The 53503-nt window shown below is 56.0% G+C and overlaps 2 protein-coding genes across 2 annotated transcripts; both read right to left on the reverse strand.

The window, feature by feature from the left end:
• Positions 1-6443: 6443 nt before the first annotated feature.
• On the reverse strand, positions 6444-15576 carry RHOD (ras homolog family member D). The gene is made up of 5 exons (XM_058526286.1): positions 15437-15576; positions 10774-10861; positions 9878-9987; positions 7623-7757; positions 6444-7058 (listed from the first exon to the last, which is right to left on the reverse strand). The coding sequence occupies exons 1-5, from the start codon at positions 15566-15568 to the stop codon at positions 6891-6893; spliced, it is 633 nt and encodes a 210-aa protein (XP_058382269.1). The 5' UTR covers positions 15569-15576; the 3' UTR covers positions 6444-6890.
• Positions 15577-22762: 7186 nt separating this feature from the next.
• On the reverse strand, positions 22763-43403 carry SYT12 (synaptotagmin 12). Its single transcript, XM_058527360.1, has 8 exons — positions 43362-43403; positions 37216-37272; positions 32725-32918; positions 29918-30310; positions 26777-26992; positions 25959-26079; positions 24909-25042; positions 22763-23489 (listed from the first exon to the last, which is right to left on the reverse strand). The coding sequence occupies exons 2-8, from the start codon at positions 37247-37249 to the stop codon at positions 23316-23318; spliced, it is 1266 nt and encodes a 421-aa protein (XP_058383343.1). The 5' UTR covers positions 37250-37272; positions 43362-43403; the 3' UTR covers positions 22763-23315.
• Between the last annotated feature and the right edge of the window lie 10100 nt (positions 43404-53503).

A 53503-nucleotide genomic window follows, 5' to 3' on the forward strand; every position in this document is an offset into this window, starting at 1 on the left:
CTGATTACTGTAGGATGGTTATGAGGATTGAATGAGTTAATATCAGAATTGTCTGGCATGGAGTAAGCTCTATATACTTCTTAAAGAGAAAGTACTGCCGGTGTCACCAGAATGAATTTAAACGTCCCTTTTCATCTCTTGACCCAGATTCAAAGTCCCAAGTGAGGAGGCAGAAGAGGAGTTTTTTTTTTTTTTTTTGTGAGGAAGATCAGCCCTGAGCTAACATCCATGCTAATCCTCCTCTTTTTGCTGAGGAAGACCGGCTCTGAGCTAACATCTATTGCCAATCCTCCTCCTTCCCCGCCCCCAAAGCCCCAGTAGATAGTTGTATGTCATAGCTGCACGTCCTTCTAGTTGCTGTATGTGGGACACGGCCTCAGCATGGCCGGAGAAGCAGTGCCTCGGTGCGCGCCCGGGATCCGAACCCGGGCTGCCAGTAGCGGAGCACACGCACTTAACCGCTAAGCCACAGGGCCGGCCCGGAAGAGGAGTTGATATTGGTGATGTCCTGGCTGCCAGAGTCAGGAGAGAGTGAGGGTCCAGTGGGTGGCCCGGCTCCCACAGAGGAAGGGGTGCTGCCTCCCAGCAAGGCTGCACAGAGGACCAAGGAGCCAGGGTGGGGTCCAGTTACTGGACTGGGAGGCAGGGGTTTTGTAGTACACACGCAATAAAGAATTGTTGAATGAATGAATGAATGAATGAATGAATGAATAGGCAATCAAAACAAACGCAACCACAAGAGCTGAGCTCATTTTGGGAGGAGATCCCAGGAAGCAGGAGGAGGGAGTGGGGAAAATGAGACTGGAAAGAGGAGAAGCTCTTAGGGATGTGTCATGGAGGTGGCCACTCCAGTGATAGGGGTATTTATATCCCCGCTCCCTGCAGTTAGGGTGGTCCCGGACCTGGGGGTGGGGATGGGGATGTACGTGAGGCGCATGGGAAGTTGCTCGGAAATGGACCTATGGGGCAGCGATGGTGACAATGGTGTAAAGTACCCTTTATCAGGCCATTTCTTTTTTTTATTTGAGGGGAGGAGTTGGGATGGGGAAGTGAAAACAGTGGGAGAGCTCAGGGTCTCTAACGTGGCAAGGTTGGGCCAGAGGGAGGCCCTGAGGGGTGTCACCTCTAGGCACTGTGGAGGTAGCCCTTTGTCACGTGACTCATCGCCTTCAGCTGGTGGAAATACAGGGAGAAGAGAGTTCTCAACTCAGCTGACCTTTCCCAGCACCCTCCCGCCCCCATCACAAAGTCTGGGTCTCCATGTGGGCTAGTTCTCCAGCAGGAAGGACCCCAGGGTCCTCCGGATCCTCCCCTTCTCCTTGCTCCCTCCTCCTCCTGCCAGCCCCCCAGGATAGTTCTGGCCGCACAGAGCATGTCTCCAGGTGCCAGCCCACAGCACTTTACTTTCTGGGAGCACTCCTTTTGGGGTTCCTTGGCATTCTTAAGTATTTTGATCATCTCCCCAAACTATGTTACAAATTCTGGGGTGGGGTCAGGGAAGGGAAGGCAGGGACGGAGACCCCTCAGTCCCAGCCTGCCTGCCCGGGTGTAGCGTAGAGGAAATTAAGCAAACCTGGGTTACATGGCCCCGTGGGAAGCGCTTCTCGCGATGTCTCCTTTGATCTCACTCCAGCCCACACACTTGACTATAATCCTGCGAGGCAGTAAGCACAGAGCCAGGATTTAAACTCTAGATTCTGACCTTAGACCCATAACAGACTCGGGACAGCACAATTTTCATTCTGGGTTGGCCCAGAGTGGCTGAATGGTCGAGTCACCTGGCCACTCTGAGCCTGTTTTTCCTTCAGTAAAATGTTGGGGTGGGCTCGGCTCAGTGGGTGGCTGGTGGGAGCGGTGTGTCACCGAAAGTGCCCCAGGCAGGAGCGATGGGGCAGATCTCCACACCTGCCTGAGAGGCCAGCCTCCCCATGCTGGGGAAAGGCTCCTCTCCCTGGGCCCTGCTGCCCTCTGCTGGTCGAGGTCCAGCCACCTGGCCAGTGCCCAGGGGAGGTCAGCGCTGAGGCTGGGAGTCCCCTCCGGTGTCCACATGCCCAACTCTGCCACTCAGTGCTTTCGGTCCCGCTCTTTAGCTTTCTGAAACCTGTTTCCTCATCTCTACAGTGGGGATTGTGAGGACTGAATGAGGTAGGATTTGCAGAATGTCACCTACAGTGCCTGGCCAGACAGGACTCTGTGGTGCTCCTCTCGTGGGCAGACAGGAGCAGGGGTCCTAGAAGAACCCTGTTTCAGATGCCCGGGTGCGGTGGGGGAGCTCTGTGTCTGTGTCTTTTGTTTACTGAGAAGCACCTCCCTGGCCCTCCCATCCCCAGCTCCCCTCCTGTTGATCTCAATGGCCGGAGCAGGCTTCTGAGTGAATATCGGATGCTCCCCTCCCCTGCTGGTTGTGTCTACATTGCAGCTCCCATGGAGGATGGAGGATGGAGGCTTAGAAGGCAAGAACCACATCCTGCTCACTCCCCCCCGCCACCTGGTGTTCAGTGCCTAGAACAGGGCCCACGTATGAGAGATGACCGGTACATATTTCCTAATCCAATGCATTGTGGCTGCCCTGCGCCCAGCGCTGGACCGGGCTGGTGTCTCCTCTGCAAACTTGGGCCCTGGAGGAATTCCAGCCCCATCCTCCCGGCTCCCCTCAGAGGGTCCAGCCCTGTCCTGCCGGCCTTGCCAAGAGCCATCTACTTCATGCTTCGAGTCCACTCCTCTCTGACGCTTCCCATCCTCGTCATCAGGAGGGTCTGAGCTCCCTCCCTCATCCTCCCAAAGCGTGATGACCCAGATTGGGAAGAGGGGACCGACATCCATTAAACACTTCCAGGCTTGCTCCTGCTTTGCAGATCCTGCAACAACTTTGCACAATAAATAATGACCCTCATTTCATAGTTAACAACTCTGATTTGTAGTTAAGACTAAGTGAATAAGCAACAGTTGCGTTAACTCATTTAATCCTCCCAACACCCCAGGAGGTAGGTCCTACCCCTACCCTCATTTTACAGATAAGGAAACTGACACAGAGAGACCCCTAGTGACTTGTTCAAGGTCACAGAGCTGGCAAATTGCAGAACCAGGATTTGAACCCAGGAAAATCCCCTACTTTCCACACTCCGACCTGTTAAGCCCTGGAATGTAGGGTGGGCGGTCAGCTGTTCTGTTTTGGATGGCTCTGCCCCTCAGCACCGTCCCAGGCTTTGTTGATTCCCTAGCCAGGGGCTTTGGGATGACTTCCTGGGGGCCGTGAGTGCTGATCCACCAAAGGAAGGGGCCCCGGGAGCAGGAGGAGGCCGGAGAGAGAGAGAGGGTGGCCTGAAGTGGGGTAATCTGCCAGCCACCATCCCCTTCCCACACCCAGATGTGGGGCCCTGGGGGGCTGTCCAGGCGGAGGGGAGAGGGAAGCTTCATGACTCACAGAGTGTGCCCCACCCTGCCTGCCAGGATGCCAGGGAGTGGCCTGTCCTGGAGATGACTTGGGGTCCCCACCCCCACCCCTTGCCTTCCCGGCAGACAACCCCAAGGCTGGGCGGAGGCGGGGTGGAGAATGAAGACACTGTGGTTTGTGGCTCTTGGCCCCAGCGGGCCTCTGGGCTGCGCCTTCCCCGTCTCCCACTCATCTGGCCAAGCCGCCCTGCCAGGCGGGGTTGTGAGGAATTGAAACGGGGCCTTGGCTGGCGAGGAGGAGGAGAGGATAACAACAACCCATAGTAACAACCCTGGCTCCTCAGCCCCATCTCCAAGTGCTGCCACTCACCATGCCCTCCTGTGACACCTGGATGGCTGCGTGCAGCCGCCTGGTAGGATGGGGGCCTGAAGCTGGAAACCGGCCACCTGATGGTCCCGCCTCTCCCAGTGCCAGTGTCTCAGCGATGGAGCTCACCTTCTCTGTGTTTCTCATGCACGCATGCACCGCGAGAGGCCTGCATTCTTCCCTCACTCTCAGAGTCCCCACCCTTCCAGCAGTCTACCCTTGCCACCAGCGCGGCTTCCCAGCTCAGAAGTCACCTGGCCTGGACGTGTGGTGGCTTGTTTCTTGTGTCTGGACATCTGCAGCGGCCCAACTGGTCTCTGATTCCCACCTCTGTCCTCCCAGCCATGCCGCCTGGTCCCGCCACGCCTGTCATCTGAAGGCATCCAACCTGGCCTTTCCCACAGCATGGGAGGAAAAGCCCAGTTCCTCAGCCAAGGGGCCTGCGCAAAGACAATGGAGGCTTTGGTGTGCGGGTGGGTCCGTGTGCGTGCAGTGAGGTGGGAGTGAGGAAGCTGGGGACCCACAGGCTTCCTGGAGAAGGTGGTGTCTGAGCTGGTCTCTGGGGGATTTGCAGGTGGAGGGGTTTGAACAGGCAGGATTGGGAGGAAGGGCATGCCAAGGTGGGGCAACAGCCTGAGCAAAGGCTTGGAGGCTAGCATGGGTCGTTAGTTAGTGCTCCTGGGGTATGGCTCCCTGGGTGTGGCTGGAGTGTCAGGTGTCCTGGGCAGGGAAGGTGGGCTGTGGCCAGATGCAGGAGAGCACAAGTCCCCAGCTGGGGAAGCTGGACCCCCTTCTCTGGGCAGAGGGGCTGTGGAAGGCTCAAGGTGGCGGGACCAGATCTGTGCTTTGGAAAATGGCTCTGCCAGTGGTGAGGAGGATGAGGGAGGCTGAGCCCAGAGGCTGGGAGATTATGTGGTAATCTGGGTGGGAGTGGATGAAGGCCTGAAGTGGAGCACTGATTCACAGCATTCATCCACTCGTTCAGCACATGCTTCTTGAGTGCTTCCTATATGCTGGGCACATGGATCGGGAACAAGCCCAGTCCATGCTCTCGGGGAGCTGGCAATCCAGTGGGGAGACAGAACTATGTCAAATGGTGATGAGCTCTCGAAGAAAGTGCAGGAGAGTGGCCAAGGGTGGGTGCTGGAGAGAAAGTGAATGTGTGTGTTCCTGACCCTCCTCTCCAGGGGCCCCCATCAGACTGGGCATGTGCCCACTGCCCCCTCTGTGCAGTTGCCCCAGAAGCCCCTCCCCGGCACACCACAGCCTTCCACCTCCCAGCCCCCATCCTGCTTCCCCTGTGCTCACAGAGAGCACTTCTTCTCTGACCTGGACCTCCCAGCATCGTCCTGGGAAGTGCAGTGATTGCCTGAGTTGAACTTCAGTCCTGAGTCGAACTTTAGCCAGATGGGATGTTGAAGCTGGAAGAGTGTCACTCTCATAAGATCACACAGCTATAGAAAACGGCAGGACTGAGATTCGAACCCAGATCTGCTGCTGGCTCCAGAGATGGAGCACTCTGCAGGCCAGGCCACATCCTCAACTAGGGGCTGAAAACAAAGATGAAGGAGACGAGGATCAAGACTTCAAGGGAGCTGAGGCCTAGTGCAGGCAGACAGGCGTGCAAGCAGTCAGGGGACAAGCATCATAGCAACATACCTACAAGGGCTCCAGGAACACACATTTTGGGAAATTAGAGAAGAGAGATATCAGAGCTGGGCTTAGCTCACTGGGCTTGGGGGCGGGGTGTGGCAGGAAAGAGGAGAATAGGGAAGAACATTCTGAGCATGGAGTGTACATGGGGAAGGAGTAATCAGGCTAGAAATGTAGGCCAGGAAAAGTTGTTTCCCATTCCTGAGCAGCTTATACTAAAACCCCGGAGTGAAGCCTATAATCCAGGTGGGGTTTTCCGAGCAGGCCCCTAAGATCATTTCACCTGCCTCAGCTCAGCTCTGTAACCTGAGCCATGAGCCCTCACCTGGAGGAAGTGGTCCCTCCCCTGGAGCTGTTTCTAATGAAACGGAGGGGATGGGTGTTCTGGCTGGTTCTCTGTGGGTGGGCCTCATCCAATCAGTGGAAGGCCTTAAGAGAAAAGACTGAGGTTTCTGGAGGAAGAAGGAATTCTGCCTCAAGTCAACAACAAAGAAACCCTGCCTGAGTTCCCAGACTGCTGCCCCACAGAATTCGGACTCAAGACTGCAACATCTCCTCACCTGAACCACCAGCCTGCCCTACAGGTTTTGGACTTGCCAGCCCCCACAATCGTGTGAACCAATTCCTTAGAATCTCTCTCTCTCTCTCTCTCTGTATATCCTATTGGTTCTGTTTCTCTGGAACCTGACTAATGCAATATTATTGACTGTATTACATACATCTATACAATATTATCTATTGTATTTATCACCAATAAAAGGAATACTGTGAACCTTTTGTGAGCAACTGCTGTGAGTCAGGCACCTGCCAAGCTCCTTGCATGTGTCTCATAACGCACTTACTCACCCACAAGCTCCATGACATCAGCTGTGATTGCTCCCATTTCACAGATAAGGACACTGAGGCCCAGAGGGTTTGAATAACCTGCCCAAGTTCCTAAAGTGATGAAGCTGGGTTTGGATCCAGGTGGTTCGTCTGGCACCTACATGGGGTGGGCTCTTATCCACCACGAAACATGTGTGTAAAGGCATTTCGAAACAAGAAGCATGACACGACTGACAAGTGATGTCATTTTAGTTGTTAGTTACCACTGGGATGGGCAGGGCGAGGTGGGAAGGGGCAGGGTGTGAGTTCTGGCCGGAGGGTCCCAGAAACACAGGATCCTGAAGGTGCAGTCCCAGGAACAGCCGCGAGGTGGCGCCAGGCTGCACAGGCCGCTCCAGGATGCGGTCCAGGGCTGGGAGCTGGGACTCTGTTGGTCATTCCGGGGGTCTCCAGGCCTCAGAGCGATTTCGCTCCAATCCAGGGATCCCAGCCCCAGGGTTGGGGGCCCGGCCTCGGTGGTGTGCATCCGTTTGAGGTGAGAGCGGCGGTCACAGCCTAGGGACCGGGTCCAGCCCGGCCAACTGGGCAGAGGTCAGCACCCAGCTCCTTCCTATGCTGCTAGGGCGGTCGGGGCAGAGAGGGCCCCAAGCCGTCAGGTCACCACGCAAAAGCTCCGGGTGATCCGCCGCCAGAGGTTGCGACTGCGGCTGCTGAGGGCCACCTCGGCCGCCTCCTGGAAGACGGCGTGGACGTTTTCGTGGAGCAGAGCCGAGCACTCGAGGTAGGCCACTGCGCCCACGGACCTCGCCATCTCCTGACCCTAACAGGGAGAATGGATGGGGCTGCCATGAGGTGGGGACCGCTGGGGGGCCTCACGTCCAGCCTCCCCACAGCCCTCTTCACCACCCTAGGGAGTCTCCAGGACAAGAGTAGAAGGTGCATTTTTCCAGGGCAGCCACAGTTCCAGCTCCTTGGCTTGACCAAGGGCATCCATGGCTTCACTGGGTTTCCTGCCTCAGTTCTGGGCTGGGTCTCTGCCTCCCAAGACACCAACTAATTAACTTCCCAGCCTGACCCGGGCATGTAGCAGAGAGGGACCCACAGACTGAAGAGCTGGGGGTCCTCTCTGGGCCTCAGGTTCCCCATCTGTGGGTGGGTAGGACTATCTGCTGTGCACACCACTGGCTCTCCATTCCACAGGCGGAACCTTCCGGAATATTCTAGGTACCACTTCTGAGCGCTGGCAATTCCTGACCCATGACCACCACCAACAGAACCCATACCGAGTGTGCTGGACGCCTGGCGCTGCTGAGAGGCTGGGCCGGCCCACTGTATCCCAGAGGTTCCCTCTCCCGGCACCCCCATCCCAGGCTGGGCTTCCTACCCTGTGGTAGGTCACGGGCTCCAACTTATTTTTCCGCAGCTTCTTCACCAGCGACTTGTCCTTGCGCAGGTCGGTCTTGCAGCCCACGAGGATGATGGGCACCTCCTTGCAGAAGTGATTCACCTCTGGGTACCACTGCGGAGAGGGTGGCGGCAAGGGTGTGCGTGTGAGCCATGGAGAATGCTGTCCCTCTCAGCTGACGGGGAGAATGGGCCAGTCTCCTGCTCCCCAGGCAGACTCCACAATGATAATCAGCACAGACAAGGTTTAGAGAGAACTACTCTGCATCAGGCTCTAAGACTGCACGCATGAACTCATTAGTCCCCCAAGTCCCTGTGGAGCAAGTTCTAGCATCAATCCCATTGTACAGATGCAGTAAACTGAGGCTCAGAGAGGCTACATAACTTGGCCTTGGTCACAAAGCGGGAAGTGGCAGGATTTGAGCCCAGGGAGTGGGATGCAGAGCTCTGCTCCCACTTGCTCTAGAATCCTGCCTCTGCAAGGTAAGGGCTCGGTGGCTGCCTCCCCAGCAGGGTAAAATACGTAAGGAAATAAGTGATCCTTTAAAAATAAAGCAGCTCACAAAATGGCTGCAGCAGCTGTTTGCCTGTTGGAGGGAGAGCTCCTTTCCCGTGTCAGCTGCTCTCTGGAATGTGAGGCTCCAGGGCCTGGTTATTTCAGCCTGGACTACAAGCAGGGGGCCTGGAATCCAGAGACCAGGGCTTTATATCTCCAGGAGCGCGTGCCTGCTCAGCTGCAGGAAGAATTGGCATCAAACCGTCTGGCTCCGGGAGCCAGATGGGGCCCGTGTGGGATCCTGGGCGGACTCCCCACACCCCACCCCTCCACAAAACTGCCCTTGAAAAGGGTCACCTCCGTGATTCCATCTTGCTAAACCCAACAGTGACTCCTCAGCCCTCATCCTACCTGAGCCCTGACACTGCGGATCACTCCCTCCAGCCCACCCTCCCCGTGCCCGGGGAGGCTCAAGTGTGGGCTTGTCTCTCCTTCGGCTGCTCTTGGCCCCCAGGCGACCCCCCAGCCCCAGTCTAGGCTCTTCCCCACCAGCAGCTCCTAAATGGATCTGCCCAGCCTGGCCCAGCCCTCTCCCAGCAACAGCAGACTCGACTCTGCCTGTCTCTCCACTGGGATGTCCAACAGGCCCCCATCTCCCACCTCCCCACCCACAGCTTGCTCCTTGTCATCTTGGGAGATGGCAAGTCCCCTTTCCAGTTGCTCTGGTCAAAAACGTCTCTCTCCCACCCACGTCCAATCCATCTGCAAATCCTGATGGCTCTGCCTTCGAAATAGATCCAGAATCCACCCACCTCTCACCACCCCCTCTGCTAGCACCCTGGTCCCCGCCAGCCATCTCTCCAGGTCCTGGTGCCTGGAACAGCGCCTGACAGAGAGGGTCTCTGTCAACACTTCTGAATGACTGCGTGCAGCAGACTGCCTGGTTCAAATCCCGGTGTTGCCACTGGAATAGATGTGTATCTTGAAGCAAGTGATCCAACCTGGGGTAATGATAGTGTCCTTTCCATAAGGGTGTTAGGGGGTAAGATGAGTACGTATGTGTAAGTGCCCAGAACAGCGCCTGGCACACGGTGAGTCCGCAACGAATGCTGCCATCATCGTTGTGGTTATTATTACTAATGCTGTCATGGCTGTGCTCTGAGGACCCGTGGAGCAGGCCATTCGCACAGAGGCCGTGGCAGCAGTGGGGGAAGGGCTGTGCCACAGCTGGAGGTGGCAGGAGCAGAAGAACCCAAGAGACTGCACCCCTGACACCTGTGAGCAGCCTCAGGAACCCCTGACATAGCTGGGGAGCATCCTGGGAGGCCGCTGAGAGCCAGCAGTCATGCTGATGGGGTCTGAGAGCTGCTGTAAGCTGAGGCTTCATGCAACCTTGGGTAGGCCCAGGCTGGGCAGACGCAGGGGCCTCTGGGTCACTGGGCATTCTCAGGCAGGGTCACAGTGGAAAAAGCCACAGTGTTCTGAGTCCGCAGTACAGAGCAGGCAAGGAGCACTGGACTGGGAGTCAGAGGCCAGACCCTACCACCAAATTCCCGTGGGACCTTGGGCAAGTTGCTGCCCCTCTCTGGGCCTCAGTTTCCCCATATATATGCCAAAGGCACTGGACCCGATGTCATCCAGGGCCTGCTGAGCTCTGACAGTCTGCCGCGTCGAGGGTGGGGACGGAGCAGAGTGGCCTGGCTATGGGGCCTGTGCCTCCCCAGCCTCCCAGTACCTACCCGGTTGGAGATGTTGTCAAAGCTGTAAGGGCTGGTGACATCAAAGCAGAGGAGCAGGACGCTGGCATCAGGGTAGAACAGGGGCCGCAAGCGGTCGTAGTCAACTTGCCCTGGGCAGAGTGGGGGTGTCACTCCCTCCAGATCTCCTGCCTACTGTCAGCAGCCCCTCAACATTGAGGAGGTCATCCCACCAGACGGGGGGCTCTGGATCGGGGCCTGGTTGTGCGCCTCAGGGTCCGACACAAATTTGGCACTTAGCTGATCATTCCATGTGAATGTCCCCCTTGGGGCAGCGTTCACCTGGCCTGCCCATGGGATGTAACCCTTGCCTGGATGAGACCACCTGCTGAGAGAGCCTTGTTCTGGAAGGAGTGGAGGACTGAGGCCATCACTCAGAAGGCTGCTTTGCCCTGGGCTTGGGGGTTGAGGAAAGAGGCAGGCGGGACTCCAGCAAAGCCATCTTAGCCCATCCAAGGTTAGGGGGCTGCTAGGATTCCCTGAGGTTAGCTTTCAGCTCTGGGGTAAATGTGACTCTGAATCCTGGTATAGGCAAGGTCAGGAGGCTGGAGGGCAGAGGTCAAGTTCAGGTAGATCTTACAGAAGCTGAAGCCAGGGTGGAATGCTTAGGAGGCCAGGAACAGCCCATCCCTGAGAGCAAAGAGCTGGGGACGCCCCCTTGTCTCCAGGACACAGTGGGCTGCCCTGGGCTGGGGGAGGCAGCCGACATAGGTGCAGAAGCAAGGAGGGGTCAGGCTCCCGGGGGCCCGAATCCTGGCCAACAGCTGTTCCTTGGAGATTGGTCAGCCTCCCTGGTCCAGAAGGAAGGGAGTGGGGCTTGGCTCTGGGCATCTGGGGCCCCGCCTCCACCCTGCCCCACCCCAGCCCTGCACACCTACCTGCTGTGTCCCAGATCTGGAGGTGCACAGGTTTGCCCTTCATCTGCAGGTTAACGGTAAGCCGCTCGAACACGGTGGGCGTGTAGCTCTGAGGAGGAATTGGGCAAGGGGAAGCTGTGAGGACAGCTTCTGAAGGGAGGTGGCCGGGGCTGCCCGAGCCCAGCAATGCCTGCGGCACCGCCCCTCTTCGGGAGTCAGTAGAGTAGAGTGGTTTCTGGGAAGTCATGGCTGGCGGGGCTGAGGCCTAGCTGTGTGCCCCGTAAGGGCCGGACCTCCCTGGCCTCCTCGACTGTAAAGTGGAAGCATTAAGAGTACCTCCTGCATTGTGTTGCTGTAAGGACTCCGTGAGGCGCTCCATGCAGAGCCCTCGGCATGGGGCCTGGCACGAAATAAGCCCTCCACATGTGCCAGCTACTGTTATTTTTATCTTTGTCCCCCTGGATGGGGGGCTGCCCCATTTCTGAGCTTTCCTTCACGCTGTCCCCTCCGCCTGGAATGACAATGACCTACATTCGTTCGTTCATGAATTCATTCATTCAGTAAACATTAGCACCTTCTCTAGGTGGGTTCATTCATTCATTCCTTCATTCATATATTCATTCAGTAAACATTAGCACCTTCTCTAGGTCCAGTTCTGGACACTGGGGAGCAAGTAATAAACAAGACTCAGTGTTTGCCCTGGGGAGTACATTGCTTATTGGGGTCCCTCCTTTGCCTCTCAACCTCTCACAATCCAACCAAGACCCCTGCCCAATGCCACCTCCCCCAGGATGCCTTTCCGGATCCCCTCCCATGGCCCCTGCCCCGTTTCTGCCTCTCTTACTTGCCCTGTCTGGCCTCAGGAGGAGGTCACCCCGGCCAGAGGCCCCTCCATCCCAGGCCTGCTCGGCCTGAGCCTGTTCCCTGTCCATAACGGCTGGATGAATGGAGGCAGGACGGGTTTTGTAAACAAATGCAGGAATGAAGAGGGGGCACTTTTACAGATGGGGTCCAAGCAACAGGCGAGGAGGTTTTCCAAACTCTGCCACAACACAAGTCGTTTGCCCCAAGGGACATGTTGGACCGGCTGCATCTTGGGTCCCCAGGCCTCGCTCGCTTGATCAGGGCTGGTGGGTGGGACCACAGCCTGGGGGGGACCCTCTCTTTGCCCCTTCCTATGCCCGGTGGGGCCCCCACCTGCCCATGACTCAGGAGGATATGAGCCTGCCCGCCTGCCTGTCCGCCCGCCTGCCCGCTGGCCCTCTGGGTCAGGCCCTGGCCACTGGGAGGGGCAGCCCCTTCGCGATGGGTCAGCGTGGTCCTCCAGGGCACTTGGGAAGCTGCAGGGGGAGGGTGGGAAGCAAGGCAGGTCCCAGAGTGGGCAGCTGGGGCAGATCAAAAAGTCGAGAGTGGCCCTGGGGTAGGGGTTCAACGCACTCTGGACTCTAGGCCCCTGTCAGTCCTTCTACTAATAGGAACAGACAAGGGCTCCACCCACCTCCCCAGGCCCCCCTGCCTGCCCAGGGCCCCTCTCCTCAGGCCCTTTGCCTGGCGGGGGACAGTGTGACATGGTGGCTAGGAGCACTGGCTTTGGAATCAAATGTGCCTGGCTGAGAACTGGCTCTGGCACTCACCAGCTGCGTGACCTTGGGCCAATCTTCTAGCTGGTTAAAGGAGAAAAGCAGTGTGACAGGGAAGACTGCTGGCAGGTAAGGCCCAGCATAAATGTCAGGGGCAGTGTCCACACCGGCTGCCGGCCGTCCCTCCAGGTGGCACCCCCTGCCCCAGGCCCTCCCCAGCCTGTCACTGTGGAGGGCACTGACGCCTGCTGAGGTCCAGCTTGGCCACCCACTCACCTGCACAGGACCCCTCCTGATCTGAGGTGCAAGGCAGCTCTCGGGAGACACATGTCACGACTTTGCAAATGCCCGTGGAGATGACACTGTCACTCATTCTCTAGGGAGCTACTGTGTGTGGCCCTTTACCTGCACCATCTCTGATCCTTGCAACCTTGGGAAGTCGGTACTATCCCCATTTTCCTGAGGAGAACAGAGCGGGGAACTGACACACTGGACAGCTGGCTAAGGACGGAGCCCGGACTTTGTGGCTCCAGAGGCCAGGCTCTGTCCCAGCCACCTGCCTCTCCTGAGGTCATCAACTCTAGCTTCTGGTGCCAGGAGTGGGCAGAGAAGGCCCATTCCCGGCTGTGGGGCTGGGTTGCTCCTCTAGCTTGTAACTGTCACAACCTTTCCCCCTCCCCTGGAATGTCATCCTGGAGACTCTGTCTATACCGTCTCTCGTGTTCTTTGACCCCCCAGGCAGGTCACTTTCTGCCTATGGAACAAATAAGCGCCTAATCTTATCTGTTGAGCCGACCTCGGCTGGAAAAGCAGGGACGGGCCTGAGGGAGACCAGGGCAGAGATGACTGAGGCGTGGGTCTGCCCTCCTGGGGGCTCACAGACAGATGGATGGATCATAGCAGGACGGGAGACACAGCTCAAGAGAGGAGGGTCAGGGGTTTCCCCCGGCAGCAATCCCATGGGAGTCCCTGTGCGGACCAGCAAGGACTCAGCTGGTTCTGGAAGGCAGGGCTGGTGCTCCCTGCCCCCTCCGATACCCACCCTTCTGCGGGCCCCTGGGCTTCGGCCCCGTGGGAACGGTTGCTGCCCCAAATGCCAGGACTGGGCAGAGGCTGGCGCCCAGCCTGGAGTCACTCCCTGCCTCAGCTCTCTCTTCTCTGCTCCCCCTGCCCCGAACCCCAGGTTGGGCCACAGCCAGATGAGCGTCACTGAGGCCCCTCCAAATCCCAGCCTGCTCTCTGATCTCTGCTTCAGGCAGGAGGCCTGGGAGATGGGACCCCAAGTCTCGTAGCTGCTGGCTCCCTGGGCTTGGAGGGCTGCCAGGAGGAGGAGTGCAGGGGCAGGAGCAGGAGAAGGCTGGTCCAGCAGGCAGAGTACTGGTCGATGCGGAGAGTGTCCTGGTCAGGGGTGGGGAGACCTGCATTCTAGGCCTGTCCTGCCACTGCTGGGCCTAGTTCCTCGAGGTAAGACTCTGTCTCTCTGGCTTCAGTTTTCCCATCAGTAAAATAAAGGTCTTTCCATCTCTCGGACGTTGTGTTTCTTTTAAGTGAAGAGGTCTCTCTTGTGCCTGGAGGCAGAGAGGTCTCAAGGAATCAGGGGCACCAAAGAGGAGAGGAGCCTAGACAAGGCCAGGTCCATCCTCCCGGTGACAAGGATGCCCTCCCTTCCCCTGGCCAGCATCAGTGTGTCCTTCAACACACACATCTTATAAACTGCAAGATGCCCATTTCCACAGTGTAACCTCTCTGAAATCAGATGGGTCTCACCATCAACGAAGTCTCAGAGCCCAGGACACTGGTGATGAGGTGCCACCCCCGCCAACCCCTCTCCTGGGCCTCAGCTGGCCGGCTCCGCCATGGCACTCTCCCCACCGTGCCATAATTGTTGGGTTCCCATAGGCAGCATCCGGGGGCCCAGAAACACGCCTCCCCCCAACTTAAAAAAATGTGACTGGCCAGAGGAGGTGACGTCAACACCATAAACCACAAAACAAGAGTCGGCTCGATGCTGCCACAGTGGAAAGAAAGGCCTGACACTGTTACCAGGCCTGGCCCCTCCTGCCTCCCCCACTGGCCTCCCCAGTGCCTGCACAACCCCAGGGGTTTGGAGGAGGTGGGGACAGGCAGGACGGAGAAAAGGTGCTGGAAGCAATGCCACGGACTCCCAGAACTGGGCTGGGAGGTGGCATGGCGGGTGGGTCAGCCCCTGTCCTGGCGCCTGGGGAGTCCATGTGGACTGTCAGGGAGCATCTAGTGAAGGTGATATGCCCAGAGCGTCAAGGACTTGCCAGGTCCCACGTGGGGTTGTCTCTCAGCCTTACCTTAATTCCATCTCACCACCACCCTCGGGTCCTCCACCCCATGAGGTTGTGTGAGGGAACGGAGGCTCAGAGAGGCTAAGCAAGGTTCTGAGGGCCACACAGTTCGTTAGAGGAGAGCCAAAGTGCCAACCACCTGTCTGACTGGGGTCTGCTGTGCTCTTGCCCTCCAAGGCAGAGCCCATGGGATGTCCGTTACAGGGGCAAGATCTGGGGGAGAAGAGATGATGTTTCCCAAGAAAGATGTTTGCCACCAGTCCTTCCTCTTGCAGGCTTGGACCTGGGCCCTTGACCATATTAACTCACTCTTCACAGTGACCCTGGTAGGTAGGCGCCATCGTTATTCCTATCACGCAGTTAAGGAAACAGGCACAGAGAGGGTAGGGGACCTGCCCAAGGGCACACAGCTGTAAGTGGCAAAGCCACAATTCAAACACAGGCAACCTGGCTCTCGAGTCCTCAGTCCCTCTTAGCCGCCCTGGGCCACCAAGTGCTCCCCTAAGACCTGCTATGTACTAGGCTGCCTAAGTCAGCCACTGGGACATCTCTCCCAGGTTGGTGCCATTCTTGCCACTTGACCCATGATATTGAGGCCTTCACCCCCCACCCCCCATGGCAGAGAGAGAACTGCCTTTGACCCCACACTCTGCTGGGAGACCCCTAGGGAGGCCACGCGGGCGCATGTCCTCGGCAGCTCCCGCACAGACGGGGCGCACTGGGGCGCCTGGGCGGGGATGGGGGATGCGCGCAGGCCCTGGGCGCCGCGCCGGCGGGGCTGGCACTCACCTCGGGGAAGGCCCCTTCGGCGAAGACCATCAGCAGCGACGTCTTCCCGCAGCCGCCGTCGCCCACCAGGACCACCTTGACCGAGCGCACGCCGGGCGGCGCCTCCTCGCCCACCGCCTGAGCCGCCTTCATCGCGGGGCCGGGCGCCGGCGGCTGCGGCGCAGCGACGGGACGGCGCGGGGAGGCCGGCGGGGCAGGAATGTGGAAGGGGCGGGGCGGCGGGAGGAAGTCGAGCCGGGCGGGCCGGGGCCGGGGCGGGCGGCCGGGCCCAGGTGAGAGGCGAGCCGGCATCGGGGCTGCCAGGCGCGGCGGCGGGGCTGGGGCCCTTCCCCTCCTGTCCCATTCAGCCGCTAAAGAAACATTTATTGAGCGCCTGCTGTGTGTGGGCGCTGGGGCCAGAGGAGGGGAGACCCAGACTTAGCCTCTGTCCTGAGGAGGGCACGGGGATCTGACAGGGAGAAGACAAGGAGCTGGGCAGTGACAGTGTGTGTGCCAAGGTGTAGACAGGGAAAGAGGAGGCACCTGGCCCACTTCCCCTGGGAGGAGGGAGGTGAGGGTTGGCCGTGTTCGCCTACTAGCTTGGTGGGGACAGGGACTGTGTCCCTGGTGGGGCACTGAGCATTGATGAATGAATGAGCATTTCCCCCAGGGCTCTGGAGACAGAGCATACCACAGTCCTCTCTCTGGCTGTTTCAGGCCAGGTAGGAAGGGAGTGACCTGGGCATGTCCCTATGGGTCAGTCGCTGGCACTGCCAGACCTGGCCTGCCTTCGCCAGCCAGCACCAGGAAGTTTCGCTGCAGGCGGCTGACCACCTGTCTCCCCTCTGGCTGAAGCATAATCTGGTGAGAGTGATGGAACCTTCCATCTATAAAGTGCTTGGAGCAGGGTCTGGCATGTGGTTGGTGCCATGTGTGAGTGATTCTTATTCTTTAACCAACACTGATGGCCCCTCTGTGCCCAAAGGCCTGGGGACCCCGAACCGTTCAAGACAGAGTCCCTACCTTGAGAAGCCCATGGCCTCGAATGGGAGACAGGCAGGACCTCATTGTGACGAGAGCTAGAGCAGAGGGAGGGAAAGTTAGTGGGACCGGAGTAGGAAAGAGGGGCTTCTTACCCGTGTTGGGGGTCAGGAAACCCTTCTGAGAAGAGAGGCCAGTTTTGAGGAAAAAGTGAGACACAGTCAGATGGGGGAAGGGAAAGGTGTTCCAAACCGAGGGAACAGCACATGCAAGGTACGGAAGCAAGAGAGAGGGGGGTGCTTTGGGGGGCCGCAATCCTTCCTGGGATGGAGGGCGAGGTTGGGTTGGGGAGATGGTGCCAGGGGTGAGGCTGAGGGCTAAATGAGCTTGGATGGTTTGGATGCCAGGGATAAATACAAAACTGATTGGAAACTCACTGTCCCCTGACTTCCCACCCTTGTTAGTAGCCAGAATTGAAATCTCTTAAAATGGACACAGGGGCCTCCCCAGATCCTGGACTGAGTATTTTCAGTGAAGCTCAAAGGAACAGGGTGCAGAAGTCTTTGGGTTTTGAACCTCCCCCCATGCAGGTCGTGACGTCATTCCATGACGGGAAAAAGCACCGTCTGAACCTCACTGTGGCCTCAAGAGGCAGCTGGGGCGGGAGTCACTGCCCCACTGTGCAGAGGCAGAGAGGGACCCTGACTCCTATTCCAAGCTCACCCAAGGCCACCATCAGCAGGGCAATGGAGGGAGCATCCGAGGACTTCCCCGCCCTCCAGGCGCCCCTTCCTCCCCGAAACTGCCATAGGGTTGGGCATGACTTGGCGCTGGGCTGGGTGTGAAGCCACTGAGCAGGGCGCCCCGCCCCAAGGAGTGGTGGGGAGGGGCCCCATCCCCCAGCCATCAGCTGTTGGCCTCGTCATCCCCTTTCCTCCCTGTCGCTCTGTCATCAGGCTTTGGGTGGCAAGGCTGGGAGGCAGGTGGGGCCAGGCTGGGGGTGGAGGGAGTGGAGAGGCGGGCAGACGTGTTTGGCCTTGGTCGCTATGGAGATAATCACTCTAATGACACCCTTGACATGTGTCACACTTTACAGTTTCACTGAAGGTTTCCTAATAATAACAGTGCCCATTAATGGATTGCTCACCATGTGCGGGCACCGTCCCTTTGCACGTGGGAATTATTAGCCCCATTTCACAGATGAGGAACCCGAGACCTAGAGAGGTTAAGTTCTTCTCTAAGATCCACAGCTAGTAAGAGGCAGAACCCGAATTTGAACCCAGGTCTGGCCACAAAGCCAGGCTCTCTCCGCCATCACCCCTCCTGTGCGTTATTCCCTTCAGCTCTCAGACTGTGGGGTGGGCAGAGCAGGTGACTCGCCTCCCCCATCCTACAGATTTGGGAACTGAGGCTCAGAGAAAGGCAATGGCTTGTCTCAGGCTAGCAAGACGCAGAGTCAGGATTTGAACCCAGATCTTCTGATATTAAACCCAGCCCCACCCCCACTCCATGCTCATGCTTCTGCGAGAGGAGGATGAGCCAACGCGCCAGGGAAATCTGCCCTTGTTGGCAGGGAATTTCCCCAAATCTCAGACATCACTGAGCCCTGGACGGCACTGTTTTCTTGGAGTTTATTTTGGAGTCGGGAAGTGGCCTGGGTCACAGTCTGCCTCGCCAGGGTACTGTTTACTGTTTCACTGTTTTTTTGTGGCTGCTGTTTACCACTAGCCTGAGGGTGACTCAGCCCCTTGACGCCCCACCAGTCCCAAGCCGAGTCCTTTGGGTACCCTGCACAGCAGGTCACTGCCCCACAGACCCCCGCCCAGCAGAGGTGGCCAGGCCAGTCCTCGGCCTGACATGGAATCCTTTCCTTGGGATGCAGGTGGCCAGGTTGGCTCTTCCAGGCCCCAGCCAAGCCTTGAGCACCTTAACAGCGAGGACGAAGGCCAAACCATCTCTGTACCCCCAGACAGGAGTGCCTGCCCCAGGCTGACACCCAGCTGTGGCTCAGGATGTTATGTCCAGTTGACTGCCTGGCTGGACGAACAGGGGAAGGGAAGAAAATGAGGGAGCAAGGAGAGAGGAAGGAAAGAGGGAAGATGAGCTGACTCAGAAGAATAAACAAACTGAAGAAATGACTAAAGGCACAAATGGTTACATGGATGAGGGAATACATTGCTCGTGACCTGGCTGTGGGGTCAGCAGACAGGTGACCTCCCTCCGGTCTCCATCTGCTCCATGGCCCCCCTAGCCTTGGCTCCTCTGCCCCATTTTCTGGCACCTCACGCCCATCCTCCCTGAGTCCCCTGCTGTCCTGGCCAGTCTCTGCTGCCCCGGTGTGGCCACTCTGCTCCCTGCACCATCATTACCCAGGGCTGTCTGCTCCGTGCGGGGTTCCTGGCTTGGCCAGTGGGGTGTTTATGGATGTCTGAAGCAAGGGGGAAAGTGGGTGCCGGGTGGCGGCGAGGGGAACTTCAGAGGTCCAGTCTTGCCCCTTGGGATGCCTCGACAGTGTACACAGGCTCCTCATGCCTCCCTCTGTACCCTCCTCTCTTTCATCCCGAACACCAGATCCCAAGAGCACTTGTGCTTGGCCAGAACTCCTCCACCCAAAGACTTGATGTCACGTTTATTGAGCATCTACTGTATGCCACACACTTGGCGTGTGTCATTTCATCCCATCCTATGAAGTATGTATAATTCTTACCCTTCTTTGACAAATGGGGAAACTGAGGTCCAAAGGGGACAGATAATTTGCCCAAGATCCCACAGCTGACAAATGGAGGAGCTGCGATGCTAACCTAGGCATTTGGGCTGTAGAGCCCCTACATACAGAATCCCCAAAAGTCAGAGGTGCGGGGGAACTTCAGAGGCCTTCTTGGTCAATCCACTCCTTCTTCAGATGGAGAAGCGGAGGTCTCGAGAGGAAGGGACCTGTCGCACAGCAAGTAAGCAGCAGACCAGTCTATGGCAAGTGGAACCCAGAAGGGCCTCTTCTGCCGAGTTTCCTTCTGTCCGGCCTCCCTCAGGCCAACTCAACCCTGGCTGCCATTTGATGGAGCCCAGGGCTAGGGATGCAGGCCTCCTGCCCCTGCCTCCTCTCCCTGTGTCGCCATGACTGATCCTTCTGGGTGGGATGGGAAGGCTGGTACTGGGGTGGGAGTGGGCGGGAGTGAGGAAGACCTGTGGTCCAATCTTCGTGTTTATTTAGCCTTCAGTTTGTCCCTTCCGGTGTCTGTGGGCACAGACGACCACAGGCAGGAGAGGGGAAGTGAAGTTTGGAGTTGCCGTCAACCGTGGATGCTAAAGTGGCTCGTCCTGCTCCTCCTACACGCGGCCTGGCCCAGCCAATGCCGCTGGTCGGGTCAGGGCTGTCATCTTGGTAGGGCTCGGTTATCCCTGAAGGCTCCCAGACAGAAGGGGCCTGGGACCCTCAAGGCAGGCCCACGTGCCTGGGGTTAGAGGAGGGGACAAGAGTGAGGGGGAAGGAGGGGCAGGAAGAGAGGGAGGATCTCGGTTTGGGCCCTGCTGAATGAAGCTAAAACCAAAAGGCAGCTTGATTGTCCCCCACTGACGAAGAGCCCCACTCGCTGATGTCCCTCCTTGTCACTCCAAAGCTGCTTAGAGCGGCCCCCTTCCTCCCTCTGTCCCTCTGACCTGCTCCTGCCCAGGAGCCCTCTGTGGCTCCCCACTGCCTGCAGGACCAGACCCTCAGCCTCACCCTGGCTTCCAGCCTCAGCCGGCTGTGTGGATCCCCAGACACACATGAAACCTTTGTGCAGGCAGTTCATGCCCGGAGGCCCCTCTCCCTCCTCCAGGTGTGCCGTCCTCCCTGCCTGCAAGGCCAGTGCTCTTGCTTCCATCTCCTCCGGGAAGCCTTCCCTGCTGTCCACCCTTCATGGGCTCCTGCAGCGGCCTGTCCCATTGGTACCTCTGTCTGCCAGGTGTTGGCAGGGAGCTTCCTCAGCAGCTCTCCATAGTCAGGCCCAGTGCTGGGCAGGCCTCCTGGGGGCTGCCGGGAATTCCCACCCAGATCCTCCTCCTCCCACACTTGCTGTCATCTTCCAGGGCAGGGGAGAGGAGGGGAGGGGAAAGCAGAGCAGCCTGGGATCCAGAAGGGCTTCTCTGCTGCCCCTTAGCCCCACCCTCCAGGAGTTGCGCAAGGGGGCAGTGTGGCTTAGTGGTTAAAAGTGTGAGATCTGGATCCAGACAATCTGAGCTTGAATCTCAGCTCTGAGACTTCCTGGCTGTGTGATCTTAGGCTAGTTACCTCACCTCTCTGAGCTTCAGTTTCTATATCTGAAAAAAGGGGATGACAACAGTACTTACCCATAAGTGTTGCAGGGTTGCAGGTTGGGCCCCAGCACTCACTGAGCTCATACAGCCCTTTTCGCCTCCAAGCCTCTCCCCTGGCTCCCATCTCCCGTCCTCCCCCAACTTTGCTCTAGCAAGATCCATAAATTTGCCACATTTTTGCCCACTCCTGCCCTTTTCTATATGCTGTTCCCCCTGCCAGGAACGCTTTTTCAGCCTGTCCGCCTGATATGCTGCTTCTTGCCCTGAAGATAGTTCAGCAGCACCACCGGGAAGCCCTCCTTGATATTCCCTACCACCATCCTCTCCTGCCAGACCTGGCTCAGGGCCCCTTCTCTGAGCTTCCCAAGCAGCCTGATGGCATTGGTCCTTGTGATGGTCTCCCGACCAGACTGGGGCCTCCTTCCTCTTGGGCACCCCGCAGCAGGGGCAGCAGTGCTCATGGTAACCCATGCAGGGGCCTGAGTCCCTGATTTCTGGAGAAGAGACGAATGCGATTTGGGGCTGAGCAGGGCTCCCGGAAGCCCCTCCTTCCCGCCCCAGCTTTATTTTGGTTCTAGAATCATTCCAGTCAGCATACTCAGTCCCCGCCACGCCCATGCCAGGTGCACAGTCAACATTTCATGCAGTTGGAGGGAGGAAAGAGGGGGAAGAGAAGGTGGGAGTCAACGGCCTGCACCACTTAGCTACTGGGGCAGCCAGAGTTGGGTCTCTCAGGCTGAGGGGGCTCACCAGCTGTGTGTTCCCGGGCCCTGTGCTGGCCTAGGCTGTGCAGACCTCCCGGTGCTGGCCACAGGGTGGACGGCCTGGCCACAGGGGTGGGCCATGGCTGTGTTGGGTAGCTCCAGTCCCGTGACCATCCTGCACCCCTGCCAACATCACTGGGGATAACTAGTTGGGCCTGTGTCTCCAGAGCTCACCAGGGTCAAGGAACAGAGGCAGCCAGCCTGAGAGCCACGCTCTCACCTGTGGGCGGCCCTGTAGAGCAGATGCTGCTGCTGCACGTCCCCACCCCCATTCCTTTGACCCACGGGTGTCCAGGGACACCCACCCGCAGCTGCCCGCTCCTCTAGGGCTGCCTTTGTGGATGGGAGCTGCCTTAGCCAGTGACACCTGGAGGGCTATGCACACCTTCCCTCCAAATGCGGTGGGGTGGTAGCCACAGGCGACACGTGTGGGGCTGTAACAGCCCAGCCCCTTCACTTCTGGGCAGAAACCCCCTGGCGTGCCATTCACATAACAGAGCTCCTCTCAGCCATCTGGCTAAATTTCGACTCTCTTGAAGCCACAAAGTTGTGGGGCTGCACCGAGGCCTCCCTCTCTTCCTTACAGGTTTCTCCCAAGGGGGGAGCCCACCACATCCTCAATAAACCCCTTGCCTGAGAATCTCAGGTCTGTTCTGGAACTCAACCTAGGACACCTGGTGTCCTGGGGGTTTGAACCGTGCTCCAGAGCCACCTCCTTCTCAGTCTGGCATTCAATCCTGCCCCTCGCCTTCCAACCTGACCCCCCTCGACTTCCCCTCACGGCCACTGCTCAATCCAGCCTGCTCGTCGCGTCCTCCAGGGTGCCTGCGCCCACAAAGCCCTCTCCCACTGCCGGGCCCCTGCAGTCTGTATGCCGGCCGCCCTGCCGCCCACCAGCCTCACAGGCTGAGGCCTCTCTCTTCCCGGGGCCGGTCTGGAGAGACTCAACAAACACCCGTGGAGCCAATGCCTGATTTACACGGGACTGAACACAAGGACGCCGGTCTGGCCCTCTTCGGACCTCTGGGCCTTGTAAGGGTTACGGTTCAAGGGGGTAGGTTTCATAGAGAATGACTCCAGAGCCAGGGTCCCAGGTGGCCTGCGGGCCTCCACTTGGCCTGGTCTCTTGGTTTCTTCTCCTGTCCAGAGAGAGGCCCTCATGTCCACTGTGGTGGCTGAGGACTGCGTTTGTGACAGGGAAGTTCACGTCCCTGCCATCTCAGGCTGGGCCGCCCGCCTGGGACACCCTCAGTTCTTTCCCTGCCCCTCAAAGCGCAGCTCCCATCTCGTCCCCCCAGCCCCCAGAGCCCTCCCTGAGTCCACACGGCTGGGCCACCATTCAGCACTGAGCAGATCACCAGGGCAGCGGGATCTTGTCTTCCTGACCTCCGAGGAGCTGTGTCTTATCCGTGTCACCCTGCCAGTGCCTAGCACAGCACCTGGCCCCCAAGACTCACTCGGTTCCTGTGCGTGGCCCAGCCTGGTGCTGGCCTCACAGCAGGGGTGGGGTATGGGGAGCTCGCAGGTTCTGAGAGGCCGAGGCCCCCTCCCAGGCCGAGGGACACACCTGTTGGGGATCTCGAGATGGGGGCACAAGGGGCCAGTGCCCGGCTGCCCTCCCCAGGTCCTGGCCCAGCCACAGCTGGCCCTCAGCGGGAGAAAACCTTGGCTCTCTGGACATCTGGCCAGGCCCACTCCTCCACTGCAGTCTGGACAGAGAGACCAAGATGGCTCGTGGGGACTCCCCCAGGGGACCCCAGCGTTCACAGCTGCAGCTGGACTGTGGAGAAGGGCGTTAGAGCTAAGCTTGCACCCGGCTCCAGGCGGCTCCAGGGCCCGCCCTGGCCCTGTCCCGGCTGCTAGTTTCGCCGGACGGCGTGCCACATGGACACGGGCCTGCGCAGCGTGGCCAGCATCTGGTTCCAGTGCGTGGTGCCCATGCCACTGGCTGATGGCCCAATGATGACATGGCCCACGTTGTCCCCACGGCCATCGCTGCTGCTCTCAGCCACCGTCACACGGAGAGACAGGTCCTGGGGAGGAAGTGACACAGGTGCTGGGGACCAGGAGTAATGCCAGAGGTCCTCCATGGCTCCCAGGCCCCAGCCTACAAATGCCAGGCCCCAGTGTCTCCCTGAATCCTCACCTCTGATCTGCCTCCCGCCACAGCCCTCTGATGCTGCCTCCCTACCCAGTGGTGGCACTAGCTTGCCCAGGCTCAAATGCCAGCCTCACCACTTCCTTGCTGAGTGACCTTGGCCAGTGACTTTGGCTCTGCCTCAGTTTCCCCATGTGTAAAATGGTGATAATAATAGTTCCTACCTGTTCTGGGAACAAAATGAGTGAAAATGTGTAAAGCACTGAGAACAGTGCCCGCACACAGTCAGCGCATTATGGACGTCTGTGTTATGCCTAATATAATCATATGCTGGATTCATAACCGAAGAAGGGAAAGAACTGGCTTGAGATCCCAGTGGTGAGGCTGGAACTAGGGCCCTGCCTGATTTCTCTGCTCCCCCTCCTCCTCCTGGTCCCAAGAAGCCAGGAGGCGGTGGAGTAGTGGCATTATGACCACCGGGGGGAAGCAGGGGACAGATGGGCAGCCTGTCCCATGAGGGTGGCAGAGCAGGGCAATGACACCCAGGACCAACCAGAGACGCTGCTATGTCTACCTGGACTAGGAACACCCAGAAGGAGGCAGGGCTCTGGGCTTTCAAATTCAGACGAGGTGTCTGGGAGGGAAGATTAGGTGGGCTCTGTACAGCCCCAGGGCCAAGGGGCAGGTTTTGGCTCCAGGCACAGAAGGACTTTCTCAGTGTCAGGAATGCCCAAGGATGGAAGGAGCTAGTGAGGGGAGGTAGTGAGCTCCCCATCCTCTGAGGCAGGCAAGCAGGGCACTGGTGTGGCCCAGGCTATATCCTTTGCAGTCTCTCCATCCTTGGTCTGTGATATCTGTGCTGGGAGGGTGTCTCCCTGGGACATATCACCTTCCGAAGGCCATGGGGGTGTGGGTTGCTCAGCAGGGCCTCTGCAGGTAGAACCTCGGGAGATTCAGGGCCAGAACTCTGGGCCCTTGGGTGAGCCCTGGCTCATCTCCAGGCGTCTGTGGTTCCCTCCACTGGGAAGTGACTTCCCCCAGATCTCAGCTTCGCTAACCCCCCCTGCATAAGCGCCCCCGCCCCCAACCGCCAAAGTCTGGCATACTCTTAGTGGGTTAGGACTATCTGGGGACTTTCCTGCCTGTCCCTCGTGAGCACCAAGGAAGCAGTGCCTGTGTCCCTAGTGCCCACATAGCGCTGGTACCTAGTGGCTGCTCAATAAATACTTCTTGACTAGAAAGGTGATGGCTTGAGACAAACCATCACCACCCGCAGGAGCCCTGAGATCCTAGGCTGGAGGGGACGGAGTAGCCCAGAGCCCTGGGGGACACCTGGCCCGCCATCCCCCCTCACCTGGAGCACGATGGCTGGCACCGAGAAGATCATGGCTTCGTTGAACACCGGGTTGGGGTCGTCCCTCTTCACAGCCGTCTTCTTTTTGCTCATCTTCCTCCCATCTTGCAGCAGGTACACCTTGACGAAGGGGTCTGTGGGAGGGTGAGGGGGCGGGGGTGAGGGCCACACTCACTTGGGATAGCCCTGCCCAGTCCCAGTGGCCCACTGGCTCCAAACATCCCGAACCTTCGCTATTGCCATTATCTCCTGCAGTCCTGCCCTTGGTCCTTTATCTCTTTCCTATTATACAGATGAGCAAACTGAGGCTCACACACAAGTCAGGAGAAGAGCTGGGCTAGGGCAGCCCACCTCCCAGCCCACGCACGTGCTGCCCTCACATGACGCTCCGGGGAGCTCGCAAACCCACCACTTTCATTCTATAAATGGCCTGAGCACAGACATCAGCCCTGAGTCACCCAGCGCCTGCTCAGCGGAGCCTGACTCAATGACGTGCAGCCCTGAAATAACAAGTCACTGCTCATCACCCACCGCCCACTGGGTGTCCTTCTGCGCCTGCCTGGACCCCGGATACCCCCAGGTTCCCAGAAGGACAGGCTCCGTCAGCTGTCTGTCTTCATTTACTGGGGGCTGAGGCTCCTGCAGGCCTGGGGCATCAGGTCCTGCCTGGCATCCACACCATCCCGGTGGCCCCAGTCCCCATTTGGGATCTGGGACGCAGTCCAACCTGTGGGAATGGAGCCTCCACCACGTATTCCAGTTCTGGGAAGCAGGTACCCACCTTGGTTTCTTCCCAGTGCCCCCACCTCGAGTGCTGCCTCCTGCTCTCAGACCCCAGAGGCTCCCTGCTATCCTCCGTGGTTCCTTTGTTTCCCCAGCTAGATTAATCTTCCCACTGCGCCTGGCTCCTGAGCTCAGCCAAAGCCGGGGGTGGGGAGGCCTGGGACCATGCCCCACACCTGCTGGTGCCTCCAGGTGCCCAGGGCTTGGCAGCCAGGCCACAGCTCCCAGCAGCCATGTGGAGGAGCCAGGCAGCCAGCAGGGCCTTACCCGCTGTGGTCTTGTCATTGGTCCAGATGAGATTCTTGGCTTTCACCACGACCACGGTGAGGCGCTCGGCCGTAGGGAGGTAGCTGAGGGAGAGCAGGATCTCGCCCACAGCGTCAGCGGCCTGGGGACAAGTGAGTGGCTCAGAGGGCTCCTGCCCCCTGGACTTGAAGGGTCCAGGGAGAGGCAGAAGCTTCCTTCTCCATTGAGAACTTGCTGCTCTCGGGGCCCCTTACATCAACCAGGGCACCAGGCAGGTGGGATTGAAAAAGGGCCCCCCTCCCCTACTCCATGGAGCATGCGCCATCCCTCACTCCCACGGGGTGTGGGTCCTGCCTTGGAAGGAGGGCCAGGAGTTGCTTGTTAAATGTAGCAACCAAATGCAGTTATGTTTCCTCATTCCCGAACAAGGAAAACATTCTGTGGTCATTGTACACAGAGGTCCAAGTAGACTAGAATTAGTAGATCATTTACTTAAATAACAATGATGCTCCCTCAGCACTCCTACACTTATAAAGGTAAACTTCAGCTTGGTCTCCGTCTGAAATAACTCACTTTAGGGCTAGAGGAGTACTATTATCCTATAGGAGTAGAGCTTCCAAAGGTTTGGTGGTAGGAGCAGTAGAAGAGCTATGTACAGTGGTCAGAGTGTTTTTCAGTTGCATGTAGTAAACTGAGTTTCCTTGAACGTGGCTCAGGTCTCTTTCTCTAATTTCCTAAAGTTGTTGGTGTTCAGATTGTTGTGGAGGACGGTGGAGTCCCTCCTCTCAAGCGTATGTGTGTGATGCTCTCTTCACGAGTGGACGGACGGGCAGACTTACCTTGTTCTGGTCCTGGAGGTAGAGCCAGCCGCTGAAGGGCTGCAGCGGGAGGTCGAGCACAGAAAGCTTCAGCTCCACCACGCCAGTGCTGACATTCCGCTCATCCTCATCGATGCCGAACACGGAAAACCGCAGGCTCTTCTCCTCCAGGGCTGCAGGGTCCAGGGGGATGGAAAACTTCTCGTCGAAGAAGATGGAGTAGGCGTTCCTCTGGATCTGCAGAGAGAAAGGGCTGTGGAAGGAGCTCTGAAGTGGGGAGGAGGTGGCAGTCAGGGGCCTGTAAAGCCATGGTAGGGAGAGAGCACTGGATGCGGAGTCTGGAGACCTGGGCTAGAGTCCTGGCTCTGTCGCCCCCACAACCTATCTGTCGCCCTCACAACCTAAACGCCAAACCTTCCTTTGGTGGCTCAGCCTTGATGATTTAAAAGCCCCCTGTCCTTTCAGTGGTGGCCAATCTAGTGGCCTGGCATTTGAAGCTTCCACAATCTGACCTGACTAATTCCCATTCTCAGTGTCCATGGCTCCACAGAACCCTTGTGAAGCACTGGCTGAACTGGTCTCCATCTTTCGTGCACATGTTCAAGACCAGCCCTGGACCAGGCGTGCAATGAGTACAGATAACTGTCTCTGGAGTCAAGAGCCACCGATGTCCAGCCCCGGCAGAGCCTGGCCAGGACTGCCTGAACATCATGGGATGGATGGACGGGTGGAGGGACTACGCGAGGCTGGGCAGACTCAGTTTCCAAGCCTAGTCCTGCCTGGTGGGTGCCACTGGCCTCCTCCCAGGAAGTGTGGGCAGGCCCCCCGGGAACGGGCTCTCCAGGGCGCTGCTCCTGGGGGGCAGCCTTAGTCATTGCCTGGTGATATTTAAGGAGAGGAGCTCTCATGCCTGGCACCTCACCTGAAGCTGGGGGGCCGCCCAGCCAGGGCCAGCCCCCCCGTTGCTGGGATTGGCTGGGCTGTGGTGCTAAGAAGCTGCCTTGTTGGGAAGACATCCGCCAGCAGCTCCAGGTGCCGTGAAACAGTCTTCCGTCCCTGCCTGGGCTGCGGGAAGGCTCCCCTTACACGGCTCCCGGGGAGCTACATTCCTCACCCCACGGTCTGCCTGAGAATCAAGGGCTCTGTCCCCCATGGGATAAAGCCCGCCTCCTGACCCTGACCTCGGCGTTCAGGCTCTTCACAATCCCCATCTCTCCTTCCTCTGGCCAAACCAGCCTCTTTGCTGTCCCCTGCCCACAGGGGCTCGGGCTCCCTGACCATCTATTGTCTGTGCGTGTGCCCTTTGAGCACATGGGTAGAGGAAATGGGAACCCCGGGGACGAGTCCCCGATCTCCTGCTCACGTGCTGGGGCTGTCTTGGGCAAAGCACTTTCCTGAGCCTCAGTTTCCTCATCTGTAAGATGCCCGTAGTCTGTCCCCTGGGGGCTAATGAATCACGGACGTGTTGGGCTCTGTGAACCGGGTTCTCAGCACACAGCAGGCTGTGGTGGCTGCTGTCTGTCAATGTCCCCCCTCAAGCGATGTGTCCGGAACCACACAGGGTCCTCCAGGCAGCCCAGGCCATAGGTAGCGTGGTTCCGGATCAAGAGGAACACTTCACGGTCCTGAGAGAGCATCTATTGAGCACTTACCAAGGACCGGGCTAAGGACTCTGCATATATTAACACATCCTCTCCTCAAGAATTATGATGCCCATTTGACACACGGTGAAACTGAGTCACAGAAAGCTTAAGTGACTTACCCAAGGTCACACTGCTAAGAAGTAGGGAACCGGGATTTGACCCCAGGCAGTCAGGCTCCAGGGTCCTGCTCCTAACCACTCACTGGACTGCCTCTAGGAAGCTGGGCTCCTCCTCTCGGGACCCACATGCACATGGCTGGTGGTCAGTTCTAGACCGTCCTAGAGGGAGGGGGACAGGGTGGGGCCGGAGAGGGACGACGGTCTCCACCACCCAGAAACAGCCAGCTCTCAGCATCGGACACAGGCGGGTCTCTGAGGAGTCAGAAGGTACTTGGTCCTGCAGGTCCTCAGGCTCCTCCTCTTCTCGGGTCAGAGGTCATGGTGTCTTGACCTCACTCACCTCGCCCACCCAGCTGCAGTGTCTGGACCCCCCATGAAGCCTGGAGCTACTGGCCCCCGGTGCTGGGCAGCAGGGGTGCCTCCAGCAGGCTTTGCCCCCTCTCGGCACAGCGGAGCAGCCATGGAGGGTAGCCTGGCAGGGGGTGCCGGTGCCTCTCCTTGGCCCTCCCGGTTTCCTCTCCACCCTTCCCCGCCCTGCTTTTGCCCTGGGAGCTGACCTCCATGGACTGCGTCAACAGGCTCCCTTGGCCTCTGGCTTCCGGGGTCAGCCAGTGGGGTCACTGGAGGGACACTAGAGGTTGGGGTGCTTATTTCGCTGACCACGTGCTGACCGAGTCCCTTGAGCAAAGGGCACAGTGCCTCTCAAGGCGGTCCTCTCCACACACCTGTCTCCTATTGGGTTGGTAACCTCCCTTTCCCCTCATCCCTTAAGACCAGGAGACCACGCCCTCCAAGAGGTCGCCCTATGTCCCGCCCACACCATTGATAAGAGTCCTGTAATGGGGCAAGCGGTTAAGTGCGGCGCTCCACTGCGCGGCACAGGGTTTGCCAGTTCGGATCCCAGGCGCGCACCGACGCACCGCTTGTCAGGCCATGCTGTGGCGGCGTCCCATATAAAGTGGAGGAAGATGGGCATGGATGTTAGCCCAGGGCCAATCTTCCTCAGCAAAAAGAGGAGGATTGGCAGATGTTAGCTCAGGGCCGATCTTCCTCACACAAAAAAAAAAAGAGTCCTGTTATTAAGCTATCCCCAAACGAGCCTACTTGAGTGTGTCATCCCTTCCCTGTCAGGACCCCCAGTTGACACAGGAGACAGGTGTGGAGATGGACAGTTACCAAACACTGGATTCATGCAGTAGGATTGCTGAGAACTGCGCACAATGGGAGCCCTCAGGCGGAGCCCCAACCTCCCGGGTCTGTCCTCCCTACAGGCAGCGCCTTCGGCTCTGGGGTCAGCATCCAAACCCTCTCACATCCTGCCTGGCCCCCCAGACCCGCCTGCCTGGGGAGGACTCCAGAGCCCAGAGCGCACCCCTGGTCGCTCCCCCGCCCCCACTTACCCGGGAAATGCCCACGATCTGCTCGTCGGGCAGCAGGCTGACGCGCATGAAGCAGGACTCGAAACTGGCTTCCTCGCGCTCCAGGAGGTCCTTGCCCTGCAGCACGGCCACGTGGAGGGTGTGGGAGGCGGCATCGTAGTCCATGCTCACCTCCACCTGGCCCAGGGTGAAGTCCTGCCCGAAAGTGTTGCTCACGGAGGAGATGGAGTTCAGGGAGTCAGCCGACTGGGACTTCCGGAGGGTCCCGTAGGGGGCCAGGTCCAGCTCACGGCCCATCAGCTCCAAGGGCCCCAGCTCGCTGATGCTCTCAAAGGTGTCCTCGATGCTGAGGCTGCCTTTGCGACTGGGTGGTCCTCGAGCAGTGGCCCTTGGGGCACTCCAGGCAGACACTCTCTGGGGGTGAGAAAAAGGGACATGGGGGCCTCACAAGGGCAATAGGCACAGTCTGGAAGGAGATGGCGAAGAGATGCTGTAAGTCCTGTTCATTGAAGGCACCTCCAAGTTCCCCTTCTGCCAAAACAAGGCACGCCTTAGGTAGGAAGGTCCTTGTTTAATGTTATTTTGTGTCACTCAGTTTTCTCTCTCTAACCAGAATGTAAAAGAGCTTTTCTCAAAAGGTTTATTTACATGGACTGAGTTCCATACATAAAGATGTTCGCTGCAGTGATGTTTATAAAAAAAAAAAATAGTTAGGGGGCCGGCCTGGTGGCATAGCGGTTAAGTTTGCATATTCCACTTCAGTGGCCCGGGGTTCGCAGGTTTGGAGCCTGGGTGCGGACCTATGCACTGCTTATCAAGCCATGCCGTGGTGGTGTCCCATATAAAGTAGAGGAAGATGGGCACGGATGTTGGCCCAGGGCCAATCTTCTTCAGCAAAAAAGAGGAGGATTGGGAACAGATGTTAGCTCAGGGCTAATCTTCCTCAAAAAGAAAAAAAAGTTAGCAACCTAAGTGTCCAGCAGAAGGGTAATGGGTAAGAATACTAGAATATAGCTACTCAATAGATGATCAAGCAGCCTCAAAGGAAGTTTACAAAAATGTCTACAACATGAGAAAGGTTTCATGTTGGGTAACACTCACCCTAGTATTCAAATTTTCCTTTTCTTTAAATTGACCTTGGCACTTGAGAAAACAAAAGCCTTTGTACCATAAGCATCTCTCATGTTGCTGCATAGTCTTCATTGCCATAATTTTTTTGTGTGTGTGAGGAAGATCAGCCCTGAACTAACATCCATGCCAATCCTCCTCTTTTTTTTTGCTGAGGAAGACTGGCCCTGGGCTAACATCTGCGCCTATCTTTCTCCACTTTATATGGGACGCCGCCACAGCATGGCATGACAAGCAGTGCCTCGGTGCGCGCCCGGGATCTGAACCCGGGCTGCCAGCAGTGGAGTGTGCACACTTAACCGCTACGCCACGGAGCTGGCCCCATTCGTTGCCATAATTTTTAATGGCCCTCCAATTTGCCATTGAGTGAATAGCCATCATTTATTTTACTATCCCCTACTGTTGGACATTTATGTTGTTTCTAATTTTTTACAAATATAAATATCACAGCATCGAACAGCTTTCTTAAAATCCTGGCTTAGAAGACACAGTCCTTTTGAAAGCTTTTGACACGTTGCCAAAATGTTCTTTGGGAAAGTTGTGCCAATTTACAGTCCCTCCGACAGAGTGAGAGATAGTCCCCTCTGCAACCCCAAATGAGTGAGCACATGGGACCCTTATGTGGTAACATATTCCGGCTGAGCTCTCTGGAACTCTACATGATGTTAGAAAAATTCTGTGCCAAGTGTCAAATGATGAAATATTCAACAGTATATATTGAGAGCCCTAAAAATGTTTGTGCTCCCTGATACAGTAATTCCACACCTGGGCATCCATTCAAAGTACACAATCCCAAACAAAGACAAAGTTTTACATATCAAACATTCATTGCATATTTATAATGGTATTTAGTAAATCATGGCACATCCATAAAAAGGAACCTTAGGCAGCCATTAAAATGATGTTTATGATGGTGTTCAACAATATGGGAAAATGCTTCAGCTAGAAGTGAGCTGAGAAGGGCCGGGTATAACATTCTATGTAGAAATGACACCCATTGTGTAAAAACTATGCATGGAAAAAAGACTTGGGGGATAGATTAAAAATATTGGAAAGAGGGGCCGGCCCCGTGGCTTGGCAGCTGAGTGAGCATGCTCCGCTGCTGGCGGCCCGGGTTCGGATCCCGGGCGCGCACCGATGCACCGCTTCTCTGGCCATGCTGAGGCCATGTCCCACATACAGCAACTAGAAGGATGTGCAACTATGACATACAACTATCTACTGGGGTTTTGAGGAAAAAAAAGGAGGAGGATTGGCAGTAGATGTTAGCTCAGAGCTGGTCTTCCACAGCAAAAAAAAAAGAGGTGGATTAGCATGGATGTTAGCTCAGGGCTGATCTTCCTCACACAAAAAAAATATGTATATTGGAAAGAAATCAATCAAAATGTTAATAGTTGAAAAACAGTTAACAGTTGTTGCATTTTGGGAGAGGTTTTTCTTCTTTTTCACATTTTCCTGTATTGTTCAGAGGATGGTTTTTAAAACTGAAAGCATTCATTCATTCAGCAAGTGTTCATTGATTACCTACCACTGGGCCATGTGGGAGATATGGAGGGGGACCAGGGTGCCTGTTCACAGGAGGAAATTAACCAGGAGGGAGTGAGGTGGGGAGGGAGTGGAGGCCAATCCTGAGACTGGACGATGGGGTATGGGGTACACAATGCGGGGTGCCCCCTATGAGAGCAAGAGTGAAGGCTCACCTTCTGCCTGGCCTCTGTGTAGGTCTCGCCATACTTCTGCTGAAGGTACCGGTAGTCGTAGTTTGGGAACGGGGAGGGGCTAGGGAAGCTCCCGGATGTCCAGAGCTTCCACAGGCTCACGGCTGCAATTGCCAGCAGCGCCAGGGCCCCGGCAGCATAGACACCGACCTCCCAGTCAGGGGGACTCTTGATGACTACAAGGCAAGAGCAGCCTCTCATTAGTGGACCCTGAGGCCCTCAGTGGTTATAGACGCCCACCCAGGGAGCAGGTAGTTCAGCACTGACTTACTTATTCATTGAACAAATATTTACTGAGTGCCTACTATGTGCCAGGCTCAGTGCTAGGTGCTGGGGATCCAGTGTTGAACAGGACATACACAAGAAATCTCTGTGATTTCTGCTTCTATCCCCTATTGCACAAAAGCATACATTTCTACCAGAAGTGACACTTGGCTAGAGCAGATGAAGAGCTGTGAACAATGGTTAAATATTCATTAGGCTTTAAACAAATAGGGTTGTTTTGCCTCTTTGAGTTCTCTGACCTCATAGCCTTCAGAGGATCTCTTGCTTCCGGACAATCAAAGCAGTCTTTTGGGGTCTGGGGGAAGAGGTAGGAGATTTGGGGGAGAAAATGACCCCATTTTTGCCTCAAACCTTATCTAGAGCAACTCAGTGTCCATCAATTGATGAATGGATAAATAAATGTAGTACATCCACACAATGCAATATTATTCAGAAATAGAAAGGAATGAAGTACTGATACACATTACAACATGGATGAACCTTGAGAACATTACGCTAAGTGAAAGAAGCCAGTCACAAAATACCACATGTTCTATGATTCTACTTATATGAAAAGTCCAAAATAGGCAAATCTATACAGACAGAAAGCAGATTAGCGATTGCCAGGGGCTGCGAGGAGTAGGGGGGAATGTGGAGTATGGGGTTTCCTTTTGGGTGACGCATATATTCTAAAAATGGATTGTGCTGATGGTTGCACAGTATACTAAAGTCCACTGAATTATATACTTTAAGTGGGTGAATTTATGGCATGTGAATTTTCTCTCAGTGAAACTGTTACCAAAAAAAAAAAAAAAACTTCAGCCGGAAGTGAGAGGCGGCTGCCGGCTGTGCAGGGCTTGGGGACAAATCCAGATGCTCAAATGCTTTTTGTCCACTGATGAGTAAATAACTTGTCTCATCTGAGCCTCACTATCCGCAGCAGAGAAATTAACTACCCCTCACCCGTGTTGGGTGTATCCTCACCTAGCACAGCGCTTGGCTCACGGCAGGACCAGACACATCGAAAGGCCTTCCTCACTCTACCTGGAGACCTGGCTCTGCTTTCCCAAATGAAGCCAGTGAGATAGTGGGATCATTTTGCAGGAAGTTACACTGTTGGCAAATACCATTCTCCAAACCATTCCCAGTGTTGCCTCTATACTCAAGACAAATGAGCAACTGAGGCACACAAAGAACCTGCCCGAGGTCACAGAGCCAGAAAGAGGTGGTACTGGGATTCCAACTCTGGCAGCCCAACTCCAGAGCAAGCAGGGGTAACCACCTCCCCATCCGGACTTGACCCACAGTGCTTCCCTAGTAGCAGGGTGGACAGAGGTGTGGAGGGCATTTCAGGGGTGGAGACTTATCATCGCACATCCATTGAGCACCTACCGTGTGGGAGCACCCTGTGGAGCAAGTCAGCCCCAGGCCCAGTCCCTGTCCTTAAGGAGCTCACAGTCTAGGGCGTGGGCTGGGCAAATAAATAGACAAAACAGAGTGATGGGCATCGTGATGGGAACAGCCCAGGAGGGCTTCCTGGAGGAGGGACATCTAAGCTGAGATATGAAGGAGGAGCAAGAAGTGTGCCAGGCCAAGGTACCAGGGACTGGGAGTTTAGGGCAGGAAGAAAGGGGGGTGTACAAAGCCCAGAGCGTTCAGAGTGCCTGGTGGGAGAACGGGAGTGGGGCGTTTGGGGCTGGAGGGGCTCCTCGCCACTGCTCCCTGAAGCCCAGCCGCATAGGGAGGAATCATGCAGCAGTGGCAGCCCCTCTGGCAGAGGGGGGCCTCAGCCTGCCCCTGCTTTCCTGAGCCCAGCCAACTCTAGCCAGAATCCACAAGACTAACTCACTCCGGAGAAGGGCAGAGCCCAGCCTTCAGCCCCGGCATTTTTCCAGCACTTAGCAGCCTATGAGGTCCCCACCTCCACTTTCTGGGGGAGAACTGAGGCTGAGAGGCTAAGGAACATCTATTTATCAGCTCAAGGCCACGGCGGGGGAGAAATGCAGAGCCTGGGTGCTCGTTCCTTGGCTCCTCTGCAAGCCACCTAGCGTATCTGGGCTTCACTCTCCTCGTCCAGAAAAAGGAGATGACGACAAAAATGTCCTCCATCCAGTGGTTCCACCAGGAAAATTTATTCTAAGGGAAAAATCCCAACAAGTTTTACGTCTGGTGAGTCATCGAGGCTGTATTTATAACAGCAGAAATCCGGAAACAGCCTGGAGGTCTGACCGAAGGGGGCCGGTGGTGCTGTCTTCGGAGGGAATGTCATTGGCCTTAGAGAATGACAATTGAGGTCATTAGGATGTCAGTGTGGCAATGCAGAGAAACCGTTTCGGGCATTGTTAAGGGAGAAAAAAAAATCAATCCTCAACATGGTATAACCACACGATTTTGATGTAAAACTCACACAGCGTATGGACAAGTGCTGGGCGGCCCAGGGAAGGAGAAGAGCGAGAAGTCAGGATGGAGGGACTGTGAGCAAACCCTATTTATTCCTGACTTCTGTTGCTAAAAGGTAACTTGTGGGCTAAATAAAACCACAACAAAGATCAACAGAGGGGCCCAGGGCCAGACCTGACGACTCTCGGAAAGTCCTGGGAGTCTGTGAATAGGGGACGGGATGGGAAAGGACCTGGTAAACTGCAGAGTGAGGTGCACACATGAGCAGCTCCTGCTGAGATGTGCACGCTGCCCCAGTTGGCTCACGGCAGGGCCTGGGTGCTAGCGGGGGCGGGCACAGAGGCCTGAGGTCCGAGCAGGTGGCAAAGCAGAGCCAGGCTCCCCTGAGAATGAGGACCCCAGGGGGCTGGGGGACTGAAGCAGAAAAGGGGGGCAGGGCCAGGTACACAAAAGGAAAAGCCCCAGGCAGGTAACAGGAAAGAGACAATTAATGCTCATTTATTTATTCATTTTATTGAATACCAGCCCGGGGACAGTGTGGGAAGAGTCCCCAAGGCAAGTGAGGTCTAAGCTGAGACCAGAAAGGAAGAGGAGGAGGAATCTAGTGATAACAGCTTCTCTTACTGTTCGCTATTCACCAGGCCCTATTCCAAGCACTTCATGTATACGAACGCACTGAGCGCTCAGGACAACCCTGGGAGGAAGGCTCTATTACTGTCCCCATTTTACAGATGAGGAAGCCGAGGGAGAGAGGAGATATTTGCTGCCAGACAACCTGCTCCAGATCTGAGCTTGTAACTTCCACACGGGTCACAAGGACCTAGCCAGGCGGAGGCAGGGAAGCACTCCTGGCAAAGGCCTGGAGTTGGAAGACTGTTGTGTTCTCATGGTGCTGGGTGCTCAGTGAATCTTCCCAGCATCCTTGAGGCCGGCCTCACTGCCCTCATTTTACAGAGGAGTCAGTGGAGGCTCAGAGAGGTTTCTTCACTTGCCCAAGGCCATGCCGGGCCCTGGGCCAAGACCTGTGGGCCTGCAGATGAAAAGTGAGAAGGCTGGCTGTTGGATGGGAAAGGGGGTCCCTGGTGCTCCCTTCAGCTCAGCCCCAGGCTGGCTGGGGGCTGTGCTAAGGGAGGAGCTGGGGTGATGGGAGCACCGGCCAGGGAGTCAGGAGACCTGGGTTCATGTCCTGACCCTGTTACTTACTCACGGTCCCCTTCCCTCGCTGAGCCTCCCGTCTTCCATCTGTAAGTGGGGAGGGGACATAAGAAGAAAAGATGGGAGTATATTTCAGCTCTGACACCATCCACCATCAGTTGGAGTGTGTCTGGTGTCTTGAGGCCGTTCCCAAGCTCAGCGCCCACCGGGGCGCACAGGGGAAGGTGGGAGCTGGGTCCCAGGTATTTGCCATCCCTGCACTGGGCAATCTCCAAGTTTAATGTCCCGTGGATCTAACATTGACCTTCCTGGGCTTCCTCTCACTTGGCCACTTAGCCTCCAGGAATGGCCGTAGGTGAGCAGATTCTGCATCACGGCTGATCCTGAGGGAGCAGTGGGACATGGGCCCTCCTGGGGGATCCCCTCAAGTCAAACAGAGGGAGTCGCTTCCACAGGAAGGAGCCACTGGAGTAGAAAGATGAGGAGACCTCAGACTGGTCCCAGCCTGGTGTCCCCAAGGCTGTGTGACCTTGGGCAAGTCACTGATTGTCCTTACCAGTAAAACAGGGCCATTATTGGCGTCCCACAGACACTTCCCCCCCCGGGTTTGGTGGGAGGGTCCTGTGAGATGACATGCTTGCCGCTGGGACTCACCGCTCAGGTGGTATTCCGCCACGTCCACGGCCATGATGCCTGCTGCAGTGGCTGAGACTGCAGAGGAAAAGAGAGTCAGCGGAGGGGGCTGCAGAGGGTCACCAACCCTGACCCTATGCCCTGGCCTCCCAGGCGCCCGTGCACCTGTCATCCGGAGCGCACACTCAGCTGTGAGGGGGGGCCCAGGCACAAGTAGGTGGTTTTTAAAGTAGCATTTAAAAAAATAGTGTTTAAAGCTCTTTTTCAAGCACTCCAAGAGTTGCCAGATAAAACACAAGTGACATTTGAAGTTGCCTGGAGTACTTTCCTGCCTCTGCCTGGTTAAGTCCTCGCCAGTGACATTTAAGTTTCAGACTCGTTTTTAGTATAAGTATGTCAAAATGCTGCATGGGACATACTTACACTGAAAAATTATGCGTTGTTTATCTGAAACTCAAAAGTTACTGGGCTTCCTGTATTTGTATTTGCTAAATTTGTCACCCCACCTCATTTCCCTCCTCTGAACAACAGGCTGATAAGCAGCGACTCTGTTACTCACTAGAGCGGGTCCCTCAGGGTGCTCACTAAGACTTCCTTCAGATGCTTTTGTCTAAATTGGAAAGGACAGGCTGCCTTTCTGCAATATTCTAGCATCTGTCTCTCCACTCCCAAATTTTATGAACCACTGAAGGTCTACGTTGCTCTAGAAAGGTCTGGGAGCTCATACAAGTCATTACCTGAACCCAGGTGACTACTTGTAGTTTTATTATTGCTGTTGCTAAGAAGTAAATCTGGCTCACAGACGTGTTCTAAATGTGGGGGGGGGGGGTGTTGAAAAAGGGAGGCTGGGATGAGCTGTGTCACTCTCAGTTCAAGGGACGCGGAAGGGCAGGATAACTCCCAGCCCAACCTCTGTGTTCTCTCATAGTTCAGCGAGGTGGTTATGAACAGTGAGGTAAACGGGGGAGCTGGGAGGGGGGAGGGGAGGGTAAGAACTGCAGAATGCTTGCCCACCCCAGGGGGAATGCCAACCCGGCCCTGACGAATCTTCCGGTTCTTTAAAGAAAAGCCAGATACCTGGATTTTTTATGTGCAGTTTCTTGATTTTTAAATGGTGCAACCAATTCACAAAAAATGTAAACACCATTTAGGCACAGTGTAAAAAGACCCCGGGCCGTGGCTAGCCCATTTGCAACCCCTTGAAGCATTCTGTTGATGTCTTTTTTGTGTGTGTGTGAGGAAGATCAGCCCTGAGCTAACATCCATGTGAATCCTCCTCCTTTTTTTTTTTTGCTGAGGAAGACTGGCCCTGGGCTAACATCCATGCCCATCTTCCTCCACTTTATATGGGACGCCGCCACAGCATGGCCTGGCACGTGGTGCATCGGTGCGCGCCCGGCATCCGAACCCGGGCCGCCAGAAGCAGAGCGCGTGCACTTAACTGCTACACCACGGGGCCGGCCCCTGAAGCATTCTGTTGACTCTTTTTGGGATTGGGGTCAAATCAGGGGTGAGCATTTTCAAGAATCCTAGGGTTCTCCCCAGTCTGTGGCTTTGAAGCCAAGTTGGGGTGCCTTGATCCAGATAGGGTCATCTAGCACATTGGGGAGTGCCATTAAGTCCCAGGCCAGGAGGCCTCAAGAGGCAGGGCAGAACAGGGCCCTGGGGCGAACCCCTGCCAGGGGCCCAGCTCCTCCGATGATGCCCCACTCCCACAGTGAGATGCGGGTTGTGACGGTGATGGGAGGGCAGTACTACCCAGGAAGGGCTCCACCCATGCTGCCTTGAGTGGAAGCTCATTTCTGGGACCTGTGCTGGAGATCACGATAATGATAGTTAACCTTGCTAAGCACTCCTTCCACCCAAGCGAGGCTCTAAGCACTTTGCATATATATGACCTCATTTAATCCTCTAACAAGCCCATGAGGTAGGTACTATTATTATCTCTGGTTTGCAGAGAAGAGTCCTGAGGCATGAAGGTAAAGTCCTTTGCCCCGGGCCACACAGCTAAGAAGGTGTTCAACCCAGGCCATCTGGCTCCACGCTCCTAACCCCTGTGCCTCACCGCAGGCCGGCACATGGTTTCAAAAGTTTCCTAAGAAACTTCAGGCCAAACTGGGCACTGTGTACAAGCCCAAGGTGGCCCTAGTTCTCGGCAGAAGGGGGTCTGGACACACTGAAATACACGTGTTAACAAGAATACGCATGCCCCAGCCTGCCTCTGCCTTGCTAGGAATCCACTAACGCCATCAGCTTTCTTTCCTGCTCACCTGGCACAAGTCAATTTCATGAAAGTGAGGCCGCTCTGGCACAGCCAATGCTAGCACGGGGTGGGTACACCCCTGCAGCAAGTACACGTGGTACGAAACAGAACCCGGATCTGCTGCTTCAGACCTTGGCTGTCCAGGGGCCCCCATCCGTCCAAGGCCAGTCCAGCTCAGACCCCAGACTCCCACACTGCCCACCTCTCCCCCTGCCCTCATCACAACACCTTTGCCTGGAGGCTATGATTTCAGTGAAGGTGTGAATGACTCTAGGTACCAGAATGACTTCTGGCCCCAGCCAGAAGTTCCCACAGGGGTCCCCTGTGAAGGGGCAGAAGCCTGACAGGAGGGAGGAGAGAACTTGGGGGGAGACGCCCAGGCTCGGGGGGTGGGAGGTAGGGGGCAGCCTGAGCACACGGTTTGGGGTCAGCTGCGCCCTCACTAGCTCAGAGCCTCGGTTGTCTCATCTGTAAAACCAGGCTCATGACTGCCCTACCGGGATGGAAGGAGAAGTGTGGTTGGGCGTGGCAAATACTAGCTGCCATGGTGATTGGCCTGACAATGGTCCAAAAGGCCCCTTAACCCCGAGTGGGAACAGTGGGATCATGTGGGCAGCACTGCCAGCCTGCACATGTGTTTTGTCTTAAAGTGAGTTGCCAACATTTAAAAACGGGGAAATTTTCCATTAAAAATGGATTTCTAAAAAAAAAAAAAAAAAAAGATGGATTTCCAGTTTCCCTTTAAAAGTTAGAAGATCTGGGGACAGTGGGTCTATATCCCCCCGTCCCTCCCCCACAAAATAGCCAGAGCTGGAGCACAGTAGGCTCTGCCCCTTTAGACAGGGCATTTGCTTTGCAGACCTGGCACCTCCCACCCCTCCATTCACTTCCAGAACCTGCTGGCCCCTGGAAGCATTTCTGTTCATGAGTCTGGTAAGCAGGCCTTCAGATGAGCCAAGGTGGGTTCAGAAAGGCTAAGGGACTTGCCCAAAGCCACACAGCCAGCAGTGGTGGAGCTGGGCCTGACAGCCAAGCTTGCCACCCAGTCCAGCGCCTCTTCTATTAGTAGCCACCGCCCCCGTGCCAAGGACTTCACATGTGTCTTCCTCATCACCTCCCGAAGACCCCTATGGGGCACATCCTATTATTAACCCCACTCCACAGAGGAGAGTGAGGCTCAGAGAAGGGCAGTGGATTTGTCCATGGTCACCCAGCCAGTAAGCAGAGAGCTGAGACGGAGCCAGATCTGGCTCAGCAGCGAGTGCCCTTCTTAATGGCTTTACTCACTCTTCCTGGGACCCCCTGGCTCCATCTCACCAACTACGACAACCTCAGCAGGCTCCGCAGGCAGCTTGGAGGTCTGCCAGGCAGAGGGGCTGAGGCTTCGGCTGGGAACAGGGTGCTGACAAGGCACATCTGAGGCCAGGGCAGCCTGTGACCAGAGCTTCCCCGAGCTTCTGACACACAGGAAATGGGTCACAGCAGGGGTGAGCCAGAGCTGCCCCAAACCACATCTGAGCCCCTCAGATGCAAGGCCCCTTCCTCGGCCCCTTGCCCACCCAAACCCTAAACCACATGGAGCTTGCCCACTGAAACAGCTCTCGGTTCAAATCCCGGCTTAATCATACTTACCTGGCAATACCTACCAATTGCTGTAAGAATTAGACACAATATATGCTAAATGCTCAGCACAGTGTCTGGCCCGTAGCAGGTACACGATACAGGACTGATGAGTGAATGGACAAATGGATCCCCATTTTACAGATGAGGAAGCTGGGGCCCTGGGGCCCTCAGCATACGAGCAGCCACACTGGGATTGGCGCCAAAGTGCCATGGATCTGAGCCTGGGCTCTTGGCCACCATGCCACCTCCCGACCAGGCCTTTTGGGGGTGGAGGTGGGTGGAAAGAACAGCCACTGGCCTTACTGGAATCTGAACACTGCCGATGCCCCCTCCGGGGCTTGTCAGACAAAGGGCTTTCCAGGAATTCTGTGCGTCTGCAGAGGAAAGGGGCCTCATGTCTCTGCTCCTCCCAACTGATTTCCTTGATCACCATGTCCCCACATCACATCTCTGGCCAGTAAGGTGTTGGCCCCTACCCTCACCCTGAGACCAGCAGGTAAGAGGAAGGATCAGGGGGTGGGTACAGGGCAGTCCTCAACCTCCCAGGCTTCCAGCCTCTTTGGGCTCTGTAGGTTTGAAATCCTTTTCAAGTCCTCCCTTCCCACCCCAGGCCCACAGAAACCACAGTACCGACGGGCTAGGGTTGTGGTGGCTGGCATTCATTGGGTACCTATGTGCCAGGCACGGTACCAAGGACTTGCTGTGTTATTTCAGCAAATCCTCCCTGCTGCCCTCTGAAGGGGCTGCTGCTCTGTCCACTGCACTAGTAAGAAAACCAAGGTGCAGGAAATGACTTGCCCATGTCACCAGAACTGACAAGAGGCACAGTCCAAGCTTGAACCCCAGCCTGGGAGCCCCTACTCTCCCAAGCTACTTGGGGAAGGTGTCAGAGTTCAGAGAGGGCAGGCAGGAGGCTTGGGTACTTGCTGTGACTCTTCTCTAGACTGGCGGGGTTAACTTGGGTAGATCTCCTGCCCCCTCTGAGCCTCAGTTTCCCATTTCTAGTAGGAAGCACAACCGCTGCTGCTCTCCAGACCTGTCAACCCCTGGCTGGGGAAGGGACTGACATTCCAGCGTGCAGGTTTCCCAGGCACTTTGGGGTGGGGGTGGCCTCAATGACCGATGAGGGGAGCATGCAGTCCCTCTGCAGTCCCCGGAAGAGGGGTTACCTGGATGCCTGACTCAGGGCTCCTCCACCCACAGGCCTGGCTCCAGGCTCTCACATGCGGCCCCATCCCCTCTTCAGCCCAAATCTACTCTCCCAAAGAGCAGCATCATCAAAGGTTCCCAGGGGCCCCTGGAGAGCCCCCCACCCAGGCCGGCGACACCGGACAGAGGCTGAGGATCCTCTCCCGAAATCCTGGAGCCTCCTGGAGATGGGGTGCCACATGCTTCTCAGGACTGAGGCATCTCCTGAAGACCCAGCACCTCCACCGCGGGAAACCCCAGGGTATATGGGAACCGGAGTGTGGGGGGCTGACCCCGGAGCCGGTAGGGGGTGTGAGGCGGCGTGGGGGCAGTCAGGGTGCTGAGTGTGAACAAGAGGGGCGTGTGTGCAGCGCGGGCGCCCGGGAGGCGTGTAAATGGCCGGGTGAGCCGCGTGTGTGCACACGCGGGGCGGGCGTGCGGGGCGCGATGCGATGCGCAGTGCGCGGAGTGGCCCGGCCAGGGAAGGGCGCACCGGGCGTGCGTGTGCAAGCGCGGCGCGGGTGTGCGGTCCGCGCGGGTGTGCAGATGCGCAGGTGTGTGCGTGGAGGCCGGGGGTCCGCGCACCAGGCGCCTACCCCGGCCGTGCGCGGGGGGCGGCCAGGTGCGTACTCACCCCGGCTCCGCCGAGGGGCCGCCGCTCCCGCTCGGGCTCCGACTTGGGCTCCGGGTTCCCGGCCGGCCTCCCGCAGCGCGCACGCACCGGCGTCAAGCCCAGCGGTCGCCGGCTACGCCACCCCTGCAGTGTCGCCGGGCGCCCGCCTCGGAGGAGCGCGGCGCGGGCCGGGGGCTCGGCCGGGCCGGGCGGCGGACGGGAGCTGCGCCGCAGTCCGGGCACGCTCCCAAGAGCCCGCCGCGCGCTCCCTCGCGCTCGTCCGCCCGCCCGCCCGCTCCCTGTTTAATTTAAAGTGACAACCCCGAGCGCTCTCTCCGCTCCGGGAGCCGCGCGGCGCTTCTGCGGTCTGAGCCGAAGATCCCCAAGCGCGCCCTGGAGTCCCTGGGGGGGCTCCCCAAGGCCGAGCCCAGCCCCTCACTCCCAGGCCGGGGGACTAGGGTGGGGTGGGGATGTGCTCACCAGGGGCTCCAAGACGCAGGCCAAGCACTGGACGCAGAGTCAGAAGGCTCGAGTTCTAGCCCCAGCCTGCAGCACCCCGGGTTATTCTTACCCCTTTCTGGGTCTCAGTTTCTCTTTCTGTAAAACGGCCCCGATACTGTGCACTCCTAGGAACCGCTGAGAAAACAGGCAGAGCGGCGGGAAGCTTCCCCTTCGCTGAATGGATGATTACCCCCTCCCACCATGATTGAGCTGGTACTGTAGGCTAACATCATTTCACTTAATCCTCACAATGACGTAAAGGGGTCGTGGTCACTCCATTTTTTAGATGAGGAAACAGGCTCAGGCAGGTGAAATGACCTTCCCAAGGTCACAGAGCCAAAGGTCAGAGACAAGACTTGAACCCAGGTCTGTGGCTTCAAAGCCTATGCTCTTAACCACTTAGAGGTCGTGCTTGCTCTCCCAACGGAATGAATGAAGCATTCAGGAGATATTTATGACGCCCCCGCTGGATGCGAGGCACAGTGCCAGGTGTGGGCGATCTTCCATCTTCCGGGAACAGGGGGAGAGGTCCGACCCTGCCGGCGCAGTCTGGCGGCGAGGCACGCACGCATTAGGGGGGGCTGGAGTGTGGGCGGGACGGTGCCACGTGCTGTGGGCACAGTAACCAGGAGAGCAGGCTTGATGGGCACCTGGGGAGGCCTCCTGGAGGATCCGGATGAGGGGTAAGGATCTCAGGTGGGGAACGAGTGTGCAAAAGCAGCCGTGGTTCCTGGATCATCTACCCTCTGGGCCTTTGGGGCTGAGAGCAACCTGTGGGCACTGCCCTCTCAGTAGGAGCTGGGTCTGTGCTGGCCTTGTGGGCAGGGGGCTTCCTTGGCTTAGAAGGCAGGACCCTGGGGAGCCAGGGGTGCAGTTTCACTCCCACCCACAGGGGGCGCCCTTGTTTTCCGTTCATTTTCTGTACCTGGAAGAGAAAGGAGAAAAGGTAATTATGCCCCTTTGGGGGGTGGGGTGGCTGGGCCCTGGGCTTTCACTACCATTTCTCATTTAACTTAATCTTCTCAGCCACCTGCAGCTTTGATATGACTGAGCCCATTTTCCGCGTGGACACCGAGGCCTGAGCAACGTCAGGGTTCCTGGTTTGGGAGGGCGTGGTCGGTTGGACACACTACCTGCACCTCTGATCCAGGCTGCTATTGCAACAGCAGAAAGGGGCAGCTGAGGCGGGTCTGGTTCTGGTGTCAGCCCCGGGGGTGATGCAGGGACTGGAGGGAGCTGGAAAGGAGATCTTGTCAATTTCATGTTCAAAACCCTTCAATGAATAGAAGAGCCTGCTGCATGGGGGCCAAAGACACCGCAGCAAAGAAACAAAACTACCACCACCTGCAACAAGGTTGGTGAATTGCACTTGCAATGCTGAGCAAAAGAAGCCAGGCAGAAAAGAGCACAGGCTGTATGATTCCGTTTATAGAAAGTTCAAAAAATGGGCAAAACTACTCTCTGCTGTTAGCAGTCAGGATGGTGGTTCCCATGGGGGTGGGATTCTGGGGTGCTGCTCATGTTCTGGTTTTGATCTCCTTGCTGGTTCTCTGGTATGTTCACTTTGTGAAAATTTGCGGCATTGCACACTTAAGATTTGTATAATTTCTGCATGTGTGATACATTTCAATATAACTTGCAGAAACAAAAACACCTCGTGTGGCTGCCCATCGCCCTGGAATAAAAGCCAAACTCCTTCCTATGGTCCACAAGGCCCTCGCTGCTGGCCTCTCTGACCTGCCGTGCCATCCGCCTCCTCGCTCATGGATCTCCGGCCTTCTGGCGTTCCAGACACCTGCCAAGCCATTTTCCGCCTCAGGGATTCTCACTTGCTGGTCTCTCTGCCTGGAAAGCACTTTCCCTGCTCTGGCTAACACTGCTTCCTCCAACTTCTACGCATCACCCTTAAGAAGTCACCTGGACAGAAAGGCCCTCCTGAGGACCCCACAGCATGCTGTTTATTTCCTTCAAAACACCAGCTATAATCTGCAATTATTTTATTTATTTGTTTCATTTTCTGCATCCCCCACTAGACTAATAATTGCAAACATATGGCACGCTTACTATGTCCCAAGCACTCTTCTAACATTGTATTAAGGCATTGAGGCCTCACCCCAACCCATGGGGAGATACTAATCTTAGCCCTCTTTTACAGTCAAGGCAATTGGAGCTCAGAGAGGTTATGTAACTTGCTCATGGTCACACAGCTGGAAAGCAACAGAGCCAGGATTTGAACCCAGGTAGCCTGGCTCCAGAGTCTCTGCTTTTTTTTTCTTTTCTTTTTGGTGAGGAAGATTAGCCCTGAGCTAACATCTGTTGCCAATCCTCCTCTTTTTGCTGAGGAAGATTGGCCCTGGGCTAACATCTGTGCCCATCTTCCTCTATTTTATATGTGGGATGCCTGCCACAGCATGGCTTGATAAGCGGTGCATAGATCCACACCCGGGATCCGAACCTGTAAGCCCCGGGACATCGAATTGGAGCACACGAACTTAACCACTACACCACTGGGCCAGTTCCCAGAGTCTCTGTTTAAACTCTGCACTTTTACAGATCTTGCCTTTCTTCTTCCTTGTAGTATATCTGGGACAGTGCCTGGCACATAGTAGGTACTCAATAAAGGTTTGTTGTGTGAATAAATGAATGAATGAGTGAATGAAGTGCCGGTGGGAGGGAAGCTTGGATCCCAGAGTGGGTGTTGAGGAGAGGGGATGTGCAATGGTATCTAGGGTCCCAAGGACAATGTAACCAGGGACTGTCTGATAACAGATGGAGGGTCTGAGACAGCTGGAATTAACTGCAAGCTGTGGTCACAGCCAAGGCCTTACCTGGGCCTGGGCACATCTCCTGCCCAAGACGAGCCCACTTTCAGTCTCCCCTATAGACCCTGCAAGGCAGAGAAGCCATCCCCAGAGGGGGCTCTGCCTTGAGGGTCCACACCCTATCTGGGATCCTAACAGGATGTAGACCCCCTGGCAGGTGATGCACCCATCAGGTGATGCTGTGGTGGCCCCAGAGAGGGTGACACGAATCACCTGCCTCTGGCCAGAGGCTCTCTGGACCCTTGGAAGCTCCTCAGGATAGGAATGTCCGGTGCGACTTGGAGTCCAGGTTGTGGCTGCAGGGCGGGTCGGTGAAGGCCCTGTGTCGTCATCTCTCTTGATCCTGTCGTGAAGTCCCCAAGCTCTAGTAGCTGCAGCCAGCTGCGTCACCAGATCCCGGCCATCTTCTTCACCAGCCTGCCCTTGTAGGAATGTCCATACCTGTGGGCCTGCTGGCACCATCTCCTAGTGGGGCCCCTTCTCATTCTTCATCAGCCTCTGAGACAACTGCAACCAGTTCCTGAAGAGCCAGGGCACCTCAGGTGAGAAATTGCCCTGAGGTCTGGCCCAAAGGATACTCCATCCCGGCCCCGTGGGGATACTGTATGTGGAGTCAGCTCTATTTACAGATCAAGTAACTAAGGCCCAGAGGAAGGAAAGGCCAGCCGAGGCTGCACAGGTGGGAGGCTCTGGAGACGGGGCTGGTACGTGAGCTCCAAGGCCAGTGCTCCAGCGAGCAGCTCTACATTGTCCAGGCCCCGGGCCCACCACTTGTCTGCCCTCATCTTGAAGCCTGTGTCCTCTGCAGGCGCAACTCTTTCATTTTTGGAGATGCTTAGGCTAATGCTCCTGGGCACGAGCTCTGAGGTCAGGCAGACATGAACTTGAATTCCCATTCCGGACAAGCGACTTCACTTCTCTGAGCTCAGTGCCCTCATCTGTAAGATGAGGATGAAGCCATTCTCACCTAACAAGGTTGAAGGAGCGATAAAGGACTTCGTGCCTGGTGTAGAGCAAGCCCTCGGCAAATGGAAGCTGCCACTGTTACCCTCCCCCCGCAGACTTTCTCTGAAGTAATAGCACAGAACTAGAATTTATGTACTTGACATTGTGCAAAATGCATTCTCGCCCATTACCCCATGTAATCCTCATAGCAGTTGGTGATGTTGGGGCACATGATCCCTGTTTATGGAAAGGTAATGGATAACTGAGGCTGAGCACAGAGAACTTTCCAGAACTCGCAGGCAGAACTGGAGGTTTCCTCTGGGGCAGTCCTGGCTTCTGGAGGGTCTGAGAAGCTGTGGGACTCTTGCCAATGGCTGGATGGGAGTGAATGTGGCTCCCAGGCCATCCACATAGGGATCCACGAATCCAGAGCCAGGTCCTGTAGCACAGAGTGTGTATTGGTGGGGGTGCGGGGGCACCTAGCCCCCAAGCTGACCTAGGAGGCCAGCGAGAAAGAGGAGATCAAGAAGGGGGCCGGCCCATCCCCTGGGCTCCGCCACAGGAGCATAAGCCTGGCAAAGGGGTTGGGGGAGGTGCCAGGCTCCCTGCCAGAGCCCCCAAACTGGCTGGCTGGATTCATGCCCCCTGTTAACTCATTTACTCCAAGGCAGATGGGGAAACGGAGGCTGAGAGAGCAGGAGCAGGAGTCATGTCGTGAGTCAACAGCGGTGGGGGGTGTGGCACCCTCTGTCCCCAACCCCACCCCCAGGCCCTGTAGGGTGCCTGGCACTTCCTCACCCCTTTCCCAGGCTACCTGCCCCTGGCATCCTCTTGGTCAGTCTCTGTTCCTTCTGTGGCATCTCCAACCTCGACCTCATCTTCATCATGATGAACTACAGTGTGGTTTTGAGGCACAAGGACGATCAGGGGAGACCAGCGGGGACCCCTAGTACCTGGAGCTGGGCAGGGAGCAGGGAGACCCACTCAGCTTTGCGCCTGGGACTGGGACTTCTTAACCCCTCAGCCTCAGTTGCCCCTGGGGTTGGGTGGGTGCTGCAAGAGATGGTAGCAGAATATTGAGGAATGTGGAGATGTACAAAGTAAGGAGTTGAGGAGGGGGCAGAGCTGGCAGAGTCCCTCACCTCTAAGGAGGATGTCAATTTCACAGGAGGTTTGTTGCTAAGGGTGGGATTGTGCGGGGGGACACTGTGGGGTTCAGGGCAAGAGGCTCTGGAGGGCTGAGGGATTGTAGGCCCCTGTGGAAGGCTCTTCAAAGACAGCCCAGTGCCTCCAACTCAGTTTGGCAAGGGCATACCTCATCTGACACCTGGGGAAAATTATTGCCTTCAAAATACAAAAAGAAAAGGAAATTGGGGGGGGCCAGCCCCATGGAGTAGTGGTTAAGTGCGCACGCTCCGCTGCTGGCGGCCCGGGTCTGGATCCCGGGCGCGCACCGACGCACCACTTGTAAGGCCATGCTGAGGCAGCGTCCCGTATAAAGTGGAGGAAGATGGGCACGGATGTGAGCCCAGGGCCAGTCTTCCTCGGCAAAAAGAGTAGGGTTGGCATGGATGTTAGCTCAGGGCTGATCTTCCTCACAGGAAAAAAAGGAAGAAAAGAAAATCGAAGGTAATATTTGATCATGCACAACTAGCAAGCTGCACCTCAAGGTAGTGTGGTAAAGAATTCTATTTACTGTGGAGTGTGTATCCATTTTATGTGACACATTGTGAGATGGGGCTTTCAGGAGAAAGAGGAGCTGCATCCTGGGAAAGTCTTAAATGGCCCTGGCCCCCAAATTCTTTCCCCACTTCCCCAGGCCTGGAATTCCCTTGGCTCAGCCTATTCCAGGGGGTGAGACCAATAAATTGTGGGCACCATCGCCAACAGGCCTCTATTAAAATAGGGCAAAAGAACTGCAGGAATGCATCTCCTGACCCCTCCCCCCACCCTGAGCCACGGCCGAGGCTGCCCTCCCCCAGGATGCCTGGAGAGAGGTGTCAGGGCCTCACGGGCGTGAGCAGGATGCCAGGCAGCCACAGAAAGCTTTTGGAGGTGGTAGCAGGTGTCATCAGCAGGATGCTGGGCAGCCAGCTAACACAGAGCTGGAACAGTCCTGGCGAGATGAAGGGGCATGAGCTGAGGGTTGGGGACAGAGCCCTGGAAGGGGTCGGGGGACCCGTGGGCTGGTGGGGCTTCACTCCACCCACCTCCAGCTACATCATGATGCCTACTGTCTGGACACTGACCCCCTCTTGGCTCTAGCCTGTCCTCCCACCCCTCAAGGCCCAGCATGTCAGAGCTGGAGCCTGGACGTGGGCAAGGTTGCTAGCTCCAGAAATCATGTCATACCCTCCCCCTCGAGGGAGCCTGGGATAGTGCTGGCATGGATGCTTCCACAGGGGAGGAATGATTGAGTGAAGATCCTTCTTCAGGGTAATTCTTAAGACTCTGTTCTTCTTTTTTCTAGTCTGAGAGATGGCAAAATATTTTCTCTAAATGTCTGGGTAAGCCAGAAGTCACAGGTCAGATATTTTCGTTGTATTTTCTCACCATCACTTCAGCCTCTTGTCTAGCCCTCACCATCTCTCAGGCCATACACTTGAAGCTTCAGCCACAATGCCCTACTAACTATTCCCCGAACACACTAAGCCCTTCCTTGCCTCCAAGCTTTTGCTCAATGTAATTCCTTTGTCTGGAATGCCTTCTATCTGCTTCTGTGCATGTAAACTCCTCTTCATCCTTCAAAACCCTTTCCTGTGAACTCTCCATAACAACCAGTCACTCTCCTCTCCCACAGTACCTGGACTCTTCCTCTAGCACATCACATACAGTGTGTGTCCTAGAGGTATTTGTTTCTGTGCCTGTCCCTACTGGATGCTGGCCAGTTGAGGAGTAGATGCCATTTCTTAGTTATCTCTCGGTCCTTCAGGCCAAGCATTTAGCAGGTGCTTTGTCAATATTCAAAAATCAAGAACACACATTTACAAAGGCCTTCAGTGCTAGGCATAGTTCTAGCGCATTACATGTATTGGCTCGTTTAATCCCCTCAACACCCCTAGGTGAAGGTTCCTTGATCAGCCGCCCTTTACACATTCAGAAACCGAGGCATAGAAAGGTTAAGAAATGTGGCCAACACGACATGGAAACAACCTAAGTGTCCGTCCACAGATGAATGGATAAAGAAGATGCGGAGATATGTAACGTCAACAAATAAGAGGCATAAACTGCAAGAGAAGCAAAAAGTTTATTTGGGGTCTCAAGAATTGCAATTCGGGAGACACAGATACGAGTAGAAACTCAAAAGTGCTCTGATTACAGGAAAGGGGCTCAGGGTTTTTATGGGAAAAAGAGAGGCAGATGAGGTGAGTTGTGATAGGGAAGAGTTCATTGGTGCCAGATGAGGTAAGGCTAGGTTTGTGCTTCATAGATTGGCTTGAGATTCAGTCATCAGGCAAAAGGCCAGACTTGTGCTTCATTGACTGGTTAGCGATTCCGCCGTCAGCAAAGTCCAGTTCCATGGGTCCTTGCAGACAGGACATTTTTGTCCTTACTGACTTCTTGGAATATCGATGGTTTGGTCCACTTTGGAAGATAAAGAAAACAAGACGTGCAAGGCAATTCCTCTGAAATGGCTGCTCCAGCTTTATTTTAATATGGCTCCACTCATGTCATCTTTCACAATACAATGGAATATTGTTCAGCCACGAGAAAGAAAGAAATCCTGCCATTTGTGATACTATGGATGAACCTTGAGGGCATAATGCTAAGTGAAAGAAGTCAGATAAAGACAAATACTGCACAATATTACTTATATATGGAATTAAAACAGCCAAACTCAGGGGCTGGCCCGGTGGCGTAGCGGTTAAGAGCGCACTGCGCTTCGGCTGCCCAAGGGTTCGCAAATTCGGATCCCGGGCGCACACCGACACACCACTTGTCAAGCCATGCTGTCACAGTGTCCCGTATAAAGTGAAGGAAGACAGGCACTGATGTTAGCCCAGGGTCAATCTTCCTCGGCAAAAAAAAAGAAGAGGATTGGCATCGGATGTTAGTTCAGGGTTGATCATCCTCACACACACACACACACACATAGCCAAACTCATAGAAAGAGAAAGTGGAGTGGCGGTTACCAGTGGCTGGGGGGTGGAGGATATGGGCAGATATTGGTCAAAGGGTACAAAATTCTCGTTATAAAATGACTGAGTTCTGGGGATCTAATGTACAGCATTGTGATTATAGTTAATAATACTGTATTATATACTTGAAACTTGCTACGAGAGTCAATCTTAAATATTCTCACCACAAAAAAGAAATGGTAATTCTGTGATGCAATGGATGTGTTAGCTAACACTATGGTGCTGATCATTTTGCAGTACATAGTGTATCAAATCAACATGTTGTACACTTTACACTTGCACAACGTTAGATGTCATTTATATCTCAAAAAAGCTGGGAGAAAAAAAGAGTTATTTTTAAAGACAGAGTGGTTGATGACAAACTATAAATGAGACCTGATAAGGGGGTTCACGTACTTGATGCTCTTACAACTTGATTGTACTTAAGTGTGGTTTCTACTTTTATCTGGTGGGAGAATAAATCAAATGATTTTCCACTAAAAAAAAAGAAATGTGGCCAAGAACAAACACTAGCAGGTGGCAGAGGTGGGATTCAAACAAATGAGTAACAAGTGATAATAATAATGAGCTAATGAATGAACAGACGAGTAAAAGGAGGAGAAAATCAGATGAAGTGGGACTTCCTCGGGATTTAGGGAGGAAGTGCTCTGCCTCAGAAATGAAGAAAAATCCTTCAACTCAAATCCAGTCTTTTAATAAAGAAGTATATTCTTTCTTCTCCCACTCCTTCTTATTACCGCCTCCTACTCAGGAACTGAGAACTCTCCGTGTAAAATTAGCAAACCTGAAGGAGTGTGAAGGAAGCGCTCAGCAGAGCACCCTACACAGCTGTGACCCCTGAGGGTGGGTGGCTGCCGGGTCCTGCAGAACCAGGAGACGGGCCATGGAGCAGTCCCCGGAAAGGCCCTCTGCCCACAGGCTCAACACAGGGCAGGGAGTGTCTTCAGTCTCCCCTGGGGGATGAGGTGCACTGTCTCCCAGGCCTCCTGTCCCAACCCCTCTGGGCTGTCCCCTCCACGCTGCCAGCCGCCAGAGCAGCACTTCTGAAACCCTCCAGTGGTCCCTCCCGTCTCCTACTGGGCCTCCCCTGCCTCTGTGTCACCCCAGTCTTGGCCCCACTCTGCCTCCCCGGTGTTCAAGCTCATTCCACCCCACCAGGAACTCGGGTCTCCCACCACGTCATCCACTTCCTATTTCTTGCTCATCCTTCAGAGCCCAGCTCATTTCCTCCCACCCCTTCTCTGTGAAGCCTTTTCCAACTGCCAGCAAGTAACGGAAACCCACTCAAGCTAGCTGAAGCAAAAGAGGCAGATTTATCAAAAAGATTCAGCGTTTCAAGGCACCCCAGGGCAGCAAGGTAGCCAGGTGTCCATAAAGGACAAAGCTCAAGGATGGAGAGGCAGTCATGAACCCAAGTAGCTAGCCTTGGGGATTCAGCTTTCTTCTCTGCAGCCCCTGATGGGGGAGAATGGCCACCCACAGCTTCCTGGGTAACATCATCTTCTAGAATTCCAACCTCCACTGCATTCTCAGGAGAGAGCTTTGATTGGCTGGCTTGGGTCAGGTGATCAGCTCTGCTCCAATCCCCTGTTGCCAGGAGTGCAGTCATGTGGTACAAACATGGCTGCCAAGGCCTGCCGTTCAGGATGAGGGGAGGAGTAAGGGATGCTGATGGCGCCCAAAAGTTGTCTCTGCTGCCTCCTCGTTGCTCATCCTCACTCTTCCTGTGAAATCCTCTCTCTCCAGCTGTGCTTACTGCACTTCCTTTGCAACTCCATTTCAACTCCAATCGCATTCTTCTGCTTGCTGTTTGAATTGCTGTGTGCCTGTCTCTGTGCACAAGCCCTTATGAGGACCCCAGCACGCAGTACAGGCAGACCTCTGACCCCCGCATTAGTTCAAGGCCTCCATCCTGAACCTCTAATCAGGGCGGGCCTCTTGGGTGTACAGCCTGTTCATGGGCACGGTCGCCCAGGCATGGTTTAATGCTCTGCTTGTTGCCATCCTGAAATTCTCAGTGACTTTTTTTTTTGTTATAATTTTATTTATTTATTTTTTTCCCCCCAAAGGCCCAGTACATAGTTGTATGTCATAGCTGCACATCCTTCTAGTTGCTGTATGTGGGACTCGGCCTCAGCATGGCCGAAGAAGTGGTGCGTCGGTGTGCGCCCGGGATCCGAACCCGGACCACCAGCAGCGGAGCGCGTGCGCTTAA

The sequence above is a fragment of the Diceros bicornis genome, chromosome 31 (genome assembly GCF_020826845.1).
Source record: "Diceros bicornis minor isolate mBicDic1 chromosome 31, mDicBic1.mat.cur, whole genome shotgun sequence".
NCBI classification, from domain to species: Eukaryota; Metazoa; Chordata; class Mammalia; order Perissodactyla; family Rhinocerotidae; genus Diceros; species Diceros bicornis.

What these genes read in the sequence shown, in the direction of transcription:
- RHOD (XM_058526286.1), bottom strand. Translation starts at nt 15,568, where the DNA reads ATGAAGGCGGCTCAGGCGGTGGGCGAGGAGGCGCCGCCCGGCGTGCGC. An exon ending in CCGAAGGGGCCTTCCCCGAG is followed by an intron (nt 10,862 to 15,436) that starts GTGAGTGCCAGC and finishes ATTCCTCCTCAG; the next exon opens with AGCTACACGCCCACCGTGTT. An exon ending in AGCCCGTGACCTACCACAGG is followed by an intron (nt 7,059 to 7,622) that starts GTAGGAAGCCCA and finishes TCTCCCTGTTAG; the next exon opens with GGTCAGGAGATGGCGAGGTC.
- SYT12 (XM_058527360.1), bottom strand. Translation starts at nt 37,249, where the DNA reads ATGGCCGTGGACGTGGCGGAATACCACCTGAGCG. An exon ending in ACCTCCAGGACCAGAACAAG is followed by an intron (nt 26,080 to 26,776) that starts GTAAGTCTGCCC and finishes ACTTGTCCCCAG; the next exon opens with GCCGCTGACGCTGTGGGCGA. An exon ending in TGCCAGCCATCGTGCTCCAG is followed by an intron (nt 23,490 to 24,908) that starts GTGAGGGGGGAT and finishes CTTCCTCCCCAG; the next exon opens with GACCTGTCTCTCCGTGTGAC.